General features: G+C 43.5%; 3 protein-coding genes and 1 long non-coding RNA gene across 5 annotated transcripts in view; 2 read left to right on the top strand and 2 right to left on the bottom strand.

Annotated features, from left to right (window-relative positions):
- Positions 1–20,457: 20,457 nt before the first annotated feature.
- On the bottom strand, positions 20,458–48,220 carry Rdh10 (retinol dehydrogenase 10). The gene is made up of 6 exons (XM_031366932.1): positions 47,146–48,220; positions 45,460–45,695; positions 24,953–25,051; positions 23,856–24,001; positions 21,796–21,927; positions 20,458–21,713 (listed from the first exon to the last, which is right to left on the bottom strand). Exons 1-6 carry the CDS (start codon positions 47,432–47,434, stop codon positions 21,590–21,592), a joined length of 1,026 nt encoding a protein of 341 aa, XP_031222792.1. The 5' UTR covers positions 47,435–48,220; the 3' UTR covers positions 20,458–21,589.
- Positions 48,221–48,938: 718 nt separating this feature from the next.
- Positions 48,939–52,003, top strand: Rpl7 (ribosomal protein L7). The gene is made up of 7 exons (XM_031366933.1): positions 48,939–49,065; positions 49,901–50,075; positions 50,292–50,458; positions 50,638–50,775; positions 50,873–50,982; positions 51,500–51,709; positions 51,939–52,003. Exons 1-6 carry the CDS (start codon positions 49,019–49,021, stop codon positions 51,706–51,708), a joined length of 846 nt encoding a protein of 281 aa, XP_031222793.1. The 5' UTR covers positions 48,939–49,018; the 3' UTR covers position 51,709; positions 51,939–52,003.
- Positions 52,004–58,857: 6,854 nt separating this feature from the next.
- The window catches only part of CUNH8orf89 (chromosome unknown C8orf89 homolog), a 26,099-nt gene continuing 13,781 nt past the window's right edge, over positions 58,858–71,175 (top strand). The window contains exons 1-3 of one of the 2 annotated variants that reach the window (XM_031366931.1): positions 58,858–59,194; positions 68,125–68,270; positions 70,670–70,802. In XM_031366931.1, the coding sequence (XP_031222791.1) occupies positions 68,144–68,270; positions 70,670–70,802 (260 nt within the window). In that variant the 5' untranslated portion in view covers positions 58,858–59,194; positions 68,125–68,143. Of the gene's footprint in view, positions 59,195–68,106; positions 68,271–70,669; positions 70,803–71,175 lie in introns of both variants that reach the window. The other variant, XM_031366930.1, reaches the window with a different exon arrangement.
- LOC116088197 lies at positions 60,487–67,232 on the bottom strand. Its single transcript, XR_004117814.1, has 3 exons — positions 66,866–67,232; positions 62,568–62,610; positions 60,487–60,671 (listed from the first exon to the last, which is right to left on the bottom strand). It is a non-coding gene; the product is annotated as an uncharacterized LOC116088197 (long non-coding RNA).

The following is a 71,175-nucleotide window of genomic DNA, read 5'->3' as shown; positions in this document are numbered from 1 at the left end:
CAGGATAAATGTACAACAAAGACATGTTCCTAAGGAAATACCCCTATCCCTAAATTCTGATGGGTGCAATAACTTGGCAAAGATCTTAACTCAATGTCACGGTTCAGTTCTCAAATCTGAACCATGGCCCTAGTCAACCAGTTCTGGAGCCTATGCTCAATAATCTCTCCCTGTCTGAATAAAATTGGTGTTTGTATGGTTGGTGAGGCAATCCCTAGAACCCTAACAGTGTGTGCTTGTGAATGTGAGTGCAGCACCCTCAGAAATCAGAAGAGGGAGTTGGGTACAATACCCAAGCTTGGCTACTAGGGACCAATTTTTTTTTTTTTTTTTTACTGTTTTGCATAGTATAATTAAAAGATGTGAAATGAGACATTTCTATAGACTGCAAGGTATCTCAGTGTGTGCTTATAGTCCCAGCTGCTCAGGAGGCTGAGGTAGGAGGACTGCCTGAACTCAGGAATTGGAGACTAGCCTGAGCAACACAGGCTCTCTATTTCTTTTAAAAGGGAAGAGAACTAGAGGAAGGGAGAGAGAGGGAGGGAGAGAGGGAGTAAAGGAGGGAGGGGAAGGAGGCAGGCAGACACAAGGACAGAAGTGAAGTTCCATGAGGCTCTTTTGTGTGCTTGCACCTTGATGGTTGTGAGCAGCTTGGATGATGCAGCTTCTTACTCAGGGGCCCTGGGAGACCCCTCTGCCACACCTAGAGGGTGCTATGTGGGCACGAGCTGCTTTGTTGTTGGTGACCCCTCTGCCACACCTAGAGGGTGCTATGTGGGCACGAGCTGCTTTGTTGTTGGTGAGCCCTCTGCCACACCTAGAGGGTGCTATGTGGGCACGAGCTGCTTTGTTGGTGGTGGTGCTTTGTTTTGTTTTTAAATATTCCTCGAGAGGAGCTCTGTGTGCAAAAGAAGAAATCCTATTTGAGGATAGATTTTTAGACACTGTGTTTAGGGCTAAGAAGGTGGCTCAGTAGGCAAACTGCTTTTCATGAGAGAATGAGGGTGGGGCATGTGGGCTTGTAACCCCCCCATGCCGGGGAGACAGTACAGGGAGACCCTGGGGCTTGTCAATCGAGTCAATTATTGGAAAGCGTCAGGTCTGTCATCTGACATTTCCACATGTATGTACAAATGTGTGCACATAAATGTATATATTTGCATACACAAAAGTTGTATTCAATTTACTTAAGAAATATATTGAGGAAAATAGCTGTTCATTCTCTTTAAGCTTTTAACTTCAACTAACAACATTCATTTTATTTATGAACTTAAATCTTTTTTTTAAAGATTTATTTATTATTATAATTAAGTGCACTGTTGCTGTCTTCAGACACATCAGAAGAGGGCATCAGATCTCATTATGGGTGGTTGTGAGCCACCATGTGGTTGCTGTGATTTGAACTCAGGACCTTCGGAAGAGCAGTCAGTGCTTACCCGCTGAGCCATCTCGCCAGCCCAAACTTAAATCTTAACAATTGTTTTGAGGGGGTATTTTATGTTTACCTTAATTAAATCCCCTTATATATTTTAAAGGGAGTTTATAAATGAGTACATTTGAGTTTATTTATAAGGATTTCAAATGCTGAACAATCAGAACATTCCCAAACACTTAAACAATTCTAATAAGGATAATAAATTACACTTCAAAATATAGTACATCTCAAGTACTCATAAACATTCCAATATTGTTTACAAATCTAGTAAAATCACAAATCTAAACAATTACTCAATTACACATTTTAAACTGGAATCATGAGGCTCATATATTAAATTCTTAAATACTGACATATAAACATTGAAAATGCCCAATATACACAGATCACTGTGGAACCATGGAGAAAAGTGTTCCCACTCCATTTGAACCAAGGTCAACAGAGGCTTGTGCAGAGAGAAAACAATTAAGCCAACCCCAGCAGCTTGCAGTTTTCACCTGAGATGGAGGAGTCTATTTATCTTGAGACATTCACAGACAAGAGGAATCACCACAGCAGAGACTCCATGAAGGGGCTGGACTCCACTGCCTAAGTGACATACCTGTTCTAAGGTGCCAATCTCTCAATCCCTCCCTCCCCCTCTTCCTTCTTCCCTCCCTCCCCCCTCCTCCCCTTAGATAGTTTTGATGTGTTTATTGATTGCCTAATTCTGGTCATGAGCTGCTCCTCACATTCCACCCTACGTATTACCCTAGTAGGACCATAGCTCCTAGCTGTCACGTGATACCCAGGTAGAACCTACATCTCTCTAATGGCTTTGTTTAGCCCCACATTTAGAACACAGAGCTCATACTGGAGCCCAGAACTCACAGAGGGCACAGATACATGCTAAGCCTCTGGCACAGGTCTCTCCTACACTCTAGTCCTAAGAAGCTGTTTTGGCAGGGTAAGGGCAGGGGCGTCTTTCTTTTGTGTGTCTCCCATATCTGGGAGTATTTTCCTACTGTGCAAGCGAGTGGGGTACATGGGTTTCTCCAAACCTCATGAACTCGAGAACTTTATCTCTACGTTGCCTTTTCTCAACTTTTTCCCCTTTAAGAGCTTTAGAAGGCAAACACAAGAGATCCACATCTCTTCCCCCTTGCTTTTATTTATTTTATTTTGCTTCTTTGAGATAAGGTCTTGCTGAAGAGCCTGGGAGGCCTTGCTTATGCCGGGCGGGATTCTATAGAAGTGTCTTCTTATTTGAATTTCTCTATCTTCCTCCCTCCCTCCCTTACTCCTCCCTCCCCTTCTTCCCTCCTTCCTCCCTTCCTCTTCCTCCTTCCCTTTGTCCCTTCCTTCATATTTTCTCCTTTTCCTTCCTACTTTTAGAGAACTATGCAATCATGCAAAGAAAAGACAGTATAAGTACTTCCAATGATGCCCTTTACTGTGTATTTAAAAGCAAGTCATTTGGCCAAGAGGATCTCTGAGTTCAGAGCAAGTTCCAGGAAAGCCAGGGCTCCATAGAGAAACCTGGCTTCAAAATAAATAAAGTAAAATAAAATAAATACAAAATAAGTGAGGTGCTTGGCAGTGAAGCTCTTGCGCGCTCACCCTCACCTGATCTTGCTTTTCCCTCCATGAGTCTGAACAGTTTGGAGCTGATGCTTATCACTCATATACTTTTATTTAATAAGTTCACTCATTGTCAACAAACAGCTCTACATCTTCTGAATCATAATAAATGACATCGTATAATGCAGCCTCTGGCCAATTGCTTTGGTATTCGGGAATATGTGGTTTTATATACAAACAGGTCATTCCTTCTTTCTCAGCTTTTCAAATGGACAGGTTGCTTGCATTTTATCTACCCAATCATACGAGAGAGAGAGAGAGAGAGAGAGAGAGAGAGAGAGAGAGAGAGAGAGAGAGAGAGAGAGAGAGAGAGAGAGAGAGAGAGAGAGAGATAGTCTTGCTATATCCTTTGTGGTGTAAGTTGAAACCCTTCTCTATGAATTTTTTTTGTTTTGCTTTTTTTGGTTTTTGTTTTTAATAGGAGTTGGGTGGTTGCATGAGTCTTTACAGAGTGGGAGGTGGGACCCTCCCACCAGGAATAATGGGAATGTCCTTCCCTCCACATGCCAGAGAACCGTATCAGACTTTGATAGATGATGAGACATGATCTCTCTGGTTGCTAATTGTTAGTCAGACTGAATGGGACACTCAGAGACTCATTGACCATTCTCTGCAGGATTTTCTAAGCTGCAGTTTCATCTCCTGCACTCATTAGTAAGAGCTAGTCTAATTGTTAGGCTGGATGGGACACTGAGAGACCCATAGACTGTTCTCTGCAGTTTCATCTCCTGCACTCATTAGTAAGAGCTAGTATGGTAATTTTAAAAAGGAAGAAAGGGATGGGAGCTTGCACAGCCCTACAAAGAGAATGTGTTTGTTTTTCTCTCCGAGGTCCTGGCGATCAAAGCCAGGGCTTGACAAGTGCTCCACACTCCAACTTTCCACAATGCCTCTTTTACTACTCTGTAGTTGCCTCTGGCTGCAGGACCACCTTTCTCCTGCTCCTTCAACTCCTTCCTTTTGTTGTATGGCATTACCCAGCCAGCAGGGATCTTTTCTGTTTTGTTTTGTTTTTCAAGACAGGGTTTCTCTGTGTAGCACTCTCTGCCCTGGAACTTGCTCTATAAACCAGCCTGACCTTGAATTTAGAGATTTGCCTGCCTCTGCCTCCGCAGTGCTGGGATTAAAAGTGTGTACCACCACTTCTGGCTAAATACCCTGTAACTGTCCACTCCCAAATGCTTGGTGGCTGCATGGAAACTCTTCCAACCAGCGTGTGTGTTTGTATGAGCAGCTTGGCCCTTTGTGCTTAAAGCGTTGCACATCGGAACATTCTTCATTTTGATGTCTGGCCATCCCCTTCCTCACTAATGCCTGGATTCCCAACATTAAAGAGTCTCCACATTTTCCCTAAAAGCTTGGAAGCCTCCACTGTATTCCAAGAGCATGAGCAGCTGTTAACAGGTATTTGGTATCTATTAACTGTGTCTCTTTCACTTCATTTCACAAAGAAAGTAACATTAGTATTTTTGTCATCATTTATTATAGTTTTTAAGGAATACTCAAGCCACCTGTGCAAAAGCAATGTCTAGCACCCAATTTCCCCACTGGATCCAGGGCTCCCCAGGTATAATCCAGCTTCTTGATTTGTACACTTGAAGTTGGATGCTAGCAAACCTTAAATAGTGGCATGGCAAAATCCTTGATGTATTGTATGAACATTCCCACACATTAATAATAACCTTTGACTATTAAAAGTTTATTAAGGGCTAGCAAGATGGCTCAGCTGGTATAGTCACTTGTCACCAAGCCTGATGACCTAAATTCAATCACCAGGACCATGTGATGGAAGGAAAAACCCAACTTCAGACCCCCATACCCAAGAATGTATGTGTGCACAGGCATGTATGTATGTATGTATGTATGTATGTATGTATGTACGCATGAAGGAGTGTGCATGCATGAACAAATACAAACATACACAATAAATAAATGTTAAAAGTATTTTAAAAAATTTATTAAACATCTTCATTTGGTTTTTCATGTATTCTTTTTTTTTTAAAAGAGCTCTATTGGAATATAATTTCCACATCATAAAATTTACCACCTTGAAATGTGTGGTTTAACAGCTTTTAGTATCTGGAATTATATACACTCCCATCATGATCAGTTTCAGGTCCCTTCAGCACCGCAAAGACAGACTCGGTCTCCTTTAACCACCACTCACACCCTCAGACTTAAGCGACTCCTGATCTTTCTGTGCTTATATGTTTGCCTCTTCTGGACATTTCATAAAAGTGGAGTCATTTATCTGGTCTGTTATGACTGGCTTCTTTCACTTCACACAGTGTTTTTCAAAGCTTGTCTTGTTACATCATATATAACACTTCATTCTTTTTTAGTGGTCAAATAATATTCCATTGTGTGGATATACCACATTTGTTTATCCATTCACCCTTTGATGTCCATTTGGATTGTCTTTACTTCTTAAACATCTGGGCCAGGGCTTCTATGGACATTCATGTATATGTTTTTGTTTGAATAACTATTTTATTTATTTTTGCTTTTTGTTTATTTGTTTTACTATAGGTTCTTATTTTGTACTCAAATTCTTGTCTTAGAATCCTGAGGGCTGATATTACATATGTGCACCTTCACAACTAACATGCATCTCTCCCATGTAAACATGAGCACACATATGACTCACAAGGTAGGCTGGGTATGTAGCTCAGGGGTAGTACCTAGCATGTTTAATCTCTAGCACTATAAAAAAAACAAAACAAAACAAAACAAAATAGGGGCTGGTGAGATGGCTCAGCGGTTAAGAGCACTGACTGCTCCTCTGAAGGTCATGAGTTCAAATCCCAGCAACCACATGGTGACTCACAACCACCTATAATGAAATCTGACGCCCTCTTCTGGTGCATCTGAAGTCAGCTACAGTGTACTTATTTATAATAATAAATAAATCTTTGAGCCAGAGCGAGTGGGGGTAACCGGAGCAAGCAGAGGTCCTAAAGTCAATTCCCAACAAGCAGATGAAGGCTCACAACCATCTGTACAGCTACCGTGTGTATTCATATACATAAATAAATTGAAAACACAGGCTTCCAAAGGCAATGGTATTTCCATAGAGGCAGCAAAAGTAAAATGTTCTGCTTTGTGCCTGGGCTGCATTGCACAGGCTTATGGGAGTTATTGAGAATAGAGCCTAAGGTGTCCCTGTCTCCTGCTGGGAATTCTCAGCATGAAATTCTAGACTGGAATGGAGGTTCTGTGACTATATGTGACCTCAGTCCCTGCCCTAAGGTTACCACTTAACTGTTCAGAGGCCACACTAGACTCTGCAGACTGCCTACAACCTCTGGATGCCAGCTGGCATCTCAGCCTGCGGCTACTCATCATACCTCGGGCATTGCTATGGAGGGGGAAATCAAAAGAATTTTGTAGAATAAAGCTCCATTTCCATCTACCAGTAGCCAGACAGCTCATTCCCATGGGGAAGCACCTTCCTGAACATTAGCAGGAAGATATATAGTACAATAGCTACTCTGCCCTGAGGGCCTACTGGGTGCCAAGTACTCCAGTGGGAAGGAAACCAAAATGGAGCCTGACTCAGGAAGACACCTGATCTAGCCAGAATCAAAATGTGAGATGTAAAGACCAGCTGCATTCTTAGCACTGCCAGAACTGTGTGCCTCTCAGAACAAAGGCCACTCGTATTATTACTAGGAGCAGTCTCTGGCACTTAAACATGTTTTGAATAATACCCTGCCAGGCTACTGTTCCAAGGGACATAGATGGGGAAATGTTGCCTATGGTCTTTTGTATGTACTTGACATATAAAATTCTGGGTGAATGTTTGGAGCTGAGCTGAGAATGCTGATACAGTCTTGCCATCCCCAGTGCCTGCAATAGCTCGCACATTATGTGTTGTCCTGTAATTCTTCCTTCCATGTCCCAGGGAGGCTTTGGAAAACGTGAGCTGTAACTACTTACAGATGGAAATCTACTCTCTTAAATGTCCCAAACAAGCCAAACTAGTCTAGAACTCTACACATATCTGTGGCTATATCCACAAGAACTTAAAAGTCACTCTGGTGGGCAACTGTGGTGGGGGCTGCCTATAGTTTTTGTTGAGGCAGGAGGATCACATGAGTATGTAGTTTAGGACCATCCTAGGCAACATAGAGATCCTTATCTCTTAAAGTAAAAAAAAAAATTTGACAAAGAAAAGAGAACAATGCTAGACTATGCATTTAATATGCACAGGACCTGTATTCAGTCCCTAAGAAAAAGAAAGAAAGAGAGAAAGAGAAGAAGAAAGAAATAGAGGAAGAAAGAAAAAAGATTTAGTAAAATTCACATTTTATCACCTTGGTAACATTCACCATCTTAACAGCTTAAAACACATGTCACCATGGGTCTAATTATTCTCCAACTTCCACTCTGCAATATTGCACCCATTAAACAACTTGTTTTCCCCTCCACCAGCTCTCACAATCCTTACTCTATCATTAAGCCTTTTGGTGACTGATCTATTTTATGCAGTCCACAAAGGCCCTTAAGGTTCATTCATGTCAGAGTATGTATGTATGTATATATGTATGTGTGATGGTGGTGGTGGTGGTGATGATGATTTGAGATAAGGTCTTGTTATGTTGCCCAGGCTACCTTCAGACTATGAAACTCAAGGGATTCTCCTGCCTCAGTCTTCCAAATAGTTGGGACTACATATATACATTAAGCATGCCTGAATAACAACATTCTTTTGTATGCATACGTGCTTGAGTATGTGTGCATGTGTGTGTGTGTGGTATATTTGTGTGCATGTGTGTATACGTGTGTGTGTGGTGTATTTGTGTGCATGCATGCATGTGTGTGATTTGTGTGCATCTGTGAGGCCTGAGGTCAGTGTTAGATGTCTTCCTCAATCATTATTCCCCACTTATTTTTTGAGACAGGGTCTCTTCCAGAATCTGAAACTCACAGATTTGTCAACAACAGCTGGCCAGCAAAGCCTGGAGATCTTCTGACTCCACTAGCTAGAGGTACGAGATGCAGTACCTGGCTCTTTGAGCTGATTGGCCTTTCAAATGGTTGCTGGGGAATACAAACTCGTCTTTTTTTTTTTTTGGTTTTTTGGTTTTTTGGTTTTTTTCGAGACATGGTTTCTCTGTGTAGTCCTGGCTGTCCTGGAACTCACTCTGTAGACCAGGGTGGTCTTGAACTCAGAAATCCACCTGCCTCTGCCTCCCAAGTGCTGAGATTAAAGGCATGTGCACCACCCCTGCCTGACAAACTCAAGCCTTTACCCTCTATGCTCTTGTGGTAAACTTTACCCACTGAGTCATCTCTCCGGCCCGCCTTTCTTTCTTTTTTTATTTATTAATCATTTTATTTGTTTACATTTAAAATGTTATCCCCTTCCTGGTCTCTCTTCCACCCCATCCCCCACCACTTTGCCTCCTAGAATATGTTCCCCAACCCGCCCACCCACTCCTACCTCACCCCCTAACATCCCCTTTGCTGGGACAGCAAGCCTCCACAGAACCAAGGGCCTCACTTCCCACTAATGCCAGATAAGACAGTCCTCTGCTGCATATATGATGGAAGCCATGGACCCACACATTTATACTTTTTGGTTGCTGGTGTAGTCCCCAGGAACTCTGAGGGGGTCTGGTTAATTGATACTATTGTTCTTCCTATGGGGTTGCAATCCCCTTCATCTCCTTCAGTCCTTCCCCTAACTCTTCCATTGGGGTCCCTGGGCTCCGTCCAATGGTTGGCTGTGAGTATCTGCATCTGTCTTAGCCAGATGCTTGCAGAGCCTCTCAGATGACAGCCATACCCGGCTTCAGTCTGCAAGCACATCTTAAACAATAGTGTTGGGGTTTGGTGGCTGCAGATGGGATGCATCCCCAGGTGGAGCAGTCTCTGGATGGTCTTTCCTTCAGACTCTGCTCCATTTTTGTCCCTGCATTTCCTTTAAACAGGGACAATTCTGGGTTAAACATTTTGAGATGGGTGAGTGGTCCCATCCCTCCACTGGGGGCCATGTTTATCTTCTGGAGGTGGTCTCTTCCAGTTCCATCTCCCCACTGTTGGGCATTTTGGCTAATGTCATCCCTACTGTGTCCTGGTAGCCTCTGGAATCACTGGTGTCTGGAACTTCCTAGTGGTTCTCCAAGTTCCTCACCCCTCACTGCTACTTACTTCTATTCATTCTCCTGGCCCTCTGGACTTCTCTCCTGTCTCTTCCCATACCAGGTCCTGTCCCTCCCCGTCCTGTTTTTTCCTCCCCTCCCTCCCCTCTCTCAAATAGGTCCCTCCCTCCTTCTGCCTCCTGTGGTTATTTTTATTATTTCTAAGTGGGCTTGAAGCCTCCATACTTTGAATATTTCCTAGTTCTGTCTATTTGCCTGTGAGTTTCATGAAGTAAAAGTTTTCAATAGCTGAGTAGTACTCCATTGTGTAAATGTACCACATTTTCTGTGTCCATTCCTCTGTTGATGGAAATCTGAGTGGTTTCCAGCATCTAACTATTATAAATAAGGCTTCTATAAACATGGTGGAGCACATGTCCTTGTTATATGTTGGGGCATCTTTGGGGTATATGTCCAGTAGTGGTATAGCTGCATCTTCAGGTAGAGCTATTTCCAGTTTTCTGAGGAACCACCAGATTGTTTTCCAAATAGTTTTATCAGCTTACAGTGCCATCATCAGTGGAGGAGTGTTCCTCTTTCTCCACATCCTCTCTGACATCTATTCTCACCTGAGTTTTTGATCTTAGCCATTCTGATTGGTGTGAGATGGAATCTCAGGGTCATTTTGATTTACATTTCCCTGATGACTAAGAATATTGAACATTTCTTTAGGTGCTTCTCAGTCATTTGGTATTCCTCAGTTGAGACTTCTTTGTTTAGGTCTGTACTCCATTTTTTAATTGGGTTATTTGGTTTTCTGGAGTCTGACTTCTTGAGTTCTTGGTATGTTTTAGATATTAGCCCTCTATTTGATGTAGGGTTGGTGAAGATCTTTTCCCAATCTGTAGGTTGCTGTTTTGTCCTTTGCCTTACAGAAGCTCTTCAGTTTCATGAGGTCCCATTTGTCAATTGTTGATCTTTGTTGAGCCATTGGTGTTCTGTTCAGAATATTTTTCCTTGTGCCCATATGTTTGAGACTCTCTCCCACTTTCTCTTCTATTAGATTCAGTGTATCTGGTTTTATGTGGAGGTCCTTGATCCACTTGGACTTAAGCTTTGTACAAGGAGATAAGAATGGGGGCTGGCAAGATGGCTCAGTGGGTAAGAGCACTGACTGCTCTTCCAAAGGTCCTGAGTTTGGATCCCAGCAACCACATGGTGGCTCACAACCACTCGTAATGAGATCCGACGCCCTCTTCTGGTGCGTCTGAAGACAGCTACAGTATACTATGCCCTAGCGAGTGAGGCCGGAGTGAGCGGGGCTATCATGAGTTCAATTCCCAACAGCCACATGATGGCTCACAGCCATCTGTACAGCTACAATGTACTCATACACATAAAATAAATAATAATAAAAAAATCTTAAAATCATTTGAAGTGGGAAGACTCATCACTTCTAATCTTTGAGGTGGAAAGATAAACCGTTAAAAAAAAAGATAAGAATGGATCAATTTGCATTTTTCTACAAGCAGACTGCCAGTTAGTTGAGCACCATTTGTTGAAAATGCTGTCATTTTTCCCACTGTATGGTTTTGGCTTCTTTGTCAAAGATCAAGTGACCATAGGTGTGTGGGTTTATTTCTGGATCTTCAGTCCTATCCCATTGATCTACCTGTCTGTCTTTGTACCAATACCATGTCATACAGCTTGACGCCAGGGAATGTTGATTTTCCCAGAAGTTCTTTTACTGTTGAAAATTGTTTTCACTATCCTGTTTTTTTTTGTTTTTCCAGATGAATTTGAGAATTGTTCTATCTCTGTGAAAAATTTAGTTGGAATTTTGATGGGGATTGCATTGAATTGAAAGCAATTGTAGATTGCTTTTGGTAAGATGGCCATTTTTACTATGTTAATCCTGCTGATCCATGAGCAGGGGAGATCTTTCCATCTTCTGAGGTCTTCTTTGATTTCTTTCTTCAGGGACTTGACGTTTCTTTAAGAGATTTATATGTTTCCTTTTTAAGGGCTTCTTCTACTTGTTTATCTATGTTCCCCTGTATTTCTTTAAGGGAGTTATTTATGTCCTCCTTAAGGTCTTTTATCATCTTCATGAAATAAAATTTTAGGTCAGAGTCTTGCTTTTCAGGTGTGTTAGTGTATCCAGGGAATGTTGTGGTAGGAAAACTGGGTTCTGATGGTGTCAAGTGGCATTGGCTTCTGTTGCATACGTTTTTGTGCTTGGCTGGCCTCTTGACATCTGGTTATCCAAGGTGTTAGCTGACCTTGCTGTCTCTGATTGGATCCTGTCCTTCCTATGAGCCTGTGAGCCTGGTTGTGTTGGAGCTCCTGGGAGTCAAGCTGTCTCTGGTTGTGGGAGGGTGTCTGCCCCAGCCATGTGGTGGGCCAGAAGGAAGAAGTGCCTCTGGCAATGTCTGGCCTTTCTTTCTTTACCCTTTCAGGCTGAATGACACTCCTGAGTGTGTCTCTTGTGTGTGTGTGTCCTGAGTATGTCTCTTGTGTGTGCTTTGGGTTGCTTTCACCTTTAGGGGTTGTATACAACCTGCTACAAACCACAAGTGTATACATTGAGATGACTTTCAGTTTTGAGGGGGCATATACACAGGAGTTGGTTCACATGGAATTTCTGGCTTTATTTTATTTTTGTGCTTTTGAGATCACATTTCCTTATGTAGTTCAGACTAGTCTTGATCTCAAGACCTTCTGTTTCATGTTCCAAATACTGGGATTATAAGCATATACTACCATGCCTGGCTCATTTGTAAATTTAAAGGGCTATCTCACCTTCTGTTCCTGCCAACATGGTGAGCATTCTAGTCTTTTCCGTAGCTATTTTATTATTGGAGTGTGTGCCCCTTGAATAGGTTTAATTTGAAGTTCAAAATTGTAGACATCCTCCTCTTCTTCCTCTTCCTCCTTCTCTTCTTCCCCTTTTCTCCTCCTCCTCCCACCCCTTTTCATCTTCCTGCCTTCCGGGATGGGGCTTTTGAACCTGGCGTGATACTTTGTGGTTTCTTTTTTCTTCCATCCTCCTCCATCATTTTCTAATCTTCCAGCCCCCTTACACTAGGTAGGAGAGAAAAAGGGGTAGAGGGGAAAGGGGAGGAACCATCGCCAGGCTGCTTCCTGCTGGTTGGGGTACCGAGTTCCTTGGGACAAGTTTGATCTTTACCATCAAGACACCTAATTTCTTCTTGTAGTTTCTTCTTTGAGGCTAATGACTCAACAAACCTCAACCAACATCAACCAACCAACATCCTGCCCTGCCAATTGGGACCCTATTTATGTACCCTCTGAAAAGTCCCCAGAATTCAAACCACACAGTCATGGAAACCACAGCTGGCAAAATGATGCCCCTGCTAGGACACCAGTCAAATCATAGTCAGCTGCTATGGATAGTCTGAAGCAGCCCCATATCCCACACGTGAGATTAAAAGAAAAAGATTCCCATAATATTGTCTCACTACAGGTTTTAGAGGTGTTAAAAAAAGAGCAGAAAAAATGCTAGAAGCAGTAAGGCTGACTGCTGATCTACCTGGGCCTGCAACCTTTGCAGCCAACCTAGTAAGCTGACAGGCAGGGTCTGCTCCAGAATCTTGTTCTTCTTATTTGACACCTCACCTATCTCCCAAGTCACTTATTGTCTCCTTAATCCATAAAATACCTCTTCCTTTCTAAGATAAGTCATTTCAAACTGACACTCCCTTGTGGAGGATAAAAAGAAAGCTCCCAATCAAACAAACATTTTTTCTCTGTGGCTTACTCAAATGAACCCTCTGGGGCTTGAGAGAAACTTGTTCCCCAAAGTTCTGCTCTAGGGCTTTGCAATCCCTGCTTTGTGAGCTGCTTGTAAGGAACATGGTTCCTGGGTTTTCAGCTGGCCAGGGGAAGGTCTCCGGAGACACAATCCAGGCGCCGGAGGACAGGAAGTTGAGCAGCTGGAGGAACTGTGGTTAGGGAATCTCCCCTGGGCTGCAGCATTTGCTCCTCTAGCTCCTTCCATGACAGCCACATTCATTTCTTCACTCCCTGGCCACGTTGTGCATTTCCTGGCTCAGAGGCCTCCAGGAATGTGAGGGCAGTGACTTGGGCTTGAGTCAGGGGGAAAGCACCTCAGGTGCTGTTAGAGGCTTTCCGAAGACTCTCAGCATCCTGCCTCTGTCTCAGAAAACCTGATAGTGCCCAGCGGGCACCGAGGGCAGAGAGCAGGGAGCAGACGGAGCAGAGTGCTGCAGACAACACAGGCTTCTACTCTGTCTTCCCGACAGAGATAAGCTCATTTCCCCTTCCTTTGGGGAGTGGTGCTGATAGTTTCCTCTCTGCTTGCCTCGGTGCCTGCCTCTTTAAAACCCTGCCTAACTTCTGTTTTCTTCTCTTAAATGCCAGGTATCATGAGGGCTTGGGGAGGCTCTCCCTGTTTGACCTGAGTCTGACTGACCTTGGAAAGGCTTCACCAGCTTCTCTGGCTTTCTATAACTCTGTGTCCAGGATAGACGTAAGGGCCAAGGCCTCTGAGCCTAGTTTCTTCTAGCAGCTCCTTGGAAGCACTGGAGCAGGAGAAAACACATGTGTCCATAAGCAGAAGACGCAGGAAATCCCTTTAAGGCAGATGCTCACACAATCCAACTTCTAGATCATGGACTATAGGTATCTGAATCCCATAGAGGAGCCCAGGCCAACCTTTATGGAACATCTCCTGTGTCTTTGACTCTGTGCTAGGACCAAGCCCCCTGAGATAAATAAAAGAGAGGCCAAGCCCTTAATTACAGTAATTGAGTCCAGCACAATATCCAGACTATAATAAAACACATTTGGACTTGTGTGCCATGTTGTGTATGCACATACACATACAAAATTAAATGTCACCCCAAATATATTTGGTCTTTGTCTTCAGTTCCCAGCATAGAGCTCCTAGAACTCAGAATTTCTGATGTGGTAAGTGCTTTTCTTCTTCTACATAAGGCACATCTTTCAGTCATATCTGAGTTTCTGCTAATGGAGATTAAGTGCTTACAGAGTTTGAAGGTTTCTCTTAGGGGTGAAGGGAATTTTAACCACCATGCTACTCTGAGGAGAGAATCCATCCTGCAGTGGCTAATGATTTGATTCAACACACCTCATAACAAAAGCCTGGATAGAACATCTTTATTTTATTGACTGATTGATTGATTTGATACAGTCTCTCTCCTTGTAGCCTTAACTGTCCTGGAACTTGCTATATAAACTGGGCTGGCCTCAAATTCACAGAGATCCTCCTGCCTCAGTGCCTGGAAATCAGGAAGGGCCCCACTCTGCCCAGCTGTTGAAAATGTCTTGCTCTGATGATTGTTTATCATCCTACACTCTGGAGGTGGAGGCCTGAGGACTAGAAGGTCAGGGCCAGCCTTGACTATATAGCAAGTTCCAGGCCACCCTCAGGCTACAAGAGTAACACAACTATGCCTATCTCAAAAGGCAACACAGAAGACCAATAACCCATACCCTTACTGTGTAAGGTTGTCTGGCTGTTTGTCTGGGTTTTTCCACTACAGACCAGAAACACCACAATGTTTTCCAGAGTTCTGTGTCATTCTAGGGAATTCTCAATCCTGAGTGGGGTTATGGGAGGAGCTTCCTAAATTTGTAATTCTGTAGGTATCCTGGGGACCCTTTTCAGCTGGTGTCTGAAGTAGGGGCAGTGTTTTGGAGCTGAACCACTTATTGTAGCATCTGTGCTATTTCTGGGGAGTGTCAGAAATTGGACTGAGTTGTATGACCCAGATAATATCAGAGACAAGGTAAAGGCCAGGTAAAACAACAGTACTATTAACAAGGACTTGGGTGTGACACTGCCATTGCCCCCCTGCTTGGCTGTGAAGGTGAACACGAGTGGTTGCTCTTTTGTAGATACAAAGCTAAGTGTCTTAGGGTTTCTGTTGTGAAGAGACATTATGACTGAGGCAACTCTTAGAAAGGAAGATATTTGAGACTGGCTTACAGGTTCAGAGGTTCAGTCCATTATCACTATGACAGGAGTCCTGGCAGCAGTCAGGCAGAAATGGTGCTGTAGGAGCTGAGAGTTCTACATCTTCATCAAAAGGAAGACAGGAGCACACTTTCTCCAGGCAGCTAGGAAGAAGGTCTCAAAGCCTACACTCACGCTTGCTCCAGCAAGGCCTCCTTATAGTGCCATACCCTGGGCCAAGCATATTCAAACCATCACAGTAAGGGTAGTCATATGTCTCAGCCAGCTCAATCAATTGAAAGAGCACAGGAAGGGCAGGCATGGTGCACATTTAGTCTCAGCATTCAGGAGGCAGAGACAGGTGATATCTGTCAGTCTGAGTCCAGCCTGGTCTACATAGTGAGACCCTGTCTTAAAAAAAAAAAAAAGTAAAGAAAAATGTATTCTGGCAGGTAGCCCATGCCTTTAGTCCCAGAACTTGGGAGGCAGAGGCAGGCAGATCTCTGAGTTCCAGGCCTGCCTGATCTTACAGAGGGAATTCCGGGACAGCCAGGGTTATATAGAGAATCCCTGTCTTGAGAAAATAAATACTTCATGTACGTAGATAAATAAAGAAAAGTGTACAAGGCATGGGAGGCCCTGTTCACGTCCATTCTGTGCATCTGAACACACTCTTGATATAGGGCCTGCTATTATTCCCAGTTTGTACCAGAAGGGCTGAGGCAGAAGAACGTTAAGACAAAGGGCCAGACCATTTGGTCAGGGACAGGCAAAGCAGGATATGAGTTCAAAGTGGCAGCAGATGCTAAGATTCTTGCATCTGCAAGGCAAGTATTTAAATCTGAGTGGCGTGAAATGAGAGGGGTCAGGCTGGGGATTAGCTCAGTAACAGGCACACGCCTCCGCATGGGATGTCCTGATTCCATTCCCAGCACTGTAAAACTAAAAGTAAAGAAATCTACCCCTTTACAAGTCAGGAGGCTGGCCACCTGAAATCAAAGTTTCAGTGGGGTTGGCTCTTTATGCTAAGGGAGAGTCCTATACACCTTTCTCCTAGCCCCTGGTACTTGGTGTAAAAGTGTCACTGTCTCTGCCTCTGTGTCACTTCACCCTAGACCTTCTTACCACCCCAGGTCAGCCTTGAACTCACTATGTAGTAGAGGTTGGTCTTGAATTTCTGATCCTCCTGCTTCCACTGGAGATTTGTAGGTGTGTACCATGTTCTGTTTCATGTTGTGATAGGGACAGTACCCATGATTTTTGTACATTCCAGGCAAGCACCATTGGACCACATCCCTCACCTTCTAAGTTCCTTTTGGTAAGGACACCAATGACTGAATTTAGGGCCACTCTGATCAAGTGTCTCATCTTGGTTCCATCTGAAGATGCCCTTTTTCCTCTTATGGGAAGTTCTAGAACTTCACTGCGTCTTGTCAGAGGACATGTTTCATTTTGTTTCTGCACAGCAACTCTACAGGATGTTGTGCAGCTGCCACACAAAACATGTCCACGTTGGGCCAGGACGACCACCTGCTCAGTAGCCACCTGGACCACTCAGGTCCTGGATGAGATGGATGGGCTAAAGAGCGCAGGGTCACGGGGAGGGCAGGGATGAAGGAACTCTTCTGTAGGGGGCTGGGAGGCCTGTGGTGGAGCCTAGGTGGACCACCCAGGATGCATGGGCAAGGGAAGGGGGTATTTTCTTGGCCACTAGGCACATACATCTCTCCCAGCAGCATGGTTTCAATCACCTTGACAGCAAAACCTCAAGCTTCGAATCTGGGCTAACAATGCTTTGTTTTTCTTGCTAATCAAGACTCTAGCTTTTGGCTCATGGTAACAAATATTTCAACAGTCACAGCTAAAAAGGTTGTCAGGAGCTCCTTCCTGGAAGGCATTCTATTAGGCTCCCTACGGAAACAGAGAAAGGAAAATGAGAAATAACCTGGGAAGAAAGGCTTTCTGGGAGCATCTTCAGAGAGACAAGCCATGAAATGTTTGCCATCCCTAAATAACCGTAAACCCAGGCAGAGTTAAGAGTACGGAGGAGCTGAACTGAAGCCTCAAACTGTCTTAGCATTCTCTGGAGGGCGGCACATCCATCTTGATCTGGGTCCTGGCTTCAGCAGCTCTTGGCCTCTAGTGAGTTTAATGCTTCAAAGATCAGATAGGAACTCATTGCTGTGAACAGATTGATAGAAGCTGGTCCCATTTCATGTTTGGCATACAAAGAGAATGTATTTTAGCTACTAGGTTTCCATTTGGTGACTCCTGAAATGTATTTTGTTTTCCCCCAGGGTTCTCATGAAACATTGCCTGCACGTTTAAGCAGGTTTTGCTTCTGAAGCCAAGCAAGCAAAACTGCCAGAGAACAACAGCTTCCAGGTTTCCCTCAGCAAGAAAATGTCCTTTGCTGTTTTAGCAATGGATTCAGTTACTAGAAAGCCTAGTGGAAGATTAAACATACCATGTGCTATCTGTTAACATTGCTTTTCACCTTGTGGGCCCCAGCAGCAGGGCTGGCCACACAGTCTCTTTTTCTTAGGACAAACTAAAGTTTCTGTAGTGTGACTCAGGCTAGAGAGAGGACTCAGGCCAGGGTTCAGGCAGGGAGGCACCTTGGGAGAGGAACTTCTTCTGAATGGCAATCTGTCAGCTTTGATGACCTGCTTCTTCTCTTATGGCCACACTTGGATCTGTCATGCCCTTCCTCCACCTGGGTCTGACTATTTCATAGCTTCTGAGTCTAGAATCATAGTGCCAAACCCCTTCCCTTAGGGCAGGGGTCCATGTCCAGCAACAGGTCAGTGATACTGGGGTCGGAACCCAAAGCTGTGCACATGCTAAGGCTGCTCTGCCATGGAGCCATGTCTCAACCATTTTCTATGGAGACATGATCTTACTAAGCTGCACAGAGTGGCTTTGAACTCGCTCTGTAGCCCAGACAGTCTTCAATGCTTTTGCTCCTCCTGCCTCAGCCTCTCTTCTGTGTAGCTGAGGTTAAAGGCCTACATTGTCTGGCCCACCTCAATGTAACTTGGCTAAAGCTGTGTGGAATCTGCTTTTTCCACTGAAGGTGCGCTGATTCCTTGGGGGGTAGCATGCTGCTCTTCAATCCTGAGAACTGACAAGTTAAATCTGTGTAGTTCAGCCCAAGAGCTCCATCCTCAACTGCCCCTGCCTTATAGTGGGTAGCCATCAAGCTGGCTATTGGAAGCAGCTGTCCAGTGACTCCTGGCTTCCGGTGTTTCAGGAATCCACAGAATTCTGGTGGATTCCATCATTTCGATTATTTTGCTTTCTTCCCATATCAAAAGGAGCTTGTTCTCATCCAGAATGCTGGCTATTCTCAAGATGGAATCTCCTTAGAGAGTAGGGGCCATTTTTCCCCTATGTTCTGCTTTAGCCACAATGGATCTAATTTAACTTCTGGGACTTCCCTGGATAGCAGCCAACCCTGTGTCAGCTGCCACATCGCCTCTCCCCATCTTGCTAAGACCTCACTAGAGGCTGAAGCTTCATGCATGGTGTGTGTAAACAAACAGAGTGGCAATGAAACTAACTGCAAACCATGCGCACTGCAGTGTAGATGGCTGGTGTATCTGTTCTGTGGATACATGTGGCCTCTGGGCTCCTGGCCCCAAGTCCTGGCCACTTCTGGCCCTTACATCTTTGATTTTCCTCACTCATCTCTGTATGCAGGTGCAGTATAGGCAATGCCTCTGGCACAGAAAGAACCTACCTCCCTCCCCAGACCCTGCCACAAGTCAGCATCAATTTAGCACAAATTCTGCTAGTTGAAAAGCAATATGAAAAAGGCATGTCACTTTTTTTCAACTTGGGAAAAACTAGAAAGGTATAACCTTTCAAAGAAACAGGATACTTACACACACACACACACACACACACACACACACACACACACACCACACACAGAGCCTGGCTTTATGGAGTTCAATCATGTCATGGTAATCTTATGTGACAGAGCAGCAGACCCGGTAGATCAAGGGGATGACAATAGTTGGAATTTATCTTTGTCAGCTTTGAAACGTCTGAGTCCCACTCAATATGATTATCATTAAACTGGTTGAAAAATTAGAAAAGACAGGGTCAGTGCTGGCTAGTTACAGAAGTGGGACTCCGAAGGGGTCAGCCTCCAACCCTGTGGCCCTGAGCACTCACATGAACCAGCCAGAAAAAGAGATCACAAGAGTCAGCATTACTTTCAAGGTGAAAGCTGGGGGAGGGGCACATGGGGAATGGGGGTTGGGTGGGGCCTGGGGACAGATGATTAGCCCGCCAGAGAAACAGTCTTGCAAAGACCACATTGATCAATGCAAGCATGGAGGCTTGAGTAGAAGCCACTCCATGTTGAGGAAGTACAACAAAGCTGCACAGATGCACACTGGGCATGACTAGTATGGTGCTAGGTGAGGACGAACTGCATGCGGGACTCTGCAGTTCTCATCCTGCCTCAACACTATCCCCTTCCAAACTGGATATAATCTTGGGAAAGGCAGGTGGACAACTCAAGTGAGCCCAGAAATAAGTAAACTAGGATGGGACATGGAAATGAAAGAAAAAAGTTAAACAAATTAGGTTTATTGAACTTGGAGATGAACCACTTTATAAGGGCCAAACCAAACAAAAATAGAAACAGATTAGACTCCAACACATGAGAACAAAAGCAAATGCAATGAAGATTCTTGTTGGCTTTAAGGCTGATGAATCAGGCTATTGAATTAACAGATCTCTCCAGGATGGCTTTGTATTCCCATCTTAGGATGGGTAGTTTCCCACTGAGGATAGCCTAAGTGGGAAAAGACCTAGATAACTTGAAAATAGCTGTCCTACCCAACATTGTTAGAATACTGCTTCAAGTGCTTATTCAAATCCATAATTGAAAATAAAGCAGCAGGTGGTAAATTCAATCTTTCACTGCTTCAAGGCGTGGTTGGTTGTCCTAATGAGAAGTCCAAAAGTACAATAAAGATCATCAGTTAGCCAGGCCCCTTCCAGAATGTAGGATCCCTGAACAGAGACACCCATACTAATACAGGCAGTAGAGTAACAGAGACAACCACACTAATACAGGCAATGGGGTAGTAGAGACAACCACACTAATACAGGCAATGGGGTTGTTCTCTCTTCCCATTTCTAAACAAGCTTGTGATGAAGTACCTATTATAGGCAGATGGTGAGACTAGAGATTGGAGTACTCGAAACTCACACTACGGGTGACCCCATTCAAACACTTCTCTTTGAGTAACCAGGATAAGAAAGGCGGGGGGAGGGGGAGATCCTTACAATGCTTTTCCTTATAATGTGGCAGATAGCTAATAACCACACACTCAGTCATTTAAGTATTTAATCAGTTCTTTAGAAAACGTCCCGATTAGTAAAAGTTGGCTTATTTTAACAGCCTTAAACATTGGTCACTATTTAAACAAGACATCCTAGAACAAACGAACAGAAGCAATCACATAATAGTTCTCATAGTAAATTACAAGAGATGGTACACATAGATACAGAGGTAGAAATTCACTTTTACAATGTTTCACTAATACACATATACCAAATTCAAGGCACAAAATAGTTTGCTTTACAAAAAAATACTGTAAAAAACGTCATTTGCTGTTCTACTATGTGAATAAACCTTTCAAAGAAATCTTCCCACCCTTCTCCAACACTCCATATAAGATTTCTCCCCACGCTAATCAAAGTTGGCACAAATACAGGGACTTTTTAATGCAGAAATTCCCATTATCTTTGTGGAGCTGCTGTGTCCTGTAGACAAGGTCCCCCCTCCTTCCCTAAACACAAGTTTGCAGCTCTGTGAGGAAAGGGCACTTTCTATATGCAGCAAAACTCAACGGGTAGAAAATGTATAACCGTGTGGACTGGCCAGGTCTTTAAACACTTAATTTAGTATTTCAGAGATTGAATTTAAAAATCACCCAATACTTAGTCACTGTAAGTTTAAGAAAGAGGCTCATGCCCTTCACGGTGATGCTCAGCCTGTGCTGATTTCAAACTGACATCAAAAACCCACAGACACCATGAACAAGCCACCCAGACCTGCACGAGAAGAACGGAGAACACAACAGAAAACGACACTGTCAGTCCTTGAATGCCAGCTGGGCTTCCACAGTAATGAATGAATCAATTCTGTGGGGACCCACATGAAATACACTGTAGTCATCATTTCTAGATTTTCTGTTCATTAAAAAAATAATGATGTCACATAGTGTTTGTCTAAATACTGAGCTCATTTTTAGGGCCCTGTCTAAAAAGACCCCATTGGCAAAAACCCAAGCTCAACAGTTTTCAAGCACACTAGTCAGTTAATTTACACTTTATTTTTTAAAAAGTTGATTAGAAAAAAAAAAAAGAGTCGGCATAGGGTTAGAATCCAGACTATCAGTACTGCTTGATGTGCACAGACCACCCATCCTGATAGAGATGGCACTCCGTACAAAAACACTCTTAGATTCCATTTTTCGCTTCATTATTGTTTGTGGCTTGTTTTCTTTGAGCAATAAAGGGATACATACACTTGTCCGCTCCTAGAAATCGATACATGCACACGACGGCTTCAAAAGGAAGGATGCTGCAAAGGAAAGGGCAGTTAGCAAATGGCAGCCACACGTTCACTCGGGTCTGGGGGCGGGCGTGGGCAGGCCCTCACTTACCTCTTCATGAATGTTACGATGTACATGAGGCGGGGGGTGCAGATCATGGGCTGGTCAGTGAGGATGGCCTTCATGGCCTGCTTCACACAGTAATCAGGCTTCAAAGGGGGCAAAAAGGGCTCGATTTCTTTTCTAAAAATTTATATTCAAAAGTGAAATTTAGAATTACCACAGTATGGAAGACTGACAATACTCCAAATTACAGTGTCATTGACTGAGGGACGAGAGTTTTGGAACACTTTGTGTCTTTCCTGGTATTTTTGTTTTGCTTCACATTTTCCTATTATAAATAAACTCCATTTGTATTATCTAGTAAACAAATTAGGAGAAAAATAAGCAAAAGTAGTTAGCTTTCCTGTAAAATGAGATCAGATTGTTGAGATGCCTTATAAGATAAACTTCAGATTATTTTGATTTTTTTTTTCTTTGACTTGTTATCACAAACATTAAACTCCAGCAAGCAACACAGCTTTCTGTATTAGGTGTGGCTGAGACAATGCATAAGCAACCAAACGGTCCTTTTTAGTGCTCGACTGTCGGGAACCCACTTCAAAAAGCTGGCTGAGGCCGGGCGGTGGTGGCACACGCCTTTAATCCTAGCACTTTGGAGGCAGAGGCAGGCGGATTTCTGAGTTCAAGGTCAGCCTGGTCTACAGAGTGAGTTCCAGGACAGCCAGGGCTACACAGAGAAACCCTGTTTTGAAAAGTCAAAAAAAAAAAAAAAAGCTGGCTGAGGACTAGCCACACTTCACAATGCTGGCTGAGGATGGTAAGCTGTAAAGGACCACATTCTAACTCACTGAATCATTGTGTGCTAAATACATAACAAGGGTACATCTTTTTACTACTCATTGTTTTTCATAGCTTCCAGCCTTTACGCCTGCCACTATGCTAAGTGGAAAACAGAACTCCCAGCAATGGTTCCTACCCAGAATCAAACTAACACACCACAGGCACAGAGGCATTCCCAAAGGATACTAGGCAGACCCAGATTTCAATTTCGTTTCTCTCTTCATTTTCCCGTGGGAGCTGGGAATCAAACCCAGGCCTTGCTCATGCTAAGCACATGCCCCAATCCTGAGCCGAATCCCAGGGCCTAGAGCTAATGTTTCAGTCTAGACTTCCTGCCAGCTGGAGAGCGGGATGACTCAAACCATTCTCCATCCCTTGTTTGGCTCATTAAGTCTAAAGAACAGTCCCCAACAAACGCGGCTGTCCTTTGCCTTGCAAATTCACCCAAGCAAAGGGCTCAAGTCAGCAAGTCTTCATAAGTGTCCCTGCTGAGTCACAGTTGGGTTTCTCCTGTTGAGGCATTTAGAGTCCCATATGCCTCCTTCCAAGTGTGAGGGGAATTCCACTTCATTGTTAGTAAATCTAAATGGGTTTGTCTTAATCAAGTTGAATTTAGCTATACACACTTTCTGGGAAAAAAAAAAAAAGCTTTCAAATCTGGAGTGTGACATTCAGTCTCTTTAAGAAGACATATTAATCCTTTGTATGGGTAGCATTGTTTCATATCCAGATTAAGGACTTTCCCCCTGCAGCTATCATAATAGTAGAGAAATCAAATGACCCTGAGGACAGACACAGCATCTAAGAGAAATCCTGGACATTTGTCAGTCCTCCTTGAAGATGGTGAGAAACCCATTCTGCCTGATATTCTGAAGTAATCCTAGCAAGTTGGAGTCAGCGTGTCTTCAAACCCTCACTTGTGGTCTTAAGCAGCCTCCTTGCAAATTTGAATGGGAGAACTACAGGTTAGCTGCTCTTCTCTTTTAGCTAGGTCTCACTTTGTAGCCTTGGTTGGCCTAGAACTCACCTTGTAGACTAGTCTGTTTTTCAACTTGTAACAATTTCCCTGCCCCTGCCCCTGCCCCTGCCCCTGCCCCTGCCCCTGCCCCTGCCCAGAGAAGTGCTACTGATTCCAGATGAGTGCTATCAAGCTCAGCTAAGGTAGTTAAAGTGTCCACTGACAGTTCAAGTGCAAGGCTGGCTGACTGAAGGTAAGTTCCACCCAGCATCCTGATGTTTCGGTTGTAAGAAGACGGGTTCCCACTGACCTGATTCGGCAGCCTCTGAACATGCCTGTGTCTACAAGGTAAGGGCAAACCAACGTTGTTTTTATTCCATCCTTTTCAGCAGCCTTTAGCTCATGGCTCAGAGACTCATGAAAACCCACAACTCCAAATTTACTGGCACAGTAATCCTGAGCAAGAGAAGAGAAAACAGAAAGGGTGAGTGTCTGCACATGTTCCCATCCAATCTGCAGCTCCCTGGTCCTATTTGGCTAGATGTTTACTACAAAAGGTTACAGGTAAGGAAGCAGAGAGGAAGAAGTGGTCTGAAAAGATACCATCTATCTGATGTGGTTCAAAGCAGAAACAACACTTTCCAGGCAAGGCCAGAAACAGAAGAATACTTTTTGCCACATCAACTAAGTATCAGGTTTCTCTGGGGGAAGTCACAGAAAAGGGTTCTATGAAGCTAAAAGACTGGGATGAAAAAATGCTGGGAGCTTCCCTTTGAAGTGCTTAGAAAATTTACAAATGGTCTTTTGTTTAGTGGAGGAGACTGAAAAACCTGTTTGTTTACATTAATGCAAGAAGAACAAAGACAAGTCTAACTGGGAATATAAGCCATTCTGATCTGAAGTTAAAATGGCAATAGTACCACATCTTCTGAACTTGAACTAGAACTTAAGAGCATATGATATGGAAATATTTACATATTTACAAGAAGTGATGTTTTTAATTTTCTAGTCTTCTGTAAGCAAAGTCTTACAGAACAATGTTGTATAATTTGGACACAGTTGAGAATGGATTAAGAAACCCAATTCTATACCAGTGTACAGCACTGCCACTGGCCATAAGCTAACCTAATGAGCAAGCAGCAGGCCGCTCCCTTTTGGCAGGTTGACTAAAGAGAATGTGAGCCTTTGACCTCACTTATCTATCCACACTCCATCCTGTGTCTTAGCCACCAGCAAGGCTGCTGAGGAAGATGGCCCGTGAGGGCTGTGCTCTCCTCTTACAGAGCTGGTCCTGTGTTGGAGGGAAGCACCATTATCTGACAAGAAGGTGTGCTAGCAGATCTTCTTGTGAGGTGCTCACCAAAGATAAACTGCATGAATGAGAAAAATGCTTTTGAGCTGACAAACCTCAACTCCAGCAGTGCTGAACAGTCCCAGGGAGCTCGCGACCGTCACAATGTGGCCATGATTAATCTCGAGCATCGTCGGAAGAAAGGCCTTAGTGGTCTGCAAGAAGTAAGATGCAGGCTTTAGAACTGACATGTCAATATCTCCTCTAAAACTCAGGAGCACAGAACAGTCTCTGAGCCATAAAAATTACATTTCTCAGTTCACTTAGAAACATCCTACATCTATCAAAAGGAGACGCTCCTTTACGAGTCTGGTTAACTTAGTACCGTATCATTGCCCTGCTAGGCCTATTATAAGCTGTGACCAATAAGGCTGTAACCCAAGAGCATTGAGTGTCCAGAGATGAAAAGAAAGTGATTAGGAGAAGGCTCTTTATCACCTTTCCAGTGACAGCAGCCGGTGAATCTGAACCACTGCTGGGTCAGAGGCCTTTTTCTGCCCATACCATGGTTCAGCTATGTTCTGGTCTGTGAGCAACTGCCAGCTTACCTACTAGCAGGTGCCCCACAGTGTTGGTTTCCTCATGCCAATGTTTCCATGGTGACACTCCAGTGAATGATGAAGAGCCATCCTTGTACTCGTCTCAGCAACCAAGGTTTACAGTCAAATTGGATTAGCAAGAGGTGAGGTATTTTAGAACATGAAACTTATAAAGCACAGAACACCATTTCAGTGAAAAATTAGTGTCAGGATAGTGGTACTGTCGGGCACCTGGGGCACTCTGGGGGTCACACTCCAAGTTCACCCACTCAGGGTGGCAGAGTCAGGAAAGGCACAGGCTTCTTACTAAACTCCTGTCTCCTGTCTTCAAGACACAGGCTTTATTTAAATAAAAATCCTTCGAATTGCTTAAGATGATCTATAAACCATCCCACCAGGCTCCCAACAGTTTTATAACCTGTTTCTTAAAAGAAAGCAGCAAAGAGCAATCTGTCTACTGTTGAGTTATGGTCTACTGCTAGTGCTGGTCCCCAGGATTTATGAAGTTAAAAGACAAAACACTACACAGCCTACTTGAAGAAGAGCTGTGCTCCATCTCAGACACTTTCTTGGCTAAAGTATCAAGTTGGAGCATGGATCTCTGGTGTTTAGATTACTGGTGTGTACAAGATCAAAAACAATGGTGCCATTAACTTTGAAGCTTTCCTCACTCGCATCCATGGAGCAGTTGCCAAATGAGTATTGGTCAAGCATCTCAAGGTCTTCCCCAGCTTGCCTCTTGAACTGTCATAGAGCACCCCATCCTGCTTGGAACCTATGTCCAACTATTCTCAGCTGCCCTCTTCCCTGTCCTACATAAACTAATATATAATGTTAATTACTTATTTATTTAGTTTTAAAATGAGTTTTAAATATATCATATCACTGGACTCTCTAATAAGTCTTTACTAATTTTTAAAATTCAGATAATTCTTTCTGGAAGATATTTTTGTCTTTGTGCATGAGATATCAGAGATTGAAACCAGAGTACTATATAGCATGCGAATCACTCAAGTACAGCCAGGTCATGCTGTCTAAAAGTATTCTAGACCAGCTTAACTTTATCTAAATTTCTCAAAGTTGTAGTGTATATCATTCACCTTAACGTATCATTATATATTTTAGTATTTTGATTCTGCTTGTTTTATAGTTACTTGTCTGACTGTTCCAACAAGCTCAAAGACACAGATCAGTCAGCCTTGCAAATACTAGGGTCAACCTTCTCATACTGTACAGGGCCAGCACACAGCTGTTGTCAGAAACACCAACATTTTGGTTCCATTGTGTTTCTTTGTAAACAGGAGCAAGCGGGCAGTTATGACTCTGATAGCACTTTGGTCAGCCTGGTGCAGGCAGTTGTGACTCTGATAGCACTTTGGTCAGCCTGGTGAACATTCAAAAGAACTGTTACTTCAGGTCACTCAGAGACTCTAAAACTTACATGTGCTTGCTATGTCACAGAGCTGAAATAAAGTAGATTTTAGAGGAGCGTACACATTCCAAACTAAAGCAGAAAATAGTATAAAGTTTTAAGAGTTCTACATCTTCTAAACATCTAGTTAAGATTAATATTTATAGACTAGGTAAAAAGCCTAAGCTTGTATTTTAGCTTTGCTCACTTAAAAACTTTATATATGTGTGAATGTTCTCTGAATGTACACATGGGAGTCAGTGAAGGGGTGGCTAAGGTGTACATGGTGCACACAGAAGCCAGGGGTCAACATCATGCAGAGGCCAGAGGTCAACATCAGGTGTCTTCCTCTATTGCTTTTCCATCTTTGTGTTTGAGACAGGGCCTCTTACTGAACCTAGAGCTTACTGACTGGCTAGACAGGCTGAATGAAGAACTCAGTCCACCTCCTTCTACCCCATCAGCAGCAGATTCACACCACCATAGTTGGCCTTTATGCAGGTGCTGGGGACCAAGTCCAAACCTTGCCCTTGTACAGCTAGCACTCTGCCACCTGATTATTTCCCTAGCTCCAGGAAAACGTATTCTTCATGTTCATCTGAGGTCACTTCCAAGGTTTTATGAGCCTACCAATAAGCTCACTCTAAGTTGAAAGGGCATTTGCTATACCATATCTACAGAACACTCCTGTTTATCCTAGTTCATTTCCAGTGTGCTCAGCTGCTATACCACATCTACAGAACACTCCTGTTTATCCTAGTTCATTTCTAGTGTGCTCAGAGCACTTGTGTCAGCTCTACAAGAGTAGAGCAATCACAAAGATCAGAATCCAAGGCACAGTTCCTTCTGAACACATTCTCATTTCAAATCATCAAAAGTAAAAGGAGCCTAAGTCAGACATTCTGAGCTAGGGGGATTGTCTATATTAGGTTTCCCTAGTGTTAAAAGACAGGGATAAGTTTAGTGCCTTTTTAACTTTTTCCTTTAGAAGTTCTTACTGTAGTACTGTATAAAGACTTGACATTACATGCTAAGGAACTATACAAAGTCTAAAACATCTCAGTCAGATCCTTTTGTTTAAGCGGCTATGGCGGGCAGCAGACTGAAAACCTATGTACCAGAGAAGGTGAGATTAAAATCTATATACCAGAAGAGGTGAGATCCAGACAAGGATCATGAACTATGGTCCTGTCTACAGGGTAAGCAACCCAGACCTCCCAGCACAGACCAAAGGCAGGTGACAACATACTGACAAGTTTGTAACTAGGTTTTAACTATAATTTGTTGCAAAGTTCTAAAACTGATTAATGTAACCTCCTCCTTCCAGAAAGGAGTCTGGTGACATTAACGTATCCAAGCAGTAAGTATTTCCACATCTACTATTTGTAGGTACTGGCCAAGCAGCAATTAATGAGACAGGAATTGGTCCCATGCCTACATTCCTGTCTTTGAGCAGAATTCTACATTTACCTGTGTATCAAATGTAAGCCAGTTAAAAGATTACCCTGCACATAAGACAGTTGCTACACAATATAAAAACAATGTGATCCTCGGTCTATCCCACCCACCTGCAATACTGTCCAGAAAGTGAAGCTACTTTGTGTTTAAGGGAGGTGGGCAGCAATAAAGCAGTGCAAATATGGCCATTAATGTCTTTCTGTGTACACTACACGCACACTATTGGAGAGAATTGTTTAAGTAGCTAGTACTATGATGTGAGAGGAGTGTTGTTCAGATCTGTTTTTTGGTTTTTTTTTTAAAGATGTATTTATTTAATGTTATGAGTACACACTGTAGCTGTACAGATGGTTGTGAGCCTTCATCTGGTTGTTGGGAATTGAACTCAGGACCTCTGCTCGCTCCAGTCAACCTGCTCAACCCTGCTTGCTCTGGCCCAAATATTTATTTATTTATTATTATAAATAAGTACACTGTAGCTGACTTCAGACACACCAGAAGAGGGCATCAGATCTCATTATGGGTGGTTGTGAGCCGCCATGTGGTTGCTGGGATTTGAACTGAAGACCTCTGGAAGAGTGGTCAGTGCTCTTACCCACTGAGCCATCTCACCAGCCCCCCTTTTTTTAGTTTTAATCTTTAAAGTAATATTGGGGCAATGTTCAATTTAAAGCATATACTTTCTTCACAGGCACAGAACTCTAGGGAAATGGGCCTTTGTGTATTTTTTTGCTTAGAAAGTGTCCAATTTTAGGTGAAGGTAGAAATCACTACACCAACTTCTGATGATGCTCATTACAATCAATCACAGTCAGCTGGCAGGTGTTCTGTCACTTGTATAAAACTCTTACCAGGCCTCCCTTTGCTAAGAAGGAACAACTCAGAGGCAATACAATCACAGTCAGCTGGCAGGTGTTCTGTCACTTGTATAAAACTCTTACCAGGCCTCTCTTTGCTAAGAAGGAACAACTCAGAGGCAATCAATCCATATCAGGTGGATTCAGCTTGTGTTCCTGGCCCGCTGAAGTAAGCACATGTGACTGCACAATGGTTGTTAACCATTTCCTTGCTGCCTGAATGGATATGGACAATGACAGCTTGTCACAAGCAAACTCACCTGAGGCATGAGGTACATTATTAAATAAACTTTATAAGAAACTCTTACTTTGGGGGCTGGTGTGATGGCTCAGCAGTTAGGAGCACTGAATGCTCTTCCAGAGGTCCTGAGTTCAATTCCCAGCAATCACATGGTGGCTCACAACTTTCTGTAATGGGGTCCAATGCACTCTTATGGTGTGTGTCTGAAGACAGCTACAGTGTACTCATATAAATAAAAATTTTTAAAAAAACTTAAAAAAAAAAAACCCTCTTACTTCATAAGAAAACTACTGCAAATGAGTGACTAGAAAACATGCCTTTCTCAAAAGTAAGCCGACTGGTTTTCCTTTCTAATAGTTCTTGCCCTCTACATTCTGCTAGATGGCGTCTGAGATAGCACAATGTATTCCATCCTTGACACAGCTTGACAGCACAAAGAAACCTGGCACTTTGCAATGAATTATTAATGTGCACGAATGTTGTAGCATGTGTGAGGTGGAGACCAGCAAAAGGTGAAGTGCTAGTTGCTATGACACCAGTCAGTTCAAGCTGAGGTTCACGATCTTTACCTTTGTCTCAAAGAGTCATTATCGGTACATACAAAGCAAATTGGAGCCTCACACCTAAGTAACTTCACGTATGAACTCAAGCATGTGCTCCATGTCTGATCTCAAAGGGGCCACTCAAAGAATCTACTGACCATCAAGCATGTGTTAAGTCCCTTGTAGTGACAGAGAATCTAGATGGGTCTTTCAGGCAGTATGGCTTGTTGGACTCATTAGCTGGCTGATGCCCATGATATCTGATAAGGCTTGCTAGGTCCTTACTTACATTAGACAACTGTTGTCTAATTTCTTCTAATGTCTTCTATCTTCTTGTTTATATGTCTTTAAAGAAAAACAGGAGCAAATAAATCTAACACTCCTGTTGGTCCCAGTTGACAACAATACCAACAATTGTTATTTGAAACAGGGGAGTTCAGTGTGTTTAGTTAGAAAGATACTAGGTCTGTTTAGTGTTTGTCTGCCTCCCCTACCCCTATCCGCAAACACATACTCACTTGTAAAAATTGAAAGCTCTTTAATAATTGGCTCACACTGTAAAGTGTAAAGACAGAACTTCGATAATCTGTGATTAATTTTTTTCACAATCCTCAAACACCACAACTTGCTGGCAGCTAAGGAATAGTGATTCAAAGGAAAGGAAAGAAAGCAAGCAAACAAGCCCCACTGAATGAACACTGGCATCCCACGATACTTACTGTCTGCACAGCTCCTCAGGGTTCCCCCTGCAGAGAGCTCTGGGCACTTGGCAAAGAACTGTAAAGGTCCCATTTACACACTGAGCGGGGTCTTCCTAACAGAGGGGCAACTGGCTGCACAGGCACATGGCATGCCACAGCTTGAGGAATCTTTCAAAGCCACATTTACACCAGCCCAGTGTCCAGATTGCTCTTGGTGCTCTTAATGACAGCCTGGGCAGCACGGGGCCTGCAGCTGTAGTGTCAGGACAAATTAGGTTCAACCAAAGAGACTGAGAAGAAATGTGGGACCTGACTTCTGAGATTTGGAGAGGCGTCATACTATGGAGGTGCAGGTCAGACACTCAGAATATATTTCACAGATCTGAGCTACTTCAGGTTCATAGACACTAAGGAGAAAATTAATTTCTCTCAAGAAGAAAAGATTTCACATTATATTTTTTGTGCATTTGCCAGACCATTCTAGGAACAATTTCAGAAAAGCCATCTTAAAAAAAAAATTGAAAGTATTTGTCTCTCAGCCGAATATCCAAAGAACAGTAGAGACTCATTTCAAAACTGGATTGTGAGTTATATTATGGTAGGAAATGGATTCATAGTGCTGACAAATATAGTTAAGGATGTTCAGATCTCCAAATGACAGCATGACATACAATTTAGGGAGTAAAAAATAAAGAGGAAGAGGAGGAGGGGCATGGAGAAGGAGGAGTGCCGCTCAGAATCCACTGAGCACAGACTTCCCACAGAAATGGAAGTCCTTTGCCATGTTCACAGTCCCAACAAAAGAACATTCTTCTTGTTTACAAGACTATCATGGAATCAGGTGGCATTCCTTTGAGGTCTTGGTCACTGCTCCTAGAAAAGTATGACTCAACAGTGAAAAGTGTGTGTGTATGTGTGTGGTGGGGGCTGGGTCCCAGGAATAAGGCAGCCAGTGAGCTTCAGGCATCTGTGTGGCTCCATCTTCCTGATGCTGGGATTACAAATGTGGGCCTTCAAAAGCACTTTACCTAGTGAGCCTTCCGCCCAGCCCTCGGCTAAAACTTTTTTTTTTTTTAATGCTAAGCCTTACTCAGCACTAGAGCTGGATAGATATCTACCCTCTAAGCTATTATCTACTTCCCTATCAGTAACCCCAAGTTATGACTTGCCATGTTCCACCTAGTCTGCTCTTAACTCTAATTGGCTAGCCCTTGTGGTCATGTTTTCATGACTCACCTACCCCATAACATCTTCTCCTCTTTCCACCTTCTCTCTCTTCCTCTCATGGTCTTGCCTCCAACCCCAAACCCAGGAACCAAAGTGAGGAAAACTTTTTGTTTGTTTGTTTGTTTGTTTGTTTTGTTTTGTTTTGTTTTGAGACGGTTTCTCTGTATAGCCATGGCTGTCCTGGAACTCACTCTGTAGACCAGGCTGGCCTTGAACTCAGAAATCCACTGCTGCCTCCCAAGTGCTGGGATTAAAGGCATGCTCCACCACTGCCCTGCTGAGGAAAACTTTTTTTTTTCTTTTTTTTTGAGGAAAATGTTTTAAGGCACCAGAAATGTAGCTAATTGTGTGAGGAAGGCTAATAGGATAAGTCACTAATACAGTCAAAGAGTACAAATGGTGGTACAAGAGAGTACATTCTGTCTATTGAAATAAATGGCTGAATACTATGAATTTTACAGACTTGAAGGTATCTGCTTAATAAGTAGAATGACCAAACTTTTTAACTTTGGCCATAGACAAGTGTTATTTGATAAAAGCAATCTTTATTACAAAAATACCTTCCATTGAGAGATAAAGTATATTTGCTAGGGATTTACTGATTAATTCTTTTAGATGCAATTGACAGATCCTGCTGTTCATGTAGCTGCATGAGAGTCTGTGCTCCCTGTCCTAATTGGCAGAGGCAGAAAGGTCTCTGAAAAATTGTGCAATACAACTCCAAAGCACTGGATCCTGGAACTACTATTATCTTAGCCTTAACAAAATGTACATCTTAATTTCCACTAAACTGAGACACAACGTTTGCTTTAAATACAGAAGGAGGACTAAAGCACATGTCATGAGAGTTACATTTGTACCAGTATTGAATTGCCTAGCTTTTAAAACATGACTGTGGAGCTATAGGCAATGGCTTACATTTGAACAGCATCAGCAGTTAATACTTGACACACATGCATACGACTCCTACAGTTGCCCTGCAACCAAGAAGCTAATAAAAGCTCAGCTTTTCAAATGAACACCTCGATGATGGCACCATGAGTTATTCAGCAAAAATAAATGCTTCATTAAGTTGTCTTCCCACTGTTAGAGATGAGTGAATCTAGCCCAGGGCAGAAGATGTGACACCAACATTCACTTACACTTTAGGGATTGATCTGCAGAAAGATCAGGAAGGAGGTGACTTAACACTCCATCTGTTGGGAAAGTATATTGGTCTCTGAAATCCAGAGCCCACAAGTGCCAGTTACTTATACTCCCTCTGTAGCTTGACAGACTCGTCTGTGATACAAAAGGAGATCTCCAGGATTTATACTTTATATTCACACATTCCTTCCTTACCCTAGCCTCAAGTACTCACACACAACCCTCAAGCTGCGGTGCTCCTTGCCTAATCCTCTCATAAATGACTCCATAAGGAATCCACTCTATTATTGCAGCTACCAGCATCTGGTCATCAACCATTAAATATTTATTTGTTGTCATGGCTGTACCTTTTCACACAGTTTAACATGTGTTCATATCTTATTATCTATTAAAAATTATAAACTCTGTGAGAAACACTTGCTACTTTTTCTTTTGTACTTGAGTCTGTAGCCGTCCTGTGCGTTGAAAGAAATGATGAACGTGGATTTGGAAATGCTGATTCTCCATTCCCCACTACTCCCTAAATGATCAAAGGAGAGGTCCAAGGGCCCGTCTCTATTTAATAACTCTTATGGAATAATGAAAACAACTCAGAAACTTGCAGCCATTTACCTAGTGAGTGGCAGGCTGTTGCCAATGCCTGTATCTCCCACTTGTTCCCTTCCCAGAATCCACAAAAAAGACAGATCTTCTGAAGGGCATACACTGTGGCTCTGCACTAGGGACCAGGAACCACATCCAGAAGCCACAAGCACACACATGCCATCTTAGCCAATGCAGCCAGCAGGATGTCTTTGCCCCTGCTTGCTCCATGGCCTTTGTAATTCATAAGTGCAAATAGTTCAAATTCTTCACTGTTTTCTAAGGAGTTTATAGCCAGTCTTTAAAAAGAATTCTCTATTTAACACAGGGTAAGTATAGTCAAGGGGTTAATTTGTGAAACACCTATGGTACTTGTTTATCTTACGGAACTTTCAGAATTACAGACACCACCTTTTCCTATAAAACAGTGGTTCTCAAATCCTGCTATATACTAGAACCATCTGGTAGGCTGTCTCCTGACGCCCAGGCCATCTACCCCAGCTCTCCCAGAGTTGCCATGGGGGCTTATTCCCCAGGTGACTGCAGTGAAGTAGCACTAGGGGTACAGTGCTATAAGCAGAACCACAGAAACTCGGGGCCACAGAAAGGGGAGTGTTTTAGAGGACACCGCAGGATGCCTCTCCTCTTTTCACTAGATGCCAGTTTCACCAAATTGACAGGAAAAATGTTCCAAAGGTTGCATGTGCCCCATGAAGGCAAAGATGCCTCTTGAAAACTGTTCTCTGAGGAATACAGCCATGAGTAAAGCAAGTTCTAAATACAATCAGAATGATTTTTCTTTTAACGTTAGGGATACATTCTGCACTGAAAGAACAACTATGAATTTGTACTCAATACCTCATTACTTTTAGTTTTTATAGCTTTATGCTACCACTTTACTAATAGGTAAGGGATCTCTATGATGGACAACAATGCTGATGAAACAGCTGGGAACAGAACAACAATAAAGTTGTGTGTGTGTATGTGTGTATATATGGGTGTGTGTGGTGTATGTGTGTATGTGCGTGTGCGTGTGCGTGTGTGTGTGTGTGTGGTGTTGGAGTTCAATTCCATGCACACTAGGTAAATGCTTCACTACTGAGTCACATCCCTCATCAAAGAACAAAAGTACTAAAAGATAACATGGTGCCAAGCCCTGGGGTTGGAGCTAGGGCTCCTGCTAGCAAACCATGGTCAAGGTCAGTTCAGTTCTAAGCAGAAAGAACACAGCTTTTCATTTTTAGCCACAAAGCTTTCAGCAGTGGGCAACAGTGACTTGGAGAGACAACAAGGATACCCTGGACTTGCCCTTTCAGACTCTAGAGCTGAGCCATAAATAAACAAACAAACAAACCCACCTACCCACCCACCAACCCATTTACCCACCAACCCACCCACCTACCAACCAACCCACCCACCAACCCACTAACTCACCCACCCACCCACCCACCTACCCACCCACCTAGCTAGGCGCATTAGTGTTTTTCTGGAGTCTCAGCACTCGAAAGCTGAGTTAACGATACTGAACTCCAGGCAATCCAGGCCACATAGTAAAACTTTATCTGAAAACCAGACAGTAAGCACACGACCCTTGGGTGGGTGGGCGCAGTAGACACACTGCTTGCTGTGTTGAGTGTGAAGATGCTAGTTTGAATCATCAGACCCTGAGTAAAGTGGGGCACAGTAGTATGGGTCTGTAATCCCTGAACTTTTATGGCAAGACTGTGAAACTGAAGTAGCTCATACACCAGCCGCCTGGCAAATCCAACGGGGAGAGAGATGGCAGACACTTAAGGTTATCCTCTGATCTCCATAAGAGCCTCTTCCACATTATAGCTTTCCTTGGAGCAAGTCAATCACAGCTTGTACTCTGATGAGCCCATGAGAAAGCTCCACCTAAGAAAAGATTGTCTCTGTACAAGTCCGATGCTTGGGCAATGGTGTCGGCTGGTGGAAACTGTGTGATTACAGAGAGGTCTGGGATCCTTATCCCATAAGATGCTTATGTAACAGAATAAAGATTTTTACATTTCCCAGGAGCTAAGAAAACAAACTCAACCCACGGTGATTAAAATTCTGTACCAAGCACTTACAGGGCCTTGCTCACGTGCCCACATGAAGAGCCCTTTTCATGTTCAGTTAGCAATGCTGCTGTAAGCCAGGAAGTGAAGGACTGAAGCTGGGTGATGAAGGATGCAAGCATACTGACTCCAGGATGCTGGCCATTTCTACTATAGACCATGGGAAATCACAGAAACGCAAAGAAAGGCACAGAACCAGAGGACTCTGGAATACAATTCTAGACATTGACATTGATTCTACAAGCTTGAATTTTATATGCATGTCTAATTTATAGAGCAAACTTTCTAGGGATATTAGCTAGGGTTAATCAGTTATTGCTAAACTTACCATGCTAATAAAGAAAAAAAATCCCATTTGAAGATTTTTACATTATACCACAGGGCAAAAACTTAAGTGAGTCACAGGAAAATCTACTTACTGTACAAGAGCTTTGAACATTTAGTTGGGGTAACTACTTCACATGTTCTGACTTGCTGCTCTAGGCTGAGGGTCTGGGTCCTACCACCTGCCTGCCTGCCTGCCTGCCTTCCTTGTATAAGACCTGAAGGAAGTCTCATGATCTCCTTAAGACTGCTGCTTTATCCACCAAAGACAGGATAATGGTGCTACTTAACTCAAACTTTCGGCAAGGCTTAATTGGAAGATGAGTGTTTGTGAAGACTGCCAGTTTAAATGTCATATAAAAAGGCCAGGGAACAGACAGAGGTTCATTACGGATATATTTATTTGTAGGCTGTTTTGGTTGAATGCTATCTATTTTTGGCTGGGTTGCTTCTTGTTTCTTTCTTCAAGTTCCTGCAGTTCTTGGTTCTAACTATGTATAGCTGCCATTCCTCCCTGCCTTCCATATAGACCAGCCCATACTCTGGGTTAAAACTCAGTAATGTGAACACCAGAGAAAGCCTTTGGCTCAGGCTGCTGAGCAGTTGTTTCACACACTGTCTCCATTTCTTCCTGAATCCCAGAGGATGCTGGGATAGCAAAAACACCTCACAGCAGCACCTCTCTTCTAATTATGTTCTTTAGTCCTTTAGGATTGAGAAACAACTGAAAACAACTTTTAAATATGAACCAAAATGCTCCAGGTTTAAAAATACTTTGCTACAAGTCTGTACAGAAGTATTTAAAATAACTGATTGTACCAATTATCCATCATGTTTCCTTCCCTATGAGAACTTGGAAGCATCCCATTTAAAAGTCCTTGAGAAATCAGTAAGGGGCAGTATGCTAATTACAATTTGCAGGTGGGAAAATCGAGGCTTTGAATTTTAAGTTTCACTTGTCCTCAAAATACCCACAGGTTTACATAACTTACACTACAAATATTTTCCCAGTTACACGGATTTAGAAAGTGTTATTTTGAGCCTCATTGCTTAGAATAACACTAAGAAACCAAACCTCATTAATATTTAAAAATTGCAGTACTACAGTATTTGAAGGAAAAGCAAGAAATTCACATTTTATGCAAGCAGCAAAACTCCATTTGTGCGATCTTGGAAAGCTTCACAGACCAAGCAGGGTTTTGTTTGCAAATGTGAATGAGCACTAAGTGCCTTGTAGAGCAAGGGGTGGAGGCAGCAGCACTCACTGCTCCCCACTAATTGCCCTTCCTTGTTAACCTTGCAGCAGCCTTCAGTCCAGGGCTGGTACTTCTGTGATCACTACCAGAGACTCACTTTCCCCTGTCCTTGCAATTTTAGTTTTAGAGCTTTTAGGACAATGGGATCAGATGTGAACTTGGGTTTTGAGAGAACTTATAGATGCCATGACGAGGAAGGAAGGGGTTCAAGATCAGGCCACACTCAGCAAGTAAAGCAGGCCAGCATTCCAGTGTGGGAGAGCCTTCTCTAAGTGGGGATGTGGATGCCTGCATAAACCCAGAGATCTGGGTCACTGACTAGTCGGCCAGGTATGTCATGGGCAGTGTGACTGAGCCCTGAGGCCATGCTCTACCAGCAGGGTTAAGTGGAAACACGGGGACATTTTCTCATGCTACTTATCTACTTCATATGTCCAGAGAAAGAGCCAGGCGTCCATCCTTGAGCTAGTTTCTAATTATGCTGTTGTGAAAGGCTCAGTCTGAAAGGAGCTCCTAGGTGGCCTGACAGAAGTGGGAAGGGCAAGCCTCTGAAGAAGTAACTTACTGCTCTACTCTCTGAGATAAGAGATCACTAATGACACTAGATGAGATTAACCCATTTCAGTCTAAATCTGGGAATTACAGGACCAAACACTGAGGCAGGCGGTAGATCCCTGTTCCACATGGTTCTTAGATTTTTTTATTTCTGCGATACTCTAAAGATTAGTAACAAAGGGCCCTTTCTCCTAGGGAAAATCTGTTATGTTTGTAGGAAATAAGACACAAACCTGCCCTGCCATGACACCCCCTAGTGGAACTTTAGCAAAGTACAGTTTGGGGGTGTCTAAAAACATCTTGGGTGCAGCTTGTTTCCCTAATCCAAAATGCCTGTCACCACCAGAAGGGTTTAGAAGTTTTCCATTTTGCATATGCAGAATGAAGTGTCTTGAGGATGGGATTTAAGATTAAACACAGTTAATTTAAGGTTTTCATAGATACTTAGCACATATACAAAAGTAACTTACAATCATTTTGCTTGTGTTTTGACCTTATCACATGGTCAATGTGGAACTTCCACATTTCTAGGACAGGTGCTCTTGTTTCTCAGGGCTTCCAGTCCAGATGGACTTTCCTGAGGCCTGGCTCTGTGCACCAGTCCCCTGCCCACTACTTATCATTAGACAGAATGAAAGCAAGCAAGGAAATGAGTGAAGTCCGCCTTCTTCACACTCAACCAGAACAAGGGTCTAAACCCAGGCAAACCTGCTGCTTGCCTCGCTCAAGAGCATTCATTTTAGTTTCTGGAAGAATTGAGGCAGAAACTTAGGTGACTTGTGATTACTAATATTCCTTATCCCAAGAAAAGCCTCAAATAAAAAGGATTTCTACTTAAAATTCTTCCATTTCTCAAGTAAGGTTATTAAAGTAATTTTCTGTCACTAAATTAATTCACTAAGGTCACTGAAATCAATCCACTGGGATTTGCCGAAGATCTTGAACGGCTCCAAGACAATTGGAGCAACAAATTTAAGAGAAAAGAATAAACTGAGAGAATGTGGGCAGCTGAAGGTTTAACTACAACGTTTGTGGCTCTTCTCCCTGCCCCAGGGGCCGGTCCTGCAATGGATGGCTGCGGACTGTTAGTTAGTATTAGCATGGGTTAAAGAACGCTCCACTGACATGTCTTCTAGATGAATTTCTATTTGGGCAGATAATGAATAAAGCCCTGGGTATAGAAACTCCCAGGGATAAAGAACAAATACCAACTTTGCTTCAAGGAACTGAGATAAACAGCACAAGTCACTCCATGAGCAAACAACAAGGTCATTCCTTGAACCAAGAATTGCGGACTGTCCATCAGGGCCTGCCATCCTTATAGATAAAGACCGTACTTGGCCCATGTAGAAGCATCTGGAATCTATTTCTCTTACACAGTCGTGATAGATGTCTGCTTGCTTCTCAGACAAGGAATCACTCTAAAGCCCAGACTGGCATCTCACCCATGACAATGATGACTCAGCCTCCTACATTTTTGGATTATAGTCATGAGCCACCATATTGGATTTTTTTTTTTTGAAAAAACTATTTGACTTCTGTTGTCTCCTAATAAAACAATTTCTTCTCAAGTGGCAGAAACATTTCTTGGAAACATGGCTACAGGGTCTCTCAGGGCAGTGAGGTGTCTAGTCCAACTGAGGTTGAGACCAGAGGACATAATAGGTACTAAACTGGAAAGATAGGAGGAAATCAGTTTTAGAAGGTTCAAGACTATGCAAATGGCCTTTGATTTCTGACAATGAGCAGTATGGTCACCCAAGGTTTTAAGTAGGTACATTTCAAACTCAATACTACTTTAACACTGGTTTGGGCAGCAAAGAATAGACATAGGAAAAGAAGTACAGAGCTTTTTAGAGTCCAGGTGAGAGATAATGACTGAGCTATACATAATGAAGTACAGATTTGTCTGAAAAGAACTTGGTGTTCAGTGAATGAGCACAGGATAGACAACTGCTGTCAAGCTTGCTGATTCAGCCAGGTTTAAAAAAAAAAAAAAAAAAAAGAGGGAGTTATCAATGGAACAGGAGAAGAGGTCAGCAGCTAAGAGAGCAGTGCGAGTTTGCTAAGAGCCTAGGATCACAGTCAGGCCACTGAACCAGATCACCCAGTTAGATAGAGGCACAGTGAGAATGGGATGAACACACAGTAAGGAGGCGAGAGCTAAGGTGGAGGAAGGGCAGAATCCCTTGCATTTCAAGGAGGTAGTTAAGGACACATTCTGTGAGAACACAGGCTTCCCTCTGTACCAGGTACTGAAGGGGCACTGCTAACCACCCAGACAATTGAGAACTTATGGCACATGCTACCTACTGCTTCCTAAACGAGTCTGACAACTAGGCACATATTACCCCACATTCATTAACGATGAAGAGACACTTTTTATGTATGGCATAGCATCTTGTTCCTTGCTTACACCAGCGACGCGAAGTACATTATATCATGTTGTAAACTGTGATGTTCAGGAGCAATAGATTTGGGCCTCATGTGAAATGTATCAAATTTAGAAATTCAAGTTTCATTGAGCATGTGATTTCATTCCATGTATACAGTCATGTCTCCAAGCAGTTGCCAATCTAGAGAGATGTTTCATCAGTTTTCAACTACCACAGAATCTAACAAGGTATGTGAACTCTGACCCCAGTTCAGCCTCCACCCTCCCCCAGTGCTCCTATGCTCACATACTCTTATACACACTATGTGCACGAGGTAGCGAAGCCAGTTCTGGCATACTGTCAAAAACACGTTACAAACTCCACATTTGCAGCAGCTCTCCTAAAACAGGAAAGCAATATTCCATGAAGGATCTAGTTTAGGTAGGATCTAGCATCATAGTATGGAGAAGAAAGCATTAGACAAATAATTTTATGAGTACTTTAGAAATAAAAAAATTAAATTCTAAGCCTAAGAGAGCTTAGGCTAAGCTATATCTCTCTAGTCTGATAATACAGGAATACATATATAAGATCAAAAACCAGTAAATCTAAAGAACTCAAAATGTTAATGATCAGGGAGTCTTCTTGAGATATTAGGTACCATGGTAGTGTGCTAATGTCTTTAAGTGCTGCCTTATTCTGGTCTAGCTGGTGGCCTTTTACTTTCCTTGGATGGATTTTAACTAGACTTTAGACATTTGGATATAGATAAATGCTGAATTTAGTAATTAGTATTTTAAAACTGTGAAACCTTTTAAGTTAAGTGGTCTATTAATTAACTACCAATTATCTTGTCTGACTGCCGTATCAATAGAAGTAAATTACTGACTGCTATCTGACACATTTAGTCCTTTACCATGGGAAATTTCTACTGCACATAAAAGGCCCGGGGTTGAACACTTCTGCTTTCCTCTTTTAGGTAATCAGGGATCAGTTTGCCATTTTGATAAAAGCCAAACACAGTCCCTTGGTCAAAATGAACCTACATGGCTCAGAAACAAACAGACTCTACTCCTCCAGAAAAACAGTAAGTAAAGCTACATCAATGATTTTGGGGAAGTGTCAGATGGCAGTCACTGTATGCAGGCCCACTTCCATGCCCCTTGGTAGAATAGAGGTGTGTTTTCAAGTTCTTGCCTCTTGCTGAGACAATGGTTTCCACGCAAATGTGCACTTGTCCTCAGTGGTCTGGTTCCACAGCTCACTAAAGCCTACCCTGCATTATTCATTTCCTGTCTGGCGACCAGGAGAATGTTCCTGGAAGATCTGCTAGGCACAAAAGGACTCTAAAAGTTAATGTCAATGCTGACCAGAGGACTGTGCCAAATAAGACAGGCAGCCGAAAAGGCTTCCAAGTCTGCCAAGTGCCCTTGGCTCAGAAGGACACAAGCCACTGCAACTACAGGTTCTCTTCTGGAGGCTTGAGTCACAGGGAAAATGAATGATGGCTGCCCTGCATTCAGTCTGAGTCTGATTTACCGTGGCATACAACAGCTCTCTTTTAAAAGCCTGAGCCTTACACCAAGTAGTAGGCATTGTGCACTAAGGAAAGATGAGTACATAGGGGGTGGGACAAGAGGGTAGTAAACAAAGGGATAAACACATAATGAATGGAAGCCAGCTCTGACCTGAAGTCTTTCCAGCGTGCTTGTTTCCCTATCCAGAATTCACAGTAGGGACTCAAGTGATTGCTTGTTGAATAGGGTATCTTCTAAATATGTAAGCAGAAACCCACTACGTATGATCAAATATTTCTTAACTAAAAATACAGCATCAGGGGTGTGTGTATGTGTGTGTGTATATTGTTGTGCTGTGTATGCTGTGTATGTGTGTTGTATGTGTGTATGTGTGTATGTGTGTGGAGGAGTTCAGGTATAACAAACTGCCACCAGACAGTTTGTCATCAACTTTGCTATGTAGATAGTTATCCCCAAAAGAACTTCCTATGCACCAAAGGATAAAATATGCCACAAAAAGTTAGTGGAAATGAAACAAACAAACAAACAAACAAAATTTTTGTATAATTCAATTAACTTCAGCTTCATTGGAAAATAACGGCTGAGGCTGTGGTGTAGCTCTGGAGTAAAGTGTTTACCTAGCATGCGCAGGAACCAGAGGGCAGGGTGCTGAATAAGACAGTCCTAAGGCTCCTTCCAGTTCCCAAATCCAAGAATACCAGTAAAGGCAGGGGTGAGGAGGGAAGCTTACATCACCATCTTGAAACAGACCTTAAGAGGAGGAGGGAAGGAAAAGGGAGTTCTGGGCAGTAAGAGGGGGGCATAAAAGCAGTAGCTGGAGCCTGCATGGCACCTCCAGAGTGGAAGCTGCATGCTATTCTAGTTCACTCTAGATGAAGAGGACTTGAACTCTGAGTCAGGATCAACACACAAGTTGTTATTGTATGAAAACAGACACTGACTGCTACTTGAAACCCTGTCTCAAGATGACCTGTCCAAAGAGTTGAGTGCACTCTCTGCTCAGTGGATCCAGGATCCACGACTTAACTGGGCTAGCTTCTCTTCTCCACCAGGTACAGTCAAAAGACACACTGGTCATTTTCTTCTGAAACAACAATGGTGGAAGCCAAGGCAATGCATCTTTGAAAACATACCACTAGCATTTTCAACTAAGAAAAAGTAGAAGGGAAGGTGAATTGGAATGGTGCTCAGCAATACCACTTAAGCCTACAGCAACCACCTTACAGAGGAAAAGCAGCCTTTTATGTTCTAGTTGCTAACTCTCAACTTCTCCAAAGGTTTCTTAAGTCTTGGCAAGAAGTCAGAAATTCCAATGCTAAAATGAATTTTCTGACTCAATACTGAAAATAAAATCTTAAGTTTAGATGCTTAGGGGAAAAACAGCTGGAGAATTCAGGAGCCTCCCATAGTTTAATACAAAGTGATGTCATTAGGAACCAGGCTTCCAAGAACTCCCTAAATTGTGTGGTTAAGCAACTTCTCAAAGTTCAGTGAGGAGGGTAGGAAGGTAGAGCTCACCCTGGGTATATGACCCAGAGTAAGAATTGATGAAAGAGGCCCAGTGATGAACTTGTACAACCTATATCCATTCACAAGAGGCTGTAGATTTTCTTTCTTAACACACTAGATCAGCACTTATTTCATAGAATGTCTAGAGAAGATCTGCTGCTGTTCTGTGGCGTTTAACTGAAGGCTTTATGGCTTCTTTAAAAACCTGGATATATTTACATTTTTATAAATTATCAAAATAATTTTGCAGAGAACAGTCAAGATGGTGAAACTCTGACGGAACTTAGTGAGGGTAAAAGTTTACAGATAGGAAACTTTGCACCACCTCAAAGGTTATTGAGGAAAAAAAATCAGTGTCTCTGGCTCATACTAACCTTACAATGGTTGTATAGGTTTTTAAGACTGACAAGTCGGGCTGGTGAGATGGCTCAGCGGGTAAGAGCACCGATTGCTCATCTGAAGGTCATGAGTTCAAATCCCAGCAACCACATGGTGGCTAACAACCATCTGTAATGAGATCTGACGCCCTCTTCTGGTGTGTCTGAAGCTACAGTGTACTTGTAATAAATAAATAATTAAAAAAAAAAAAAAAAAGACTGAGAAGTCAACTGGAATCGAGTGGAATTTCTATGGTAGCTCAACCACATTTCAAAAACAGAAGCTACACTCTCCCTGCTACTTGTTTGTCTTGGAGACAGGATCTTGCTATTATAGCCCTGGAATTCACTATGTTACCAGGCTAGCCTTGACTCATACAGATCCAGCTGCCTCTGTCTCTTGAGTGCTGAGGTTAAGGGTGTGTGTGGTCATGTCTGGCCCAGGTATGGGCCAGACCCATTATTTTTATTCAGAATTATAAGCACATAGTATTGTTGACAAGTTGTCCTGCCACATCCATTCAGTTGGCCTTCACTCAGCCATGTCAGTGCTATGACACTTAATGACTATTCTCGAAGCAGCAAAAAGCTTGTCTGTTGCTCACACTCACCCACCACATAGAGTACATGCTCATTTCTCCAAACTGTGTATGTTGATCTTATTCATTTAAAAAAATGCCTCAATGAGAGACTTCAGCTTATTCACATATTTATTTCTAGAAGCTTGGAAATAAACTATATAAAGCGTGTGTTTCCAAATAAAACATTAGGATAAGCTTCAGCCAGGACCAGAGAAGAGGCCTGATACTGGATAACAACATCTGAACACTTCTGAAGCCAGATTAAGTTTTTAAGCAGTTGCTAAAAAATTAATGAGGTTTAATGTGACCTATTTAGGAAAAACAGCTCTTTGTTGACTTCTATGAGATGTCTCTGCCTATGGGAGTATAATCCTATCTCCCTACCCTCTCTTCCTCTGCCCCTTGGTGCTAGAATTATAACCCAAGGCATTCACACACTCGGTTAACACTCTGCCAGTGAGCTACCCCAGGCCTCCTAATCCCTTTTACTGGATTACTTTTCTGTCCATATAAAAAGAAAAAGGTATAAAATGCAACACTGCAAGCACAGAACTAGAGGGGTAACTTCACATCTACCTTTACTGACTTCTAGCTAAAACGCTGGTGTTAAGGTTCCCTCTGGAAACAGAAGACCCTCCCTACCCCTGGATGCTACAGGAGCTCCAAGAGTTAAAGATAAACACAGTCTGAGTCCATGGCTCACCAGGCCTCCTAAATCCCCTGTCCGTGGTCCTTTCAAGATGACTGCTCATTCCAGAGATACTGAGTAAGCCTACAAAGTTCTGAGATGCCCACCATCTGAACACTGTGGATGGCTGATAGATGTTAAGTAGATGCCAGAGTGACCTGACCACTCCCAATGAACCACAAATGCTGATCTCAGAATGTCTAGGACTTTCTAAAATGTGGCTGAGCAGTAGTTTGAAAGCCTAACCCCTGACTTTACGAATTCATAAGAACCAGGGTTTTATAAACTCAACAGAAAGCTAAATAAACAAAGCTAGGGCTTATACTCCCTCTTGTTATTTTTATAGCAATCCTTCAAACTAGTTCCCATAGTCAATTTCTGCCTTCTTAAGAAATATTGAAGGGGAGCAGTTTAAAATAACCATTAGACACTGTAACCCACCATGTGGGAACAGCTCACTAGACCAACATCTCATGTAGAGGACTCAGGTGGATTTCATGCTGGCACTTGCTTCTCTTCCCAGCCTTTTCATTGAGGAGGGGCCGGGGAATAAAAACAAAGATGTTTATATTTACCCAGAAGTGTGCGTGGCAGTTGACCATCATGGTTCTTTCAATGAGCTCATCAGGACATTCCAGAAGATGATGTCCAGAAACCACACCAGCATTATTGACCAGGACTGAGACCTCGCCAACCTCCTTGCGGACCCTTTCAGCTGTCAGGTAGACATTCTCTCTCTTCCCCACGTCACATGTATAGGTAAAAACCTGTAAGTTACATGGGGGCAGGATTTCTTCCTCACCGTTTCCAGCTGTCCTCAGAAGTCCAGATGAGGGGAGAATGCAAGAAAGAAGGGGTGCAGAAAGTGAGCCACAAGGCAGTCAGTAGGAGAAAAATCATACAAAGCAAAATACTACAGTGAGCTTCAAATCTCTAACACTGTAATGCTTGCCAATAATTCAGCTCACAGCTGCCTTCCTCCCCTGGAAGTCTTTGGGAATTACAGCAATTTACTGGACAACCTTGCTTAGGGGAAAGTCATGGAACTGTGGCAAGTCCAATACAAGTAGACCACATGGGATCAACTTGCTGGAGCTAGACACCTGCAAAGAACTGATGTCAGCCCAGAGAATAACACACATTACACATTCCTATTTGCAGATGGGGGTGGGGAGGAAGCCGGTGGCTGGAGAGAGCTTTGCCCTCAGAACAGAAATTCCCTTTAAGGCTCACAAACCCAAACCGTAAGCAGCAATCTAAAGTCATTCACAACCAAGAAATGAATGAGCAGTTTTTAATGAAAGAATGCAGGCCACTGGTTTAATTTTAAATTGATTCACCTAAGAATTAATCTCACAGATGAAGTTTAGAGGTTAATAATTACAAGTGTACCACATTAGAGTCCAAACAGCATCAAGTAGGGTTGGGCAGCACAAATGCCCAAATTTGTTGCCTCTCCACACTAGCTTTGAAAATGTAACATTTTGAACCTTACATAAAAAACACAACTTCTGGGATGTTTGGTAACAAATGACAGGTATAAGGGAGAGTGGAGCCCAAGTCAATCTAGCCGCCATTTCCCTAGACCAGTTATCTAGAGTGGATCATGACCTCTACTTAGGCTTTAAAAAAGTTTCCGATGCAAACTAATTGTTAAGCACATAAGATGCAGATTGGGGTGCCTCCGAACCATGAGAGAAATTTTACAAAAGGCCAAATTCCTTGAAGCACTTTCTCAAGAGGAAGGGAAGCTCTCCTGTCTCCCCAGGGTTGGTAACTAACACTTACTTGAGGCTGGGGAAACAATGTAATTATTTTCCAGGAGCTAAAGTTATAGTGAAAGGATCCTTAGCCCCCAAGTATAAGCAGCTCAGACCTCACAGAAACAGAGAACTGCTTCAGTCCACGGTGGAAACAACTTCCCACAGACTCTCTAGCTTCCCATCACGCCACATGCAAGTCACACTGAAAAACTAACTGCTTTTGGATCCAAACCTGTGGTAACAAGTTCCCCGTCTCACACTACTCGCAGACTTTAGGAAACACCAGCTTGGGACCGAAGAAACAGGATCTTCTACGTTTGCATGCTTTCAGTCTTCAAACACAGACAATCCCGCTCTCTTATCAAGGGGCAAATTCCACTCGCCTTCCAGACCAGCAGGGTGAGCTTCCCGGAGAGCAAGGCTGCCCATGACAGTGGGTAGTGGAGACCCTCGGGGTGGGGAGATATTTAACCCAACAATGCACAGGCAGTTAGTTACCTTGCAGAGCAGCAGCGTCGGCCGCCTCCAGGTCCCGGTAGATGTGGCGAACCATGCCTGCGGTCTCCTCGTTGCTCTGCGTGTTGATGTCCCAGAGAACCAGCAGCGCCCGGCGCCGGGCGAACTCGAGAGCAAAGAGGCGGCCCAGGCCGCTGCCCGCGCCCGTGATGAGGCACACCTGGCCAGCCACGCTCTTCTCCTTGGGCCTCACCAGCCAGCGCGCCGCGGCCAGCACGAACGCCCACAGCACTTTGAAAGTGACCACGAAGAACTCCACCACGATGTTCATCGCGACGCCCCGGGTCCCGCACGAGCCCAGCACCGTGTCCTCACCCTCTCTGCGCCAGACAGCCCAGCTCCTGGCCCCGGGGGCGCTTGTCACAGCGATCCGGACGCGAAGGCTGCGCCCGGAGTCCGCCCCCGAGGTGCTGCGGAGCTGAAGTGCGCGGGGCCAGTCCCGCCCGGGCTCGGCGCAGTGGCCACGAGCTGTGCCTGCCTGCCGCTGCCGCCTCCCGGCTCGGCGCCTCCTGCTGGCTGCCGCCTGCTCGTCCCGCAGCGCCCGGCCGTCCGGTCCCGCTGCAGCGGCGGTGACAGCCGCGAGTTAGGCGACGCGCGCTGCCCTCATGGCCAAGCCGCCGCCGCCCGATCGTCCCCGGCGCTGCTGCAGCGGCTCCCTGTCCTCCTAGAGCAGGGGTGCGCCGAGCGGGTGCCTCGGGACGCGGGAGTTGTCAACTTGACTCAAGTTGCGGGAGGGTGCGGGCAGCGCCGGGAAGGGGCGACTTGCGGGACGCACGCGAGGGCTGCCAACCGCTCGAGCTGCCGGCGCGGCTCGGGTCCCCTGCCCTGCACTCGCGCCGCTGTCACTCGGGCACTGGGCTCCGCAGCGTAGCTACGCCCCGGAGTCGGAGCGTTCCCAGCCGGCTCTGAGGTGGCTCCACACTCCGCGCTATATAACCCACCGCCGGGAAGCGCCGGCCGCCGCAGTGGCATCGGCCCTCCCTCGGCTCGGCCCTCCCCGCCCCCGGCGCACCCCGCCCCCGGCGCAGCCCCCACTCCCCGCTCGACCTCCCGCCGGCCGCCCCGACGCGCGGGGCAGCCCCTCTTCCACGACCGCGGCCGGAGGCTGCCGCCCTCGTCGCGCCTCTCTTTGCGGCTCACGCCCCCTGCTGTGGGTCGCCGGGGCTTGCGCCTGCCGGGTCTCGCAGTATAGAACCCCTCCATCCTCCTCGGACCTTCCGGTCATCGCTCTTCCCGGTCTCGCCACTTTCGCCAACCGAGGGACTGTGGACGTCGCGGCCGACGATCAGGCGCTGCGAAAGACAGCCCGGCGGTCGGGCGTAAAAGGACCTCGGCACCACAGCCGAGGTGGGGGAGCAGGGCTGCGGGGCCGCGGGCCGCTGACAGCCCGACGAGGTGGCCGACGGTGATTTCATTTCTCAGCTAGCCTCTGGGGACATGAAGTCTCATACTCTAGTGAGCCTAACGGGAATCACCGCCGCGAAGGCTGCCCAGAGTGGGTCAACGTCGCCCTCCAACACCACGGGCTATGGAGTGATGCATGCTGGGACTTGTAGTTCATATCCATGAACCGGCCTTTTGGGTCCAATGATTCCGCAGAGCTGGACCCTAAGGTTGTCGACGCAATCTGGGGAAATTAATCAGCGAGCTGACAAGGTGTCCCCACTCTATTCGTTTAAAAAAATGTATTCAGTGCATTTGTTTTTCCATAAAGTTGATTGGCCCTGACTAAGCCAAGCTGTTAATTTTGCGTCTACAAAGTGAGCTCTCAATTCTGGATTATTTTCCGGCTTATCTCAGGACAGCTATAAGGCGTGGGGCTTCGCTCTCTCAGACCTTTAAGGAGACAGTGCGCATGCGCCACCTCTCTCCTTTTCCGGCTGCAGCCATGGAGGTCGTTCCGTAAGTCGATTCTCCTCTTCCCCGGAATCCTTCTCCATCCCCGAAACTAGAGGCATTTTGACTCACTTTTCCTGTATCTGAATGTAGCCTGGAACCACTGCCTGCCTGTCTGGGTGTTTGTGACGCTGTGTGATACTAGGAGGGGGTGCGGGTGGCCTACGCGAGGAGGCCTTCCCAGGAGTATGCAGAGCAGACCGCGGATCCGGCTACTTGAGCAGAGGTCCATTCTTCGGTAGAATGTCGGTAGAATGTATTCCGCGGAGTCTTGGAATGAGATCTTTCGTAGCTAAAGTTATTTTAGCCGGCTGCCTACTGGCAACCTCCTTCAGCATGTGGAGCTTGAGACTTGAATGAGGATGATTGAGTCCTGGAACTTTAAAAGCGTGTAGTAACAATTTCTTCTGTGTGAACAATTTCTTCTGTGTGACTTACTAACTTGTATTAGAGGCCAGGACTGACGACCGAGATTAGGCATAAAATCTCTAATGTCATATGTGTTTACCATTAAGTGAGGCGTGTATGGGGTAAAGGCATGCGGGAACGGCGGAGCTGCTGCTGCTTTGAGTGGGTGGCAGTTTTACCAATGTAGTTCTGAGCACCTAGTGTGTGTGATACATCACCAGGAAGTTGCTTTTTGTTTGTCTTTATTCAAGATAGGGTTCCTCTGTAGCCCTGGCTGTCCTGGAACTCACTCTGTAGACCAGGCTGGCCTCGAACTCAGAAATCTGCCTGTCTCTGCCTCCCAAGTGCTGGGATTAAAGGCGTGCGCCACCACTGCCCGGCTTGACTTTAGGAAGTTTTTTGACCTGTTACTACTATCTTCTACTAACAACAGAGAGAAGAAAAAGAAGGCTGCCACTGTGCCGGAAACCCTTAAGAAAAAGGTTCCTGCCGTGCCAAAAACTCTTAAGAAAAAGGTTCCTGCCGTGCCAGAAACCCTTAAGAAAAAGCGAAGGAATTTCGCAGAGCTGAAGGTGAAGCGCCTGAGGAAGAAGTTTGCCCTGAAGACAGTAAGTAAATTTTGGAGGCCCTTAGTGGGCTAGGGAGCTTATTAGGACTGAGAGTGGAATAAGATTAATAATACTGCTAGAAAAACTTATCTGATTGCTAAAGAAAGAGCTTCCTGGTTTGACATTCTCTAATAGTCTGCGGAGGCAGGATTATAAAACTGATGCTGTGCTGTTTCAGACCTAAGAATTAGGAGTAACTGGCCATTGATTTTTCAGCTGCGAAAGGCAAGGAGGAAGCTCATCTATGAGAAGGCCAAGCACTATCACAAGGAGTACAGGCAGATGTACCGGACTGAGATCAGGATGGCCAGGATGGCCAGGAAAGCTGGGAACTTCTATGTGCCCGCAGAACCGAAATTGGCGTTTGTCATCAGAATCCGAGGGTGAGTTCACTTTGCACTGTGTTCTGGGTGCAGTGGTGCTGACGTGTTGACTGTTGGGCTGCCTTTGGGGAAGGGGGCCGGGAATAGGCAAGCTGGTAGTGGTGAAGTGTGTTGACACACACTGTTTTCTAAGGTACGGTAAGGGCTGGATGAATCTTTTTGGTCTCTCTTTGTGGCAGTATCAATGGAGTAAGCCCAAAGGTCCGCAAGGTACTGCAGCTTCTTCGTCTTCGACAGATCTTCAATGGCACCTTTGTTAAGCTCAACAAGGCTTCGATCAACATGCTGAGGATTGTGGAACCGTACATTGCATGGGGGTGAGTTTTGTGTTTAGTAGGTTAGTTTTGTGATGAGATGTTTTAGATACTTGGGCTATATTCTAACTTGATTGCTTACCTGACTTTCCTGGTGCAGGTACCCCAACCTGAAGTCAGTAAATGAGCTCATCTATAAGCGAGGGTATGGCAAAATCAATAAGAAACGGATTGCCTTGACAGATAATTCCTTGATTGCTCGATCTCTTGGTAGGTTATGCTTTTTTCAGGGAGGGATTGATACTAGTCCAAGGTCATATTTTCTGGCCAGACTTTTAAGTCTTTTTACTTTTATTTTGCATGCATGTGAGTGGTGGCCCAAATGTCATGTGTCTTTCTTGATGACCCCACCATACGGTGGCTAGGTTCTCCCTGAAACCCAGAGTTACATTCCAGCCCAGCTGTCTGTCCATCTGTTCATATGCTGGGATCACAAGCAGACCTTTAACCCCTACCTTGTCTTAGGTTGGGGCTCTCTGGTCATTGGGTGTGAACTCCAGTCCTTACTCTTGTGCAGTGAGCCGTGTTCCCCAAAATCCTAAAAGGCTCTGCATCCTTAATTTTGAGACAGCTTATCTGTAATCTGGAATTCAGATTTCCTCCCAACTTAATAGGATTAAAGGCGTGTGCTACCACACCTGGTTTGTCTTTGTTTATTTGATGGTTCTGTCCATAATTGTGTTTGGAATACTTTTAAAAACTTGATCTTGGACTCAAATTTTTTCAGGTAAATTTGGCATCATCTGCATGGAGGATCTAATTCATGAGATCTATACGGTTGGGAAACGCTTCAAGGAAGTAAATAACTTCCTGTGGCCCTTCAAATTATCTTCCCCGCGAGGTGGAATGAAGAAAAAGACAACCCACTTTGTAGAAGGTGGAGATGCTGGCAACAGGGAAGACCAGATAAACAGGCTTATTAGACGGATGAACTAAGGTGAGAAATCAATCATGTTTTTGGGGGGGCAGGATGTACATTTCTGGCAATCACAAAACTTTGTTTAGACTTGGCTTTGAACTCAGAACCTTGACTGAAGTTGAATATAGATTGGGTGTATCATTAAATTATAATTTGGGGAAATTTGTCTTTAGTGAAAGCATGCTCCTTTACAACTGATGCTGTCTTGTAGCTTGGAGTCTCTAACTTGTGTGTTTTTCCCTTTCAGGTGTCATCCATGGTATTTTTGTAATCTGGTCAGTTAATAAACAGTCACAGCTTGGCAAATTGAAATGTGTTAGAGTCTTTGTTGGCCTGCCTCTGGCCTGCTTACCACTCGCTGTAGTAGTAACTAATCCTGGAGTGTTCAGACAGATCAATACATCCTATGATGTACAAAGTTCCAGTTTATAGTTTGTGAAAAATGGTTTGTTAAAGGCTTTTCTCTGAGAAGTTACTTTTTTTTTTTAAAATATAAGCTATGCTGAGTGAATCAAATAAAATAAGCATTTATGATTTCTAGGAAAATTGTAAAAGAGACTGTAGACATTTGCTGCTAAAGTTCTATGTCTCAGGCTTAGACTTGTTGGCCACCTACACATGGATTCATTCTTTTTTGTCCTGCCTTTTTTATGTGTAAATGAATGTTTTGCCTGCATGTGACTATGTACCACATGCTAATGGAATTACTGATTATTGTGAGCATTTGAGACTTGGCCTCAGGAAGAGCAGCCACTGCTCTTCACTGCTGAGCCATCTCTAGCCCTTGTGTCATAAGTTACAAGTACTTTCTAAATTTTAAATACATAAGTAATGCATTAGCATCTTAGGCGGTTGCAGTGAGATGGACCAACACCTACAAGCTTGCTGTCTTCCCATCTTCTCCACTAAATCCCTTTTTAAGCACTTGCATGCTTGTGTTACCTCCATGAAGACAAGTTTTTAGTGCAATGTCAAGTAAATGACTTGAGGGTACTGTTGATGGAGCCTTTCGGGTTTTGGGAGAATAGTAATGGATCAGTGCTGCTTCAGAAATTAAAACCAAACAATTTGGTGGTCCTTATCAGTATTAGGGGGTATGTGTATTTCAACAAGGTCTTAGTAGATAGCCCTTTCCTAGAACACTTGTAGTCCAGGCTTGCTTTGAAGGGTTCTAAGTACTCTTCTAGGTGTGTGCCACCATTTGCAGCCAAGGTGTTTTTATTTCACAAAACCACCCATCATTATAATGGTATACTTTGAGTCCATGGATTTGTCACCCAAATGAAGTCTTTGAGCAAGATAAGCATAAGTAGGAATGAATACCTGGAAAGAAGGCGAGGATGGCTACATTCCTTTTTCAGACATGCTTCCTCCGTGGAGTTGATGGTAGAGGTCAGACAAAGATATAGTGGGTGGGAAGCTAGTCTAACAGTCAAAAATAGAAAATAGCTTCTACTTTTGTCTATTGAACAGGCAGAAACAGATCTGAGAATCAGGAGCCCACTGTTGGTTTCACTGGGTCCTATCAAGGTGTGTCAGGTCCTGAGGGGAACTAGTTGCCTATAAAAGGAAAACCTTTGTGTTTTCATTTAAAAAGCAAAGGGGACAGAAGAGATGGCTCAGTGGTTACCACTGGCTGCTCTTCCAGAAGACATCTAATTCCCAGTTGGCAGCTGACAACCATCAATAACTCCAGTCTTGGGGCCTCTAGGAGAATACCAAGCATGTATGTGGTACATGAACAGACAAACCACTCAGACATATAAAGTTGCATTTATGAAAGTCCCAGTTGATGGCAAGCCCCTTTACCTACTGAGCCATTTCATTGGACCCTACTTAAGATCCCCTGTGACATTGGGCCACTAGAATACGCTAAGATTTCTCCACTTCTATCCTTAATCACATCTGCAAACCCATTCTGTATGCTTGCACAGACTGCAGGATTTGGAGCATGGAAATTTTAAAAGGGACACTGGCTATCTTACAAACTTCCTTGTCAGTTGTAATCTTGAGTCTGAAGCACTGGGTACCCTCTATCCAAGCCTAGATCTGCATAGTACAACTTAAAATAACTTTTTGAAGCATTTCTCACATCTGAAACTTTGTTGCTCTTCCTAGCCACTCAGTGTAAGGCGTAATTCTTAACCACTCTAAGTAGCATTTGTAAGGCGTAATTCTTAACCACTCTAAGTAGCATTAGAGTAGCATTAAAGTTCTTGGTGCATTGTAGCCACTTCACACACAGACCTTTTTTGTAAATACTTTAACTGACAAAGCTTTTAATAGATTACCAGCCAGTAAAGGAAGGTATTTTAAGTAGACAAAAAATTATGTTCTGGTTAGTTTGTCAACTAGACACTAGCCATTTTAAAAATCGGGATCCTCGATTTAAAAGATGTCCCCTCCCAACCAGACTGGCTTGTGGGCAAGTCTGTGGTACATCCTCTTGATGATAGATGTGGGAGTGCCTAGCTCATTGTGGGCAGTGCCACTCCTAGGGCACTTGGCTCTTGATGGTTTATATCTGTTTTAAAAGGCTGAATTAATGCCGGGCAGTGGTGGCGCACACCTTTAATCCCAGCACTTGCAGAGGCAGGTGGATTTCTAAGTTTGAGGCCAGCCTGGTCTACTGAGTGAGTTCCAGGACAGCCTGGGCTATACAGAGAAACCCTGTCTGGGGGGGTTGGGTGGGGGAACAGTCTCCATGATATCTGCATCAGTCCCTCCTGTCTGAAGTAAACCCTTTCCTTTCCATGTTGCTTTTGATCATTGTGCTTATCACTGCAGTAGAAACACTAAGACTACATACTTCTATACAAAAGAAAACTTAAAATTGTTCGTATTTGATCTCTAAAAACTAACCAGTTCACATGCTCATGGCTCTTCATATACATTCAGTATGTGTGTCTGGGGATAGTAAGCAATGTTTGCACCACCTTTTTCTGTCCCGTTAATTGTACATCATCTAGAATGTTGTCACCTGACTTTGTCCAAGCATGTTTTCGGAAAATTGATGCTGCTGCACTCCAAAGCAACACAAGGGTGTTGATCACTCTTGTAAAAGTTCAAATCCTTCATTAAATCCATTTTGGCAAGTTTTACTTGGTCCAGTTACATGAGATTATTAGAAGAAAGCCTTTTAATTTCAACAGCCCAGAGAAGTTTCACACATTGCTTCCTCTTCATTGCATTGTCAGGATTAAGACATGATATCAGTAGTCCCTTCCCTGGGCCAGCAAGTTGGCTCAGCAGATAAAGTCTCATGTTAGTAAGTCTGAGCCTGTTTGCTCCCCAGAACCCACAGTGGAAGGAATCATCTGACCCTCACACATGTGTATGTGCATACAGAAAAATGTTTGGTTTTGTTTTAAAACAAACTTTGTTAATACATGTGAAAATCAAGACACCTTTGTGGAAAAATTCTAAGTTTCCCACCTTCAAGTGTACAGATAATTTCTCTAAAAACACTTTATAAAGCTGAATGGCTGAAGTAGTCATCAGTCCACTTACCAAAGTCTGCCCCAAATTTACTTTTTGCCAAGAAAAACAAGCCATTTCCACTTCTGATATCAAGCAGCAAAGCATCCAGCCTCTCCTCACCCAGCTTTTCTCCTGGTTCATGGTCTTCACCAAACAGATTCAAGATAGCCCCACATTCCTTAATGCTTTTGCTTTTCCCTTAAAAGTACCCCAGTGTTCTCAGATCTCTAGCACCTACTGGATCAGTTAACTAGTTGGTACTGCCTTCTTGAGACCTAGTGACCACAGCATAAAACTTCCAGTGCCTGCTGACAATCCAATGAATCTACTCTTTAGAACAGTATTTAAAATTCCAAGACTCCAGTAGCTAGCACACTGTCTTTATTGGGTATTTGGTGGAGGTGAGGGATAAGAGGTGGTCTTAGTTCAGGTTGTATTGTGAAGAAGCACCATGATCAAGGCAACTCTTATAAACAAAACATTTAATTGAGGCTTGCTTAGTTTCAGAGTTTCTTAGTACGTTATGGTGAGAGGCATGGGAGTGTCCAGGCAAACATGGTGCCAAAGGAGCTGAGAATTGTACATCTTGATCAGAAGGTGTCCAGGAAGAGAGAGACTACCATCCACAGGTAGCCAGAAGGGTCTCTTCCACTATGAGCACTAGGAGCCTTCAGAGCCTGCCTACAAACGGACACACTTCGCCAACAAGGCCGCACCTATTCCAAAAGGCCACATCTCCTATAGTGCCACTTCCCATGGCCAAGCATATTCAAACCACCACAGGTGGAACATGAAGTGTGGATCTGTGTATACACGGCAGAGGTGCATATGGGATAATAATAATAATAGAATATGTTGTGGGAATATGTGATATAAATTGGAAAATTTTACAAAGAGGTAGAGATTTCTATTAATACAGTCTCTAAGACATAATTATTTCTAAGATGAAATAATTATGAGCTTCATTTTAATAGTTTTCCATTAAATCAATTTTTTTAAACTTTATTGTGTTATACATGCATGTGTGTACATCGTGTGTGTGTATGTGAGTGTTGAAGTGTGTATGTGTGCATGGATGCATATGTGGAAGAAAGGACAATTGTGGAGTTGGTTATTTTCTTTCACCTTTATTACAACTCTAGGAATGGGATTCAGATTATCAAGCCTGCATCTAAAGCACTTTTACCCATTTGCTGCCCGCCACCACCCAATTTACTGTTTTAAAATTTATTTATTTTGTGTGTGGGTTCACATGCCACAGTATAACTGTAGAGGGCAGAGGAAAACCCCTGAGATTCCTTTCCTGTCATCTCGTGGTATCATTGATGGATGGAACTCAGGTCATCAGGCTTTGGAAAGGGCTTCTACCTAAGGAGCCATCTTACCATCTCTAATCTACTTAAAAAAAAAAAAAGTGTAACTCAGGCTGAGCTTGAAACATGCTGAGATTATACATGTGCAGCATGAGTGAGTTGTCATCAAGTGTGACATGTGAGTAATTGATGGGATAGTTAGACCGCTGTATGTGGAAGGCTTAAGCACCCTTTGCCTTTCACATAGAATCATTTGTGTTTTTAAATGAGAAAAACATTTTCTGGCTAGAAGAATTTAATTTTCCATTCTGTTAAAAGTCTAGGTAAATGAGTTTGCCATTTTTTTTTAATGTGAATTATTTTCACATGTGCCCTTTGTTGTTTCTTCTGGCTGGGATGTGGATAAAGACTTGTGTTGGAGAGATGGCTCAGTGAGTTAATTGCCTACTGCTCCACTATGAGGCCTGGAAGCAAGCCCTAGAACCCATGTAGAAGCTGTACATGATAGAATAAGTCTGCAATCCCTTTGTTCCTACAGGGGTAAGGCAGATTTAGCAGAGTCCACAGACGCTTGAAGGCCAGCTAGTCTAGTGTAGACAGTCAGTAAATGATGACATAGACCTTGACTCAAATAAGGTGGATAACAGCCATGGTTTAACTTACTTGCTCTCTGACATATACTCATGTGTATCACACACACACACACACACACTTTAAAAGACTTTAGCCTGGGATGGGGGTTGTGCATGCCTTTAATCCCAGCACCTGCAGAGGCAGGCAGATCTTGGAGTTCCAGGCCAGCCTGATCTACAGGGTGAGTTCTAAGAACAGCTAAGGCTACACTGTGGAACCTTGTCTTAAAACACCAAAAAAATAACATAAACACTTTAAGAAGAAATGCTAAAACAGTAAAATACAGTGGCCTCACTGGATTGTATTATGTCACTGGCAAGTAGTAAGAGCTACATTTTCTAGAATTGGCTCCTTTGTTTCTACTTTGTTTCAAATGTTTGTGTTCATGCTGAAACTTAATGCTCAATTTAACATTTAAAGGTTGTGATTATATCAAGAGCTTCATCCTCATCAGTGGGATCAGTGCCTTATAAATTGGCTGGGGGCAATAGAGTAGGTCTCTTTTTTTGCCCTTCTTCATGTGACATTTGTCTTTCTGGAGGGATACAGTATTCAAGAATCTTTTTGAAAGAAAATATTGTGTCCTCACCAAACACTGACCCTGTCTTCACCTTGATCTTGAATTTCTCAGCAGTAGAACTTTAAGAAAAAAAAAGAAGAAAAAATTAAGGTAGAGTTTTAGACATGCAGTGTGGGGAAAGGCAGACTTTAGAGGATAGGAGCCAAGGGGGCATGGAAGGAAACCTTTCAATCTTAAATGTTTGGATGCTGGTGTGTTTAATCCATATAATCTCATCTATATGATTCTCCATTATGCAACCCCAGAACTGAATTTATACTTGGTTTTAAGATGGACTTCAGATATATTTTCTAATTTCCACCCTTGTCTTAAGTTCTGCAAACTTAAGTATGCAACCCAATCCTAAATATGTGTCTGTTTATCCTTATTTTTCATAAATTTTTACCTATATAAAGTATACATATGTGTTTTTATTAGAGGTAGGATCACATGCTTCCTAGACTAGCCTTGAACTTACTGTGATGACCTTGAACTGACCCCTCCTGCCTCCACCAAACCCTGTCCTCTTTATGTGATGCTAAGCACCAAACCCAGCTTCAGCATGCTAGGGAAACTCCACCAAAAGGTCTATCTCACCCCCACCCCACCCCAACCCCCGCTCCATTGTCTCCAGTTTTTCGTGAGGGGTTAGCTTTCTCTACCCTGGTATTACAGCCTGGATCTAATCTGAATTGGCTTTCTTAACCAGGGAACTTAAGCACCGGAGTTCTCTGTGTTAAACTGTGTTAAGCACGCTAATGTTGAGATCTTACTAAGTAGGTGAGGTGCCGGTACTAGACTTCCAAGGTAGGTGGGGGACACACTTTCCACAAAATACTTGAAACATCTACTGACACTGAATCAGAAAAATGAGACTGATATCAGCTAATGTGCCTGGGTAGACAAACTCCCCTCCTTGTCCAGCTGTCTATTCTCACCCCTACCCTTGGAATAGTATTAGGATAGCTGTCAGCCAGCCTTGTTTTTTCATAGCTCCCCTCTCAGAAGTGACCCAAAGGCGGCATCCACCCTGATTTCCTATCCTGGCCTGATTCCTTCCCTGCTCTCTCAGCCATCCCGGCATCCACCCTGGCCCACTATCCTGACGCCCTGTCCTTTGCTGCTGTGCTCGCCTAGTTCAGCCAGGCGGCCCCAGGCTACGGGCGCCTAGCAACCAACGGTGTTCCGGGCAGGCGGGGCCACAGCTGCGAGCGCTCGCAGGCCCCGGCTGGACCGGGTCTTGCTGAGCGGCCGCAGAGCTCGGAGCGTCGCCGGGCTGCCGGCCGCGGAGCATGCTCGCCCTGAGAGTGGTGCCAGTGCGAGAAGGCTGCCGGCCACCCCGCCCCACCGCGGGGGACAGCCCGGAGACGCGGCTAGCCTCGGCCGAGAGCTCGCGTCCACCCACGGCCGCCGCTGGCTCCCGCGCTGCCCGCTGCCCCCGCTGGCCAAGACGTCCTCCTTGGTGCCGTGGGTCCGGCACCTGAAGAAGCCCATTTCCTCTGTACAGCTGCGGGGACGGTGAGTGCAGGGAGCCAGGGCTCCAGGCTGGAGACAGGAAGGGCTCTCTTCAAGAAAGGGAAATTGATGTCTTGAGAGCCACGTGGGACACGCCAAAGCTGCCTTCAAGGCGCTTTGACAGCATGGCTTGGGCATGAGCACCTAAGCCAGCACCATTTGTGGGGTCAGGTGGCAGGAAACGAGGATGAAACGCTGAATATTCTTTTCACACTTCTTAGGTTCTGTACAAGCAAAGGACCCTTGAGTTTACTGGACACAGCTTTACAAGTTCACTCTGCACCTCTCCTAGAACTTAAACCTAAGATTGGGAGCAGAAATGCTTCCTTTCTTTGACTACCACGTGGCCCCCTTTCTCCAGCAGTCTCAACTAGATGGATCAGAACTGCCTACATTGCCAATTCTGTTTTGTATCATTTCTGATGTGCTCATATTTGTGGGTGTATTTTTATTTTTATTATAATCTAAAGGTACAAGGAAATAATTGTGCCGGTCATGCAGACTGTTTTATGTACTGGTCATCCATGCTAGTCATCTAGCCCCTTTGGAGTCATAAACGCCAGGGAAACCATAGGGACAAATGCAAACAACTTGGCTATTGTGTTCTTTGAAACAAAACAACCTCAGGTCTCAGATTGTCTGTGTGCATATGCAATCCCTATTAAATATTAAATGTTAGAATAATATTTTGTAAACCTTTTGTTGTTACCCTTTAAAAACCATTCTCTATTTTTGAAATTGCACATTGGTGCGCTTCACTGACTCAGCCCTGAGACGTAGGCTTATTTTCTACCTACTTCCTTTACTTTTAAATACATCCGGTGTTTTCTTTCTTCCACAAAATTTTCCTGTTATTTTGGCCACTGGTGGTATAACCTATACTTTTCTAATTGATACTGGATTCAGGTTTTCCATTTTACGAATATTTCACAACAATTAACATTTTTTTTAAATTTATTTATTCACTTTACATCCCGATTGCTATCGTAGCTCCCCAACAATGAACATTCTTGACACAAAGAAGCAGTTCTGTGGAATAAATCCCTTGAAACAGAACTGCTGAGTAGGGACTGGGAAGTGACTCAGCTAGTAAAGGCTGCACGTTTGCAGCACAGATGTCCTGGCTTCAGTCCCAGAACTCACACAGAGAAGGAAAGAGAACCAACTCCACAGGGTTGTCCTCTGACCTCCACATGTATGCAGTGGCATATGGGCCCCCCAGCCCACTTCCCCCTTTACACAGGAAAAAGAGAGACTCTGGGTCAGGTGTATGGACATTAAAAACTTTGACAGAAAATTTGCTTTTGAGTTTTTTGTATTGATTTGCATTTTCTTTGGGGGGCAGGAATGTGAGATGGTCTCATGTAGTAGTCCAGGCTAGCCTTAAACTCACTATGCAGCTTGAGCTGATCCTCTCCCCATTAGTTCCCAGTTATAAGAGCACCATTATGTAGGGTTTGAGTTACCTTTCATCATCAGGCTGTGGTGAGAGAAACATGTTTATTATTTAAAAATAAATTATGTTTTCTGTTTGCAGAGTGCTTATTACATGTACTAACAAGTGTTTTAAAAATTCAGTCTTTGCCGGGTGGTGGTGGCTCACGCCTTTAATCCCAGCACCTGGGAGGCAGAGGCAGGCAGATTTCTGAGTTCGAGGCCAGCCTGGTCTACAGAGTGACTTCCAGGACAGCCAGGGCTACACAGAGAAACCCTGTCTCAAAAACAAACAAACAAACAACAAAAAAACAAAAAACAAACAAATAAAATTCCATCTTTGTTCACTTCTAAGAGTCAGAAGTATAGCCCTAACATTGTGTGACTAACCATCAGAGGGCAGAGCTAAGACTCAATTTTGGTCCACCTTACGCTGGAGCTCGCCTTTGTACGCTGGATGCCTCATTGAACCATTGGCTGGCAATTACTTCATAGGAGTTTGAGCATAAAGTTGTGGGTTTTTTTTGTTTGTTTGTTTGTTTGTTTTTTTGAGACAGGGTTTCTCTGTGTAGCCCTGGCTGTCCTGGAAGTCACTCTGTAGACCAGGCTGGCCTCGAACTCAGAAATCTGCCTGCCTCTGCCTCCCAGGTGCTGGGATTAAAGGCGTGAGCCACCACCGCCTGGCAAAGTTTTATTTTTTTAAGATTTGTTTATTTATTTTATGAATATAAGTGGTCTATCTGCGTGTACACCTGCATACCAGAAGAAGGCATCAGATTCCTTTACAGATGGTTGTGAGCCACCATGTGATTGCTGGGTATTGAACTCGGGACCTCTGGTAGAGTAGCCAGTGCTCTTCTGAGTCATCGCTCCAGCCCTGAGCTACTATCTCTTATACAGTTAGATTTGGTCCCTTGCCTTCAGGGCCGGCTGTCTTTCTAGACCCTCATCCTTTGTTCTTTCTTCATCTTCATACCCAGAAGATCTTAAAGCATATTCTGATTTCTTCTCAAACCCCCCTTGCCAACTTTAGTAAAGTTTTTGCCCTTAATTTTCATCTGAAAATAGATAGTCCTTAACTTTCTGTCTCCAGAGCAGCTTCCCTCAGCTTGTACTGCTTGCTTCTGGATTGTGTCTGCCTGAGATGTCTTTCTACACTTGCTTTACGTAAGATGGTGCTCCTGTCAACCTACATGCTAGTTCCATCTCCTTTAACGCTATGTACTGCTCCCCTCGGCAGCTTCACAACCACAGTCACTATTAAGTCCCCCTTCCTCGTCACAACTTCAGCATCTAACCCATTGTCAGCCCCATTCTCAGTGGCCAATTTTAATAAGTATAAGTCTGAGCAGGGCGTGGTACTCATGCCTGTCACCCCATACCTGAGAAGCTGAGCAGGAGATTTATGAGTTTGTGACCATCCTGGGCTATGTCGTAAGACGATCTTGTATAAAAAAGGGGGTGGGGCTAGAGAGATGGCTCAGCGGTTAAGAGCACTGACTGTTCTTCTGAAGGTCCTGAGTTCAAATCCCAGCAACCACATGGTGGCTCACAACCATCCATAATGAGATCTGACACCCTCTTCTGGTGTGTCTAAAGACAGCTACAGTGTACTTACATATAATAATAAATAAATCTTTAAAAAAAAAAAGAAAGAAAAGAAAAAGAAAGTCACTTGTTTTAACACTATGCCAGCTGAGGCATACAGATCCCAGTTATTTAAAACATATATATATATATATATATATATATATATATATATATATATATATATATATATTTAAATATATATATTGTTCTTGCTCACATTGTAACAATTCCAAGGCAGGTGTATTTATCAACAGGTGACTTTCCCAGGCTTTAGAAGAACCCAGGCCCCACTCTAATCACCTCATTCTTGTGTAAACTCAGCATACAATAAAGAGTTCCATGACACACTTACCTTGTACTAACATGCTGTATACTTTGGGCCCAATAGAATTTCACTGAAAAAAAAGAAAAGACAGTAGAAGAGGAAGGAGAAAGTGTGAACACTCTGCTGGGCGATGGTGGCACACGCCTTTAATCCCAGCACTTGGGAGGCAGTGGGGTTTCTGAGTTCGAGGCCAGCCTGGTCTACAGAGTGAGTTCCAGGACAGCCAGGGCTACACAGAGAAACCCTGTCTCAAAAAAAAAAAAAAAAAAAAAGGAGAAAGTGTGGACACATCAGATTTACTTCTTTTTTCAGTACAGTTAGGACTTGACGCACCTCAGAATGTCAGCTTAGCTTTATCAGTATCAGTTATCAAAATGAACTCTCATTGTCTTTTGACTTGATTCCTCTTAATAGACTATCTACATTTGCTTCCTAATCATTATTTAATTTTTACTTTCAGCTTAGTGTTAGCATTGTAAATGTACACATATGTCAGTGAATATATAATCTGCTCCTTGTTATGCTCACTGGACGCTTGGTCTAAACAAAGCTGGAGCTGGCCTTACTTTCTCCTGCAGCTTGATATTGGGTGATCTTTCCTAGTAAAAAAAATAGAAAGAAAATGTAAAATTTGATATCCTTGAAGATAAACATTAGTATATAGCAGTGATTATTCCTTTAGAGTAAATTTCTAAGCCAAACTTGAGATGGGGGTGAGGGAAGGGTTTTTAAAGGCAAAACTCACAAGGAGACCCGGAGTATCTGCAGAAGCAAGCTTTGAGCTGTTCTGCTCTACCAAGATTTGGTAGTCAAGGCAACTTGAATGTCTGCACTAACAGGTTGGAGAAGCCATAACACAACCAGTTGTACATTTCTGTGTGGCAGGGGTCACTGAGTCAGGGTTACTGGGGGTTCCAGGGACTGGGATCAGAGACAAATGGCCAGTGCGTGTATGCTCATCAAAAATATTTAAAATCGTGGCTGGAGAAATGGCTCAGTGGTTAAAAGGACTGGGTATTCTTCCAGAGGACCTGAGTTTCATTCCCATCACCCATGTGGTGGCATACAAGCATGGTTCACAGCCATACACAGACAAAATGTACAGAATACTATGGATATTATGGAAGTCAGAAGAAGGTATTGGAGTCTCTTGAGCTATTGTTACGGGCAATAGAGAGATGTCCAGTCTGGGTGCTGTTAACCTGATGCAGGCCTCCTGAAAATGCAGCAAGAATTCTCAACTGCTATGCCATACTCTTTTCAGTCCCCAACTGATGAATATAAAATTTTTTCTTTGCATTTATAATTTTTAAATATATTTAAGAAATTGTACTTTGGATGCCCACAAAATGGATCACCATGTAAAAGTACATGGTACCAAGTCTGATGAAGTAAGTTTAATGTCCATGGTAGGAGATAACTAACTCATGATAGCTGTCCTTTGACATTCACAAATATACAATGCTGTGTGTGCATGCACATGTTGAATTGTAATAAAACACTTTAAAAATCGATTTTTCTGAGTTATTTATGTCATTGTTTAAAAAGCTATTTGGAGGCTGAGTGTGGTGGTGTATGCCTTTACTTCCTGGGAAAGGTAAGCGGGTATCTGTGAGTTTGAGGTCAGCCTGGTGTACTGGTGTACAAAGGGAGTTCCAGGCCAGCCAGGGCTACAGAGTGAGGCCCTGCCTCCAGGGTTAAGAGCCTCCCCATGGTATGCTCATGGATTCTGTGTGTCTGCTATTCTGACCATTTGTAGAAACAGTTTGGCTGTATTTCATGAATACAGCCTCAACTGGAAGTTTTTGATTTTTAATTTTATGTGTACGGGTGTTTTGCCCACATGTGTGTCTATACTAAAGAGGCCTATCTATTTAAGAGATACTGCTAAGAGTAGTAACTGAGCCAGAGAAGGTGAGGGCTGAAGAGCTGACACCAGAGTCAGTGTAAAGCAGAAAGGCTGTGAGGACACCTGCTTTGCGAGCTGGCACTGGATGAATGCTATGCTACTCAAAGTACAAGGGTGCACTACAGAGGGAGCCATCTGAGAGGGTCCCAGCAAGAAGTCCTAGAAAAAGAAAGGGCTGTCTATCTCCCAGAATGCTTCTTCCAAGGAGCTCAAAGCCCAAGAAGAGGTGGAAAGAAGTGTAGACTGGCAGAGTGAACATCTGCCCTTCCGTGTGTGCGTGTGTGCGCGCGCATGTGTGTGCATGTGTGCGTGTGTGTGTGTGTGTGTGTGTGTGTGCGCGTGTGTGCATGAGTGTGTGCATGTGCGTGTGTGTGAGTGTGTGTGCGTGCGTGTGTGTGTGCATGTGTGTGTGTGTGCATGTGTGTGTGTGTGTGTGTTGTGGAGTTTCTGACTCCAAGGAAAAGACCATAGATTCCATCCAATAATAACTAAAAGGGTTATGGATTAGTAGTATCAGGACAACAATCTCTAAGCCAAACTTGAGATGGGGGTGAGGGAAGGGTTTTTAAAGGCAAAACTCACAAGAAGACCCGGAGTATCTGCAGAAGCAAGCTTTGAGCTGTTCTGCTCTACCAAGATTTGGTAGTCAAGGCAACTTGAATGTCTGCACTAACAGGTTGGAGAAGCCATAACACAACCAGTTGTACATTTCTGTGTGGCAGGGGTCACTGAGTCAGGGGTACTGGGGCTCCAGGGACTGGGATCAGAGAAAAATGGCCAGAAGGGTGCCAAGATGGATGTGCAGGCTTAGATTTTCCAAAACTTATTTATGGTTCTAGAATGCTTCAGCCTCCCTTCTAACACAGTGGCCAGAGAGAGGAAAATGAAGGCTTACAGGAAAAAGGATTTGTGGACCTGTTTAGAAGTAGTTCTTTGGGGGGCAATTCTACTTTCGTTATCAGGACACCAGCAATTCAGTCCAATAGCAAGCATGGAACAGGAATCAATAGCAGTGTCTCAATCCAGCAGAAACTGCAAGACTCTGATCTGCATGAGTCAACCAAGGCTACAAGAATCAGCCAGAATACCATAAGAAATGATTTGACACATTTCTCTCTACAAAGTGAAGACCAGTGAAACATTGGAAGGCATAGCAATGCAAAAGCATCCTTTAACTGTCTGTGGGGTTCTACTTAAACTCCTTCCAAACATCATGGGCCCTCCCAAAGATTGGCTTCAGCAAAACTTCCTCTCAGGTCAGCAAAAAAGCTTCCAAAAAAATCATGTGACCTCTCACAAGACAGCTTTCAGAAAAATGTCACGTGACACAAGAGAGTTTCCAAAGAAACCAGAAATTTCCCCTTCATGGATGTCTAGTATAACTTTTCTCATCATAATGCAATAAAAGTTTAAAAAATATATATACTTATCCCTAACCAAGAAAGAAACAGGAAAATTTACTATAAAACCCATTAGGAAATATATTTATCATTTCAACATTCTCATACCATAGGATATATCAATAAGACAAGGAGCTGGTTCTGTGTGTAGGCTAATAAGACTGAGAAACCCTTAGCCTAATCAGTAAAAGAAGATATAAATTGATAAGAGATAAAAAACGAGATACTATAACATAGTAGATGATGGAAACTTAGGAGGCATATGCCAGGAATTCTTCCATAAACTTAAATCGAACTATCAAAGGGCCCACCCACCAAAGAGTGGCAGGGCTTTGGGACTGACTTTACTGGGGTAACAGTGAATAAAGAAACAAGAGGCATATACAGAAATGTTAGGATTTGGTTGTTTGGGGCTGTGAGATGGCTTAGCAGGTAGAAGTGCCCAGTAACCTAAATCTGAAACCGAAATCCACAAAGTGGGAGGAGAGAACTAGTTCTCACCAAGTGTTCTCTGACCTGAACATGTGTATGTGTGGAACATGCATTTTTGTTGTCCCCCAGGCTCCCTTGGATTTTTTGAGACAGTGTTTCTCTGTTTAGACTTGGCTGTCCTGGTACTGACTCTGTAGACCAGGCTGGCCTTGAGCTTGCAGAGACCAGCCTGTATCTGCTTCAGAAGTGCTGAGATTAAAAGTGTGTACCACCAACCCTGGGTAGTTTTTTGTTTATTATATCAATGCATTCCTGAAGTTGTATTCTCTTGCAAATGCAGAGTATTATTTTAAAATTTCCTTTTCTTTCTTTACTCAAAAAAAAAAAAAAAGAAGAAGAAGAAGAAGAAGCTTTTCTAGACAGTCTCATAGAGGCTGACCTACTAAAACTTGCTTCATAGCCATGAATGATCTTAAAGTTTTCATTCTCCTACCTCCATTCTAGTGCTGGGTTACAGCAGACATCATATGTAGCCTTGGCTCTCTGAGAATGGATTATATAGCCGAGTATGGCTTTCAACTTACCAGCTTGCGTCTGTCTTCTGAGTGCTGGGGTTAAAGATATTCAGCACAATGCCTGGCTCTCAAATGTGGACTTTTAAACAAAATTTTATCATCAGAAATTTCAAGAATAGATATAAATCTAGAGGTTAGAGTCTTCATGTATTTATTGTATGAATATTCCAGGAGAATCCAGTTTTAAGAACATTGTTTTCTGACGCAGCAGGACAGAATGCTTGAGGAAGACATTGTAGTCTGAGGTGTTCAGAAGGCATTTGTGTGTCCTCATCTTCCCACTCTCACCAGCAAGCAGTGTTGTCTCTGCCACTCCTGTCCTGGGGCTGTTGAAAGGCTGGCTTGAAGCTGCAAGTTACCCAGTCATCTCTACTTCTGTAGATAAAAGAAGTTCTTAGAATGGAGTCTGGATTGTGATTCTAAGAGTCTTTTTTTTTTTTTTTTTTTTTTTTTTTTTTTTGAGCCAGGATCTCACTTTGTCTTTCCAGATGTCCAGGAACTCACTGTGTGGCCCAGGCTAGCCCAGGCTAGCCTTGAACTCACAGAACTCCGCCTGTTTCTTCCCTGTGCTGGGATTAAAGGTGTGTACTACCATGCCTGCCTAACTAAAAGTCTTTTTTAAGAATTTGGAAATTTCACACTTTGTGTTTGGTTTTGAGGTCATTTTCGTGCTTGGTGTTTCCTATAGAGTGCTTTGTTTGGTGTTAAAATCTTTAGCCACAAATTCTGTGGCATCAAAAGCACTTAAGGGGTTGTCTTCAGGGATATCACAGTGGTGGTGGGTAGTGTGTCCTTCTGTTACCCCAGCTCTGGGTCGGTGGAGGCAGGCAGGTCGGAAGTCCAAGGCCACCCTTGGAGAGTTCGTTTAGCCTAGGTTACTTGAGATATTGTCTCAAAACACCAACCAAATGAAAAGGTTCATTAAAAAGCTTAAGACATAATAAATTTTATTCTTAAAACTCACTATCTTTAAAAATCTCAAGAATATGCTGGGCATGGTGCCACATACCTTTAGTCCTAGCTCTTCAAGGCAGAGGTAGGCATATCTCTGTGAGTTCAAGGCTAGACTGGTCCACCTAGTATGTCCCATGTTAGTCAAGGGCTATATAGTGAGACTTTCAGTGAACAAAATAAAACCCCAAGAATCTATATGTTCATATTGTAGTAAAGGTGTGCCTAGCCTTCCCTAGGGATATGAGAAGATATTTACAAGAAATGCCTGTGTTCTTCCCTTTTCTGTCCTGGAACAGTGTCTCCTTCCCATCCAGGCTATTGAAAGAAGAGAGAATGTCAATGCTATCTCCCGAGATCAAGTTTGAGACTTCTAACGTCACCAGAAACGCCCTGGACAACTGCTTTCTGTTTGAGAGCAGTTGGCGGAAGGCAGTTTTGGAAACACAGAAGATGAGGAAAGGTAACTCCATTTCAGTTCTTATTCTCTTGGAGGAACACAAGCACGGTGCATGGGATTTACAGATATATTCTCCCCTTAAACAGTCAAGAGACACTATGTAACTCCTATGACATTTATACTGGTCTAGTAGTATATGAAGTTTATAGAAAGAAGAAATAGGAGTGAGTTAAGATTAATATTCTGTGAACAATGAAAACACATTTTATTTATTGACTTATAATTTTAAATTGTTTTGTTTATTGCTTGTATTTTTAAATTGTTTTTGAGACAGTCTCACTATGTGGTCCTGGCTGGCCTTGAACTTGCCATGTAGCCCAAGCTCACTATTTTTTCCTAACAGGATTTTACATACCTCATGTTAGCACCTTGACTTCATCCTGTAAAGACTTGTCCTTTCATTCCTGACCTTCCTGCCTCTACCTTCTAAGTGCTAGATTCCAGGCTCATGCCACTGTGACCTGTCAAGCTTTTAGCCTCTTCCTACCTCCTACTTAATGCCTTTGTTTTTATTACTTTTTAAAAAAGGATTTATTTATCATATAATATACAGTACACTATAGCTGCTTTCAGATGCACCAGAAGAGGGCAGTTATGGGTGGTTGTGAGCCACCATGTGGTTGGTGGGATTTGAACTCAGGACCTTTGGAAGAGCAGTCTGTGCTCTTTACCACTGAGCCATCTCTCCAGCCCTGTTTTTATTACTTTTTGAGATGTGTTTATTATTATGTATTTGAGTGTATGTGTACCAAGTAGTCCTTGTACCTATGGAGACTGAAAAAGGGTGTGTGATCCACTGGAACTGCAGTTCCAGGTGTTGTGTGCTGCCATGTGGATGCTGGAAAAAACAGTGTTCCTGTGGAAGAGCAACGCACATGTGCTCTTAACCTCTGGGCTATCTCTCCAGCCTCTGCTTTGATTTCTTAACTTGGGGCTGAGGAAAGGACTCAGCCAGTAAAACCCAGGCAAGTTCAGGTCCAGAACATATGAAAAGGTCAGTAGGCATGGCAGCCCTGCTTCCCATCATAGGTGGGAAGAGAAAGGTAACCAGCTGGTTAGCCAAACTAGCTGAACTTGACAACTCTGGGTTCTGCCTTAATATATTAGGTGAAAGAGATTGATAAAGGGACCCAAAGTAAATAGTCGGCTTTGACATGCACACACACACACAGGCACAGGCACACATATACACACACATGGTCACAAAGAGACACAATATGCACACATACAGACACACATGCACACATACATATCGATACATACACAGACACACAGACACACCCATGTATACATCATACACACACACACACACAGACACACATGTATACACCATATACACACATACAGAGACACACATGCATACATACACACACACACATACACACATGCACACACACACACGCACACACACACACACACACACACATGCACACGCACACACACACACACACACACAGGCACTAAAAGATAACTAAACTTGAAGCCAAGCATAGTGGAGTACACTTGTGATTCAGCTCTTGGGAGGCAGGAAAACTGTTGTAAGTTCAAATCCAGCTTGAGCTACATTGAGGCTTTGTCTCAATTAAAACCCAAAACTACCAAACCAAACCAAACCAAACCAAACACTTGCACCACACACTCTTCCCCCACCTCCCCCCTCAAAAAGAGTTGACAAAATGTGAAGTCAACAGAAGCAGTCTGGATACTTCATGTTGGTGTTTTACAGACTTACTTTGAGTTTTGTGGAAAGAAAATTCGAATCAATGCCAAGGGTAGGATTCTAGAGGATTGTGTAATTTCTACTTTGTGACTATTTACACAAATGTAGGATGGATTCAAGCAGCAAGCAGTGCAGAATTCTTGAAAGTGACTTTTATCTAAACATGGTGCTAATGTTCTGGGAAGTCTGAATACAATACAGAACTCAGCAGAAGGCACGGCTGGGCTTCTTGCTTTGGGTTTGGGGGAGGCAGGTGGGCTCCTAGGCTCTCACACATGCTGGGAGATCCCTCTGTTACAGAGCTGCTTTCCAGTCCCGTTGAGCTCTTTATTTTCAGACCCAATGTCACTAAATTGCCCAGGTTGGCCTTGAACTTGCTTATATCCTGGACTGGCAGTTACTTTATGGTTGTCCTGCCTCAGCTTCCTAACAGGCACTGGCTTCACACGCCTGAGGCATCATGCCCCATTCTCCTTGTCTCAGTTGTTACCCACCCTCCAAGGCCACTCCTCCCTCTGCTCAATATGAACAAGTTTGAAATTCATTCTCTTGAGAGTGATAAGTACCTTAATTTCTTTTATTACTGGCTGATTTGCTTTGTGGTATTTTATATGTGGTAGAAGAATTATGCATTTAACCAAGATGATTATATGATTTTTTTTTTAATTACAACACACCATAGCATTTGGTCTAGAAGAGCCCAAGGATTGTCTCAAAATGCCATACTTACCAGAATTGTCAAAGAGCTTAAGTTCATCTCCACTAGAGGCTCATAAGCGCCTGCTGCACACTGAGGCTGAGATCCCTCCCATCAGGTAGGTGACCTGCTTCTTGGCTCCCTTTGGTATTTTTTGGTTTTTGTTGGTATCCTTTAATTTTATTTTATTTTATTTATTTATTTATTTTTGTTCTTCAAGACAGGGTTTCTCTGTGTAGCCCTGGTTGTCCTGGAACTCACTCTGTAGACCAGGCTGGCCTTGAACTCAGAAATCCACCTGCCTCTGCCTCCCAAGTGCTGGGATTAAAGGCATGCGCCACCACCACCAGGCAGTATCCTTTAATATTTAAAAATAATTTTTTATTGGATATTTTCTTTATTTATATTTCAAAAGTTATCTGCTTTCCCAGTTTCCCTCCCTCTCAGAAACACTCTATCACATCCTTCCTCCCCCTGCTTTTATGAGGGTG

The sequence above is a fragment of the Mastomys coucha genome, unplaced genomic scaffold (assembly GCF_008632895.1).
Source record: "Mastomys coucha isolate ucsf_1 unplaced genomic scaffold, UCSF_Mcou_1 pScaffold14, whole genome shotgun sequence".
Lineage (NCBI taxonomy): Eukaryota > Metazoa > Chordata > Mammalia > Rodentia > Muridae > Mastomys > Mastomys coucha.
This window is presented reverse-complemented; position numbering and strand designations above follow the sequence as displayed.

Coding starts and splice junctions, on each gene's coding strand:
- Rdh10 (XM_031366932.1), bottom strand. CDS start 47,434: ATGAACATCGTGGTGGAGTTCTTCGTGGTCACTTTCAAAGTGCTGTGG. Junction 45,696..47,145: donor CGACGCTGCTGCTCTGCAAG/GTAACTAACTGC, acceptor TTCTGAGGACAG/CTGGAAACGGTGAGGAAGAA. Junction 21,714..21,795: donor ATCGTAACATTCATGAAGAG/GTAAGTGAGGGC, acceptor TTTCCTTTGCAG/CATCCTTCCTTTTGAAGCCG.
- Rpl7 (XM_031366933.1), top strand. CDS start 49,019: ATGCGCCACCTCTCTCCTTTTCCGGCTGCAGCCATGGAGGTCGTTCC. Junction 49,066..49,900: donor GCAGCCATGGAGGTCGTTCC/GTAAGTCGATTC, acceptor TACTAACAACAG/AGAGAAGAAAAAGAAGGCTG. Junction 50,459..50,637: donor TTTGTCATCAGAATCCGAGG/GTGAGTTCACTT, acceptor TCTTTGTGGCAG/TATCAATGGAGTAAGCCCAA.